The 70,913-nt window shown below is 40.5% G+C and overlaps 5 protein-coding genes, 1 non-coding gene and 1 pseudogene across 7 annotated transcripts in view; 4 read left to right on the top strand and 3 right to left on the bottom strand.

Annotated features, from left to right (window-relative positions):
- uspl1 (ubiquitin specific peptidase like 1) overlaps positions 1-8,510 on the top strand; it is a 17,802-nt gene extending 9,292 nt beyond the window's left edge. Inside the window, exons 7-10 of the mRNA XM_085364547.1 lie at positions 1,818-1,947; positions 3,838-3,963; positions 5,297-5,457; positions 6,593-8,510. Coding sequence (XP_085220673.1) covers positions 1,818-1,947; positions 3,838-3,963; positions 5,297-5,457; positions 6,593-8,355 — 2,180 coding nt within the window. The 3' untranslated portion in view covers positions 8,356-8,510. The remainder of the gene's footprint in view (positions 1-1,817; positions 1,948-3,837; positions 3,964-5,296; positions 5,458-6,592) is intronic.
- A 759-nt stretch (positions 8,511-9,269) lies between these two features.
- On the bottom strand, positions 9,270-9,341 carry trnae-uuc (transfer RNA glutamic acid (anticodon UUC)). Its single transcript has one exon. It is a non-coding gene; the product is annotated as a tRNA-Glu (tRNA).
- A 905-nt stretch (positions 9,342-10,246) lies between these two features.
- On the top strand, positions 10,247-14,412 carry alox5ap (arachidonate 5-lipoxygenase-activating protein). Its single transcript, XM_085363846.1, has 6 exons — positions 10,247-10,289; positions 11,021-11,131; positions 11,209-11,290; positions 12,095-12,165; positions 14,090-14,171; positions 14,250-14,412. The coding sequence occupies exons 1-6, from the start codon at positions 10,247-10,249 to the stop codon at positions 14,410-14,412; spliced, it is 552 nt and encodes a 183-aa protein (XP_085219972.1).
- A 593-nt stretch (positions 14,413-15,005) lies between these two features.
- Positions 15,006-22,165, bottom strand: LOC146624302 (mesenteric estrogen-dependent adipogenesis protein-like). 2 transcript variants are annotated; one of them, XM_085363844.1, is made up of 5 exons: positions 22,126-22,165; positions 15,870-16,132; positions 15,627-15,763; positions 15,268-15,383; positions 15,006-15,185 (listed from the first exon to the last, which is right to left on the bottom strand). In XM_085363844.1, exons 2-5 carry the CDS (start codon positions 16,067-16,069, stop codon positions 15,006-15,008), a joined length of 633 nt encoding a protein of 210 aa, XP_085219970.1. In that variant the 5' UTR covers positions 16,070-16,132; positions 22,126-22,165. The 2 variants fall into 2 exon arrangements, with proteins under 2 accessions (XP_085219970.1, XP_085219971.1); XM_085363845.1 differs by lacking the exon at positions 22,126-22,165 and having other exon boundaries at positions 15,870-16,135.
- Positions 22,166-26,667: 4,502 nt separating this feature from the next.
- Positions 26,668-28,128, bottom strand: LOC146624301 (mesenteric estrogen-dependent adipogenesis protein-like). Its single transcript, XM_085363843.1, has 5 exons — positions 27,845-28,128; positions 27,602-27,738; positions 27,243-27,358; positions 26,993-27,160; positions 26,668-26,887 (listed from the first exon to the last, which is right to left on the bottom strand). The coding sequence occupies exons 1-5, from the start codon at positions 28,042-28,044 to the stop codon at positions 26,873-26,875; spliced, it is 636 nt and encodes a 211-aa protein (XP_085219969.1). The 5' UTR covers positions 28,045-28,128; the 3' UTR covers positions 26,668-26,872.
- Positions 28,129-33,983: 5,855 nt separating this feature from the next.
- On the top strand, positions 33,984-68,115 carry b3glctb (beta 3-glucosyltransferase b). Its single transcript, XM_085363842.1, has 15 exons — positions 33,984-34,044; positions 34,956-34,993; positions 35,086-35,113; positions 35,324-35,433; positions 47,146-47,222; positions 47,331-47,442; positions 47,593-47,729; positions 49,339-49,402; positions 50,068-50,184; positions 50,924-50,993; positions 57,447-57,560; positions 62,450-62,549; positions 65,951-66,070; positions 66,795-66,939; positions 67,981-68,115. Exons 1-15 carry the CDS (start codon positions 33,984-33,986, stop codon positions 68,113-68,115), a joined length of 1,428 nt encoding a protein of 475 aa, XP_085219968.1.
- LOC146624300 (uncharacterized) lies at positions 40,685-42,279 on the top strand (annotated as a pseudogene).
- Positions 68,116-70,913: the final 2,798 nt, after the last annotated feature.

Below are 70,913 nucleotides of genomic sequence, written 5' to 3'. Positions count from 1 at the left end.
TTGCATTAAATGTGAGTTCTCAGCGCCAAATTATTTCCTTAATAATTTGCTTCAAGTTTCCAGCCAAACTTGAAGCACAGCTGGATCTTGGGTCCCTGAAGGTTCTTATCTATATCAGATAAAATGATGTTGTTATTTTGCCTAGCAACGGGCTAAAATTACCCATTTATAGCATATAAACATCAGCTGCCATGGTTGGGGTTTTTTTTTGGGGGGGGGGGTGTTTTTTTTTTTGTTTTTTTTTCTCCTCCTCTCCACAAGGTTTCATGATCTTGCTGACAGACATGACACTGAACATGAAGTGTGGCAGAAGAAAAGCTGCATGTTTGTTTATAAATACATGTATTTTATGACCTGGGGTGTTTTATTTAAGTGTAGTTTTAAATATATACATTGAGCTCAAAGCATGCATTAGGTAATGGAGAAGGGCTCCAACTACCAACGTGTCCAGGAAATGTTGCCTTTACATTATTATTTAAGAAAATGCTGATCATTAAAGCATTTTTCAGTCTCTTTGCTGCAACAAGTAAAGTCCTCAGTGTGACTCAGCCTTTAGTCTTCAGCCATTCAAGTTATAATAGGTCATATACCAGACAGGTCTTGCTGCCCAGTTCTGCATGTCTGGTTCTTGTTTGTTCAGGATTTAGCTTGTTGCAGCACATTTTAGCTGACAAAGACTAAACGTTTGCATTAGGAGATGATAGAATTGCCCAAATATATATGTTTAAAGAAAAAAAACGGGGAAAAATCTCTAAAGATCTTTGGGGGAAAAAGATCTTTAGAGATTTTTAGAAAAAAGGGAGGGGGAGCAGTTGATAAACACTTTTTCCTTGGCTTTTTGGGTTTCTTTTGCTAGCCATATTTGCCATAGCTTTTCCTGTACATTTGCTGAGTAATTTCTTCCCACATACTCCCCTAATTCAGAAAGTTTAGTTGGACCACAAAAAACAAGATTCCTAGCGTTGACAACTGATATAATCTTAACTTGTTTATTTTAAAGTATTAATAAAAAAGTCTGTTTTCTGGACTGCATTTCTGAATCCACCAGCAGTTATAGTAAACCAGTGTTAGGTCAGAAACGATATGCAAATCTCGCCACGCTACTGTGAGCAAGAAAGAGATGTCTGAGCGAATGCAAACTCGACCGCATAAGGCTCGTGGGGCCCCTCAAACCCTCTGTTCTTGAATATTAATTTTCAACATAGCCTAGTGCTACAGTTTTTTCCAGCAGATCAGTGACAAAAGAAGTATTTTAAGAAGCAGTTGGTCCTGTTCTGGCAAGTTCTTTCTGTAAAATGTAAACACGTACAGTAGTTTACACACTATGTGAAACGCCCCATCTGAGAACTTCAAAAAATAAAATACTTGCCTTAAAATTGTTTTTATTTTTACTTTGTTATGTGTAAAATCCTTTTATATATTTGGCGTTTCACAAGAAAATACCACATACCACAATGCTGTATTGAGTACCAGTCACTCTTTTGTGTAGACTTAATCTTAAACCCTTCAAAACAGTCATTATCACCTGATGGTATCAGAAAGACACAGGTCCGGGCAGGCAAACCTTGGATTTTGCTCAGCTTGTTGGAGCCAAATTATTACAATGTATAAAATCTGGAAAATGCATGATGTAAGTGCAAAGGGATGGATGGGAATAATGAAGATGAAAGCCAAGCAGGCGATGGCTATCCTGTTGTGATATCTAAAGTTTATCTTAATCCCCATCCAAAGATTATGTTTTTAAAAATCACCTGGAATAGGAGCGTGCATCTGAGCGTGTAACAGTGTTCGAACTCTGACATGTTTTTACTTTTCAGGTCAGAGGGAAACTCCGGTATTTGCTATGCCGCTGCTGCTTGTGATGGATTCTTGGGTAGAGTGTCTCTTCCAGGCAACCTTTTACTGGGAGATGAAGTGCAGCAAATGTAAAACACCTGTGAGAAAAAGGTAGGTTCATTTATTTTTAACCAGCTGAGGTGTACAAAATACTGCATTACACTTTATTCCATAAAACTTGATCTTTGTGTAACTACAGCACAGAATAACTATACTGCTGGGAGCAGATGCATTGTTTATTATACGAATTGGAAGAGGCCCAACTCTGCTTTGGGCGTCTCTCAAGAGGGCAAAGGGAAAATATGAAATATTAAGTAATTGAAGGCAAATTTGTACAAATTCCTCAGCTGCATTTCTGCCAGAAATGTTATCAGATAGGGCTGGGCCATATTATACCGTTCACGGTAATACCGGTATAATGTTAGGCAACGATAGGAAAATGAAATATCGCGATAGAATATGAGTAAAACGCGCATGCGCAGTGCCTTTGTTTTCATACGCACATGGCCGATTGTTGAGTGAAACAGATGAACCAGAATTGGTTTGTAAAAATGGTGCAACTTCCGTGATGTGGAACTGGTTTGGTGTTTGTCCGTCAGATACACAACAAAGCACATTTTTTTGCAGAACATGCAAGCGGCCGTTCTAAGATGCTCTTAAATCTGGGAGTAATCTGGGTCCTAAACTCCGTATGCTTCAGGTCAAACAACACTGCAGCATCACTAAGAGTTAAAAACTGTCTAAATTCTTTCATCTTTAATAAAACGATCAGCATTGCTGCTTTACCAGGTGTAACTATGAAGTTTAACTTCCAGGCATCCATGAAAACAAAATGTATTACATTTAACGGAGTTAGAAGTTAGCAGGAAGCTAGCGGAAGTTAGCTCGCTAGTTTCGCTAGTTACCTAAGCATGATATTGCATGTTCTGACTAAGAGATTTCTGAAAAAATTCAAACGTACAGCTCTGCTATCACTTCCAACATAAATGAAGACAGGAAACTAAACAGCAGTGACGTTTGTAGGGTTACTGAAGTTGGGCTAGCTGGTATATAATGATGTGCTACGTGATCGCTAGCGACACAGCTATGTTAGCATAACATAAACAGTGAAGCTGGAGGACGAACACTAACACTTTTCCACTCAATAAAAGTTAACGTGAAGGTTCTTCATGGTTAGAGACAAATGCAATCGCATGGCAGGATGCTGTAAACGGACCAAACTTCAGTCAGGAGAACAACTGAGATAATCCATCCACAATACGAGGTTAGTCATTAATATACTGCAACAACATGGGAATAGAGCAGCTACCAGAGAATTCAACATTAATGAATCAATGGTACAGAAGTGGAGGAAGCAAGAAGAATGAGTTTAATAAAGTTTGATTTATCTGACTGCTTTGTTTCGCTTAATGTGCCTTATAATCCCGTGCACCTTATGGTCCGAAAAATGCATACTGCACACTGCAGTTTAATGTTGCAAAGCACCTCTTTTTAACTTCAGTGGATATTATACATGGTTATGCTCAGGATATGTCAGCCCATTTCTACTGGAAATGCCTTTTGGTTAAACTTTCAGCAAGGAATTTGCATTTGCACTGTTACATTTTTATAAAGCTTTAATGTACATAAAAACCAGCTTCTTGTTTAAGTGAAAATAAATGGAAGGTTGTCTTTTTGCGCTAGTAATGTTGTGGAGTTGTATTTTGTCTCACATCAATTATATCGTCGGTTATATCGTTATCGCAAATTTTCAAATATATATCGTGATAAATATTTTTGGCCATATCGCCCTGCTCTATTATCAGATACATAAGAGTTGAAAGCTTAGCTGATGAAAATCAGCATGTCAAATAAATGCGATGCCAGCAATACATTACAAAAAACGTGGTAGTGGCATGTTTTTTTTGTTTTGTTTTTTTAACTAGTTAGTTGCACTTCTCATCATCACTGTAATTGTTTTGTGTCTGAATCCTAAATACATTTTATGCTGTAATTTTTCAGGGATATGAAGACTCTTCCTACTTTAACAAATATTGTACCTGATTGGCACCCACTAAAAGCAGCACACTTAGGCCCCTGCAATGTGTGTTGTAAGAAGAATGAGATGAGGACTATGGTGTGGGAAAGGTAGGAATCAAAAGAATCAAAGTGTTGTGGGTTGGTTTTTTGGTTTTTTTTTTTTGTTTGTTTTGTTTGTTTGTTTGTTTTTGGGGGGTTTTTGTTGGGTTTTATTTTTGGACTTTGGGTTTATGAACATAAATTAGCATCTTGTTGAATTGTTTTAGTCCACTGTCTTCAAACCACAGAGGTTGGTGGAAATTACTGTATTCAGTTATGGAAGGGGTTAATAACTACTTAATGAACACATTAATAGAAGTAAAAGATCAATAAATCTAATCATCGCTTTTACCAATAAACTCACTGGACACCTTATTAACTACCTCGCTAGCATAAATTCCCCACACCATTACCCCATCATCAGTCTGAACTGTTGACACACCACAGATTGTAGATCTGTGCTGCCATGTTTTTTACACCAAATTCTGACCCTTCAGTCTGAATTTTACTGAAGATATTAAAACTCATCAGTCTATCCAATCATCTGTTACTCAATTTTGTTAAGCTCGTGTGAATTGTAGGACCCGTTTGTTTTGCTTGGCTGACAGGAGCATGAGCCAGTGAAGTCTTAGGCATCAAGGTTCAAACTGCTCTTCATTCAGAGTTGTTTTTCTTCATACCTTGTTTCTAACAAGTAGTTATTTGAGCTACAGTTGCCCTCCTATAAGCTTAAAGCAGTCTGGCTATTCCTCTGTGACCCCTGCCGTCAAAAAGACATTTTAACCCAGAAAACTGCTGCTCGCTGGATATTTTCTCTCTTTCAGACCATTCTCTCTGAAACATAGAGAGTAAATGAGCAGGTTTTGAAAAACAGACCAACCTGTCTGACGCTGACAGTCATGCCAGTTGAATGTCACTTAAGTCTGCTTTCTTCCTCATTCTGATGCTTACTTTGAACTTCAACAGATGCTCAGTTCGTACCAGCATCTGCACCACCTGATATCATGGTCTTAAATGCAGTGACTTTTTGCCATGTGATTGGCTGATTGGATATTTCCTTTAACGAGCAGTTAATTGTCCAGTGAGTGTATATGTTATGCAGATTTTTTTTTTCTGCTTAAATATAAATGGAAATACAATTTGACAAAAAAAATTGAAGTGGGTCATCTGTAGCAGTGGTGTCCTTATGAATATACTGTGAGAGTAATAAAGAGAGTGCAGCTCAGACTTGAGTTATTGCAGGGTATGTTTTTCTTTGCAAAACTAATGCACGGAGTGGTTAAAATAAATAAGATTCTTTTAAAAACACAAAACAAATGCATTGTTAAAGTCTGTCTGGATTTTCACTTTTTTATACCTATCACCACTTTTTGCTTTTTTTGCCTTGCTTTGTGTTTTATAGTCTGCCTCCAGTGTTTGCACTGCACTTTGTGGAGGGGCTCCCTAACAACGATGTCAGTACGTACACCTTCAACTTCAAGGGCAGAAACTACTCCGTCACCACTGTCATACAGTACAAGAGTCACCTGAAGCACTTTGTCACCTGGACTTGCAGCGCTGATGGTACGTATTTGTGTGTGAAATGTGAACAGACGACAGAATTATTTAATGTTGTGCAAATGAGAGAGAATCGAATGTTGAAACTGAGAAATATTTATTTATTTAAAAATATGCCAATTTCAAATGAATCAGAAGCATTTCAAAAGCGGTAGGACGGGGCATGTTTACCACTTGTTGCATCAGCTCTCCTTTTAACGACAGCACGTTGCTGTAGATCAAAAATAAAGTTGTTTTTCCATTCTCGCTTGATTTTAGATGTTCAGTAGATGCTGTGTACAGACTTGTAGTCTTCTTCTAAGAGTGCTCAACATCATCTCTCTTTGTGTCTGAAACAGTTTCTGTGGGATAAATGGTTTCTTTATTGTTACGCAACTTTTTCAGCCTTTTGTTGCCCCTGTCCCAGCTCTTTGATGCATACTTTATTTTTTTTATAAAATCATAAATAAGCATTTCAAAACTAAAGCAATTCTCACTTTAAACATTTGTCATATGTCATCTTTGTAATGCATTTTTTCCTTATACAAGTTGAATTTGATTAAGTAGATATTTTGAAGTTGTTAGTGCAGTATTTTTACACAAATAAATGAGGTCAAATTAGGTTTTTTGGTTTTTATTAAACTGGAAGTTACATTTAAGTGCTTTTCTTTGTGGTTGAAACACTTAATGGTTGAGTCTGATTTGACTCTGCCGTAGTTTGCCAACAGCACATTCTGCTGGACAGTTCATGCAAGAGAAGAACCCTATTTGCTGTCTATTTCACTGTCATTTAATAATTAGATTTATTGAATAATTAGATTTTATTTTGTATCTAGCTTACCGATTTTGCAAATGTAACGTTATTGTGATGTGTAGCCATTCCTTTCACAAGTTAGATAATTAACTAGTCTGCAGTATGCTTTGAATAGATTAGACATATGGCAGACTGTGTTGCGCAGAGTTGCTCTTGGAAGAGACCGTAATTCTGCATTATTTATTTTGTTTTATGTTATTTCAGTTTTTCTTATTCATTGGTCAAATAAAACAAACCCTTGACATAGACGACCAAGTTGAACCTGCAGCATTTTGCTGTAACCATTTGTTGTGCTTTTTTTTTTTTTTTTTTTTTTTTTTTTTTTTTTTTTTTTTTTTTAATTTGCAGGCTCGTGGCTGGAATATGATGATTTAAAATACCCTGACTGTAAGACCCACCAAAAGCTTCAGGTCCCTGCTAATGAGATGCATATCGTCTTCTGGGAGGTGGAAGACGACAAAGAGCTTCACATCTGTTCTTCCTCCTCCACATCTGCACTCTCTGACAATGAGAGAAACAACAGTTTAAATGAAGGTTCGGTAGCGGATGGGGTGTTGGTTCACAGTCCAGATCAGTCTCTTCTTATTCCTCATAACGACACCGACATCATCTGCGCTCTCACTGAAGACACCAGCAGTAGCATGGACACAACAGTCACGGCAGGCTTTGATACTTCCATAGGTGCCACCACTTTGCTCGACACCTTTGAGGGCCTAACCCACAGTGAAATCATTACGCTCACACTGGTTGAAGTAAAACCCGATGTAGAAATGCAGTCTTTAAACAACAACCACAAAACTCTAGATCTGAACACCGCTGGTAAGAATGAAATTCTTGACAGCTCTTCTGCTGCCGAAGGTAATAAACTGCATCACTGTCCCAGTGTTGACCTTCCCTCCACCTCAAGTGATCCCGACTCAGGGGACGGCTCGTCCAGCGATCCGACATTTGTGCCCGGTGCCAGGAGAGGACGAGGGAAAGGAATCAGCAGGCGGAAAACCGTCAGCAGAGCAAAAGGTAAAAAGGTAGCTTCATCAAAAGTAGCTTTGCATACTTCATCATCGACATCTTCAGAGCCCTGTGGAGTAAACTGTGAACAGCCTGTGGTCCCTGATACTGAGGATAAGAGTCCATCTACTGAAATTACACAACAGGGTTCCCTCATGTCTTCTACTGATAACCCACCCCTCTCTGCCAATGAGAGCGATCCCACATCAGCATCACTACTAGATCAGAATTCTCGCTGGTCCTTCCTGCTTAGCAAACATCCACTAAACCAAGTTCAGAAGTCCACTGCTAAGTTTGCCCCTGCATCAGACACACAATTAAAGCCCCCTCCTCCTCCTCCTTTTCACTCTACCCCCAACCCTGTGAAGAGACCGCATCTTCCAATGGCGCTCTACCCAAAACCACAACTCCGGACAGAGGACAGCGAAGATCTGCCAGTGAAAGCTGCAGACATGTACGGGGCATTTCGTGCTAAGAGCTTAAACAACCAGAGACCCCTCCTATCACCTACTGTGCAGTCACAACCAGTCACTTCTAACCACCTAACCACCCCTACAGTGATGTCTAGTACGTCCCTGATTACACCTGGAGCAAAGGCACTCCTTAAAGCCTCTCTAAAGAGACATGGCAGCCATTCCTCAGAGGTTCCTGTAGGCCTCGGCAGCACAGAAGCCCTCAGATACAAACTGCTTAAGCAACTCAAATCAAGGAAGAAGCAGCTTGCTAGAATCAATAAGATGTTGGATAAACATGAGGGACTACAGCTTCGACCGGACAGCACTGACTTGGACTCTCCCAGCACCGTCACCTCAAGCACCTACGATGGAGCCACCAGTGACGACTTCCTGTCGGACTTGCTTTCGCCGGCAACAACAGCCAGCAACCTTTCGCCAGACAGCACGGGCTTCTTCGAGATGTTCGCCAATGGGCCTGACGGAGCAGAGCGTGTGGTCGAAGCTGCTGGGAGACCATCAGAGATGAATGGCGGAACGAACGGGCAACACGACGAAAACTTCCTTGACGAGTTCCTCTCTCAGGCTGCGAGTCATACCCCGACCGACATGGAAACCGAAGCACTCAGCGCACTTGAACTTTTCATTTAAGCTGTGATGTTTACCATTATCTGGAGTTGTTTAACAGCTATACCTTGTCTTTTTTTTTAGTTCAGATTAAAGAAGGGAGAACTCCTCAATGTCTATTTATGTTTCTGTTAATGAAGGTTTGTAGGTGTGTCATGTTAAATAACAGATGAAATTTGGGGGGGGGGGGGGGGGGGGGTTGTTGCTTTTTTGCATTTTTGGCACTTTGAACTAAGGAACTGGTCATTTGAAGCCAATTAAATTTTGTTTCTGTTTGTGTTGATGTATTACTTAGTTATAACTGTCTTTTAGTGTAAATAATAAATTCTTTATATGATTCTTGTACTTGTCAAAATGTCAGTTATTATGAAAAGGAAGGGGCAGGACATAACCATAACCTCCAACTAGCTTCCTGTTTGATAAATAAAATATTTATGTTCAGATTTTTCAACTTTAGTTACTTAAAACTTTAGTATTAAATGTCAAATGGGCTGGTTTCAGGTCATTCAAGTACCCAGTTATTGGTTGAGTACCATACTGCACACTTGTTGTTTTTAACAATAAACAATTTAATGATATACCATATTCGCAAGAGAATCTCAGGAAATGCTGGTTGGTAGCGGGTAAATTTACTACCAGCCACAAATAATTTGCATTTGGTGGCTGCAGCTTTGTTTCAGAACTGTTTATTGGGTGCATGTTTTACACAGCCAGGTGATAAGCTTTAAATAAGATACAGCATTAGCATTGGCAACCCTTTGGTTGTGTCATTTATTGGTGAGGAAATTTAAAATTAAGCACTTATTAAAGGAAAGCTGTCTGCGTGTGTGGTCCTGTCGTTTTGTAGGGTGAAGTTTTTATATAAAGCACCCTGCGTCTGCTTACGTGACGATATGTAAAAAAAAAAAAAAAAAGAATAAACTCGAGGAAAAAGGGCGTTCCCATACCGGGAGTCGAACCCGGGCCGCCTGGGTGAAAACCAGGAATCCTAACCGCTAGACCATATGGGATTTGCGGCCAAGAATCATCATCATATGTATATGACAAATGGATAGCAAACGAATCAGGAGATGATAATGGTACTTTTGTTCCTGGCGACATGACGTTCCTAAAATAACTTTAACGTTAGCGATTCGTTCCCCGACAGCTGACACCGAACAGCATGTTTTAAGCTAGCTCCTTAGTCCAGCTCATCTTCACTGGTGTTTGTAAACCAAAGGCATTATAAACATGTTCGGTGTTACACTGTAGGTGTTAGGAAGAGGTGTGCAAAAACATTTTTTAATTAAGAACGACATTAGTCTCTGGATATCTTCGGGTTTGGGGTTTTGTAGGGCGGAGGACGTCTTTATTTGGATTTAGTCGATACGAGAATGCATCAAAGTCATTCAGTATAAAGTTTTGAAAAGAGATTTAAAAAAATCAGCGAGGACGTTGCATTTCCTTTGAAAGGCGCACGCAGGTGCTATTTGACTGTAAGTGGGTCAAATCAGAATAAGAATAAGCCAGCTCTATTTTTACTCTACTTTTACTCTTGTAGGATAAAAAATGATTACATTGTTTCTGGGGGTGGTACCTTCATTTTAAATGGATGTTGTGTTATACAGTATGCTGTAATTGACGTTTTTCTAGGAAACTAGAAAATAGGTCGGCAATTAATTGAAACATCTGCAAACATACTCGGAATTACTATATATAAGGCAAAAAAGAGTTTGTACAATTCCAACAAACTTTATTCTTCAACACATCCTGAACTCTTTTCGACAAACTTTCGTAAAGTAGCCTTCAGGAATAACTCAGAAGTCTTCCCGAAGGACATTCAAAGCTCTTGTGTGTTGTTATTGCCATGTCTTGACAGCCTCCCTTCCACTGAAACCATTTCTGATGAAACTTCATTGAAGACAATGGGTCGTGAATGGATCATGAAGGGCTAAATGCATCTCTCGGTGCTGTGTCAGGTGGATTTTTCTTCTTTTTTTGACAGTTTCACATACTGTTCACCTGTTGTAAATTTGTCCTCTACTTGCACACTGTGCTGTAAAATGCTAAGTTTTCAGCTAACAGCTCCTTGGGAATCACCTTCTTGGTACAAAAATAAAATGTTATGTATGCCAAACTGTGTCATCTTTGACATGTTTCATACATTTAACTAAAGAAACTGGAACAAATGACAAAGTACCAAAATATACTATTTTAAAATAATATAAATAACAACAAATGTATATAGAAAGTCTGTCTCTTTTGAGGCAAAATATAAAGAAACGAGGGTTAAATCAAACCTTTTGCACTGTGTTGTATATGTTGACACATTCTCCATACATGGTCTTGATTATTTATTGCCAGAAATACTTTAAGTGTCTGTTCATAACACTACTCATGTATATAATTACTGGGAGTAATGAGAGGTGACACATAGCGTAATAGTGATGCAAATAATTTTGCAAAACATCAAGCCAGGCCTTTACATGCAATCCGGTCTTACACAAGCACACAGAGGAAGTAGCAGCAAAGTTGTTTGCAGCCCTCTGTATTAAACCAGAGCATCATTTACATAAAGGGGAAGCCACAAACAAGTGTGTATGTGGGATGGGACAACATGATGTCATGAAGGGAGAGATCAGGTTTATGATTTGCTACTGACTTTAAATACGCCTGTTTGGATGTGAAAGACAATCTTTGTCTCTTTCAGCCCAGCAAACACCTGCTCCTAAAGCTCACAGGATAATCATGGACTCCAACAAAGTGGTGGAAAACATCTACCTCCTGGTCATCGTCACTCTTGTCAGCGTGCTTCAGAATGGTGAGAAACTCTAACCCAGTGACTGGAAATGTATCGCTCACATCACAAATGCTTAATCTTGACTCTCTGTTTTTAAGCTTTTTTCGCACAGAAGGTGGAGAGGGAATGCAAGAACCATAATACCCGCACATCAGCTTTTGAGCGAGTGTCTTGTGCCAAGTGAGTGCTCTTTCTTCAACAATTAGTTCTCTATTGCAACATCAATACCAGCGAACTGAAACAATATCACATTTGTTTCCTAATAGGCTTTCCATTCGGCCTCATAATCCACCAAATGTTAACTCTATCCAGAGGCAGTCCTCATTTGCTTGAACCCTCCCCGGTTGGGGAAAGAGCTGGCTGGCGCTGACCTTATTTGAATACTTGATGGTGAAATAACAATGATGTGTTGAACTCCAGGCCTCGAGGGCCGGTGCCCTGCAGGTTTTAGATGTTTCCTTGATCCAACACAGCTGATTTAAATGGATAAATTACCTCCTCAACATGTCCTGAAGTTCTCCAGAGGCCTGGTAATGAACTGATCACTTGATTCAGGTGTGTTGACCCAGGGTGAGATCTAAAACCTGCAGGACCTCGAGGCCTGGAGTTCGACACCCCTGATTTAAGGCCAACCTCTCATATATCTGTTCCATCTATACAGTTGCAATGACATGTCAAGAAGTTTGTTCGATTGATCTTCAACATGCTAATTCATTCCTTTACAAAGAAGCAGAAAAATAGTAAAGCAAATTGTTGTTTTTAATAAACTATGCTTCAACCTTTGTGAAGTACTTGGTAATTTGGAAACTATCATTTCAAAGTGTCTTCCACAACAATTACAACAAAAACCTCACAAAATGCTAGATTTTGGGACTCAGGCGTTCCAGTTCTTCTGCCTTTAACTAATCTGCCATTGCTTCATAGTTTCTTCACACTTGCCTTGAAATGTGCTAATAACAGCTTTTGTTTAAACTTCTTCTCTAGTCGCAACTGCATGGATGCTTACCCCACTTTCTTGGCAGTAATGTGGTGTGCTGGTCTGTGTCTCAGTCAAGGTAATCATTCATGAATGTAAAGGAGGCTGTAAACAGTGCACACCCACACAGGAAACAAAAGCAAACATTTAGAAAAGTGTTTGTTCTCTCCTTGTACAATACAACACAACACAATCCAATATGCCTGAAACGCTGCTGTTTTTCAAAGGTAGAAAGTCAGATCTGCACATGACTTTACTGACATTAACCTTCTGTGGATCATGCTGCTACAATTTAAGGATAAGCTTTAGGCCAAACCGATAAAATAAAATAAAGCGCAAGCACAAGTGCTGACATAAAATGCAGTTCCTCTAGTGGCTACTTGAGGCTGGATCCAACAGCAAGTTAGTCTCCATAATATGGAGTCCAGTCTGCTGACATGGGAATATATGGAGTCCATATATTCCCATGTCAGCAGACTGGGAGCTTAAAATACCAACCTGTGGTTCAAGCCAGAGTTGTGGTCCAGAGTTTACATCAACTCATCATGGGAATGAATGTCATGCTAATTTGGAGCTTTTAATGATTTCTTTCAACTGTTCTTTTTTCTGTGTGTAGTGATTTGTTTGAATTTATTTTGGATTCTTTGTAATCCACACATGGTCAAAAGTTTAGATACAAGCTCCAATATATACCCCACTAAAATTTAACTAAATGTTAATGTTAGTAATTTGGACCTCAACCAGATGCTTTTGGTAGCCATCAAGAACCTTCTGGAATAACTCTGGTTGGATATTTGACAAGTCTTGTTGGAAGGATTGGTAGATTGCATTTAAATTGGCTGATTTCCTGGCACCGTCCTGGCTTAGGGTATAGGGTTGAGGTCAGGGCTGTTAGCCTGTTCAATGTTAGCCATTTAGCGCAAACACATCGAAATCAGTTTCGATGTGTGTTTGTTATCGTTGTCCTGTTCAAACACCTAACAGTTTTTCAACAACTGTGTTTCAACAAGTTTTAACCGTCTTGCTGCTGATTTAAGATGACGTTCAAGAATTTGGATGTAATCCTTCTTTTTCATTATTCCATCCACTTTGTGAAATATACCAGTACTGCTGGAGGCAAAACACCCTCAGAGCGTGATGCTACCACCACCATGTTTGACCTTTTGCCATTGCGAGCAAATAGCTTATTTTATCTCTCGTCTGACCACTAAACTTTTCTCTTTACTTGTTGGCCTGTTTCTCTGTATTGCCTGACCTTACCTAAAATACCTTATCATTAGTGCTGTCAGCATTAATCTCGTTAAAATGACGTTAACGCCATAACCGCATTAACACGGGAAATCTCCGTTAGCGAGTTACTGCGGATCGCCCTGTGCAAGCGCTGCACAACGTCAACGCGTTAGCACGATCGTTAACGCATTAGCGCCATGCAGCCCCTCGCACGGGGCGATCCGCAACATTCAATAGTATAGGATTGGATAACTGGATTTTTCCTCGAAAACAGTGCGTGCAGTGTGAGTTGGTCAGGGTGTTTTGTACTTATGAGCTCTCTCCAGTAAAATGCAAAATGGGCCTACGCTCTGTTTGGGTGCAGATGTCACAAGAATGAAGCACACTATTAGCTGAAATATTACTGTTTGTGCCACAGAGTCGAGATTGACTAAGTGGAAAAAGACCTAAACCATATTATGGAACGCCAGGACTGCCATAATGAATTAATTAAATACACCATTAAATAATTAATTAAATGTGTCAATAATTAATTAAAATTGGAATTAATTAATTAAATAAATAGTTATGACACATGTAATTAATTAATTATTGACACATTTAATTAATTATTTATGTATTTCACATTTTAATTAATTATTGACACATTTAATTAATTATTTAATGGTGTATTTAATTAATTCATTATGGCAGTCCTGGCGTTCCATACCATATAAGACCCACAGCGTATTATGAAACCAGATACAGAATCTTTTTCTGTCCTCTGTTTGAAGCTCCCGCTGCTTTCGCTGGGATCATCTATCTCGTCGTCAGGCAGAAGTACTTTGTTGGATACTTGGGACAAACCCCTCAAAGGTAAATTCCTACAGACCCAGTAGCATGTATTCTATGTGTTTAGAAGCAGTATCGCATTAATTTTTCACATCTGTACAGCACCCCAGGTTACCTGTTTGGAAAACGGGTCATCACCTTCCTTTCCCTGATGTGTGTCATTGGCATTGCCAACTACCTGCTGGTGCGCTTCTACGGCAGCGACTATAAAGAATATGTGGAAACCATCACTAACGCTGCAACTGCTCTTCTGCTTATCCCTTAAATGAGTTTGTGTCATGTAACCTTTCCACATGAATAATTTAGCTCCTGGATCTCTGTTGCATTAAAAAACACTGTTTAATAGATTCATTGCATTTTTTTGGAAAAATAATAAAATAATTCTCACAAACAAATATTGATTTGACATTACAAAATCTGTAAACATTTTATTGTGCAGCAGCACAAATTTGATCACTATAAAACCTCTCAAACAAAACAACAATTAAAAATCATGTAAAAACAAATATTTGCACACACAAAACGACCTTTATGACATTCAGAAAGTCTTTTTCAGTCCTTGTCAGTAGTTTCCACCCACTGAACAGACAGAAATTCTGGACTCAGATCCTAAAATCTCCAGAGGAAAGGCGTCAGTCTGGCAGGATGATATTTCAACCATTCATCTATTTTACTGAAGATGCAAAAACAAGCTCCGGTTAAAGTGAACAGTTAAACTCAAGTTTGCATCGTTCTTCATCCTCAGCTGGCTCATGTCATTCTCAACTGTAATAAGAACAGATGCAAGAAAAGCAAAGTTAGACAAAAACCTAAAGAGACTCAAAAACATGGATTTAGTTTAAGATCTGATAAGAACAATTAGAGACGCACCTTAAATATTCTTTTGCTGAAGCCAAGCCAGTGTGGAAAGTCAAACAGAGCATCAGAATAATATTTGAGGGTGAAGGAGGCGTCTCTCCACACGGGCTTGACCTTCATGAGGTCGTCAGATATGAGGTTTTTTGCTGCCCAGCTCTCCATTTCTTCAGTCAGGTCAATCTGAAATGAAGGGAAAGGTAACATATAGTGATTCTGAATAAAAGAGGCTCGTGCAACAGAAGCACCATGAAGTCCTGCTCACATCCACTCTGTAGCTTTCTCCAGTAACAGAAGAGATGGTCCCATCCATGCCTCTCTCCAGCTGCCACTTGGTGAACGGCTCGTTGCCATCGATGCACACCACATACTGCTTCACCACTGAAAGTTCATGAGGAAAGAGTAAAAAAGTCAGAAAAGGAGAGAGTTTGCGCAGAAACATGGTGTAAGAAGCAAGCTTTCACTGTAATGTGAACTCCACCCAAATCTGGAGGCCTGCATGAGTCAGCTGTGCCAGCGAGCAGCCCACAGCTGTAACATACGGAGTTGTTTTCACCACTGTCAGCTCTTTGTACTGTGTGTAATTACTGTTAGATGACAGCTTGTGTGTAGGGAAACACTTACCGCTGAGTTCTCTGGCTGCCTTTTTGTTGCTCACTGAGGATTGTTCTTCGCAGGCTGAAATCAGCAGATAGATCTCCTTGGACAGCAGACTCTTCCTCGTGCTGCTGTATTCCCACAAGTTGTGCATTTTCACTTTTCTGTGGCCAAAAGCAAAACAGAAAGAGTTTCATATTCATTGCTTGTACATATGAACGCATAAATAAATGAATATACATTTGGGTGTGCATTTCTGTCTTTTCTCACCTTCCCAGCGAGTTGTGGAAAACGAACTTCTTCCCGCAGGACTGGAAGTCGTCGATGAGCACCAGGCTCTTCTCCTCGTTGCAGCGGACTCGGTAACCCGATCCGAGAGTCTCCACAGAGAAACCTGGCGGTGGATTTCTCACAAACTCCTCCACTTCTGTCACTCTCATCCTGCTGCCCGACTGCTTGTTTACCGGCATGCTGTCACGTTTTCTTCTCTCACCTCCTGCCGACGTTTATGTGGTCTAGTTCTTCTTCTTCTTCTGTATAGGGTTGGCAAACAGCAAAATGGTGTAATGTGGTCTAGTTGATGGACTTCTGAGCCTTTAGTAACGCCCACCGACCACCAAGTCTAAAGAGATGAACTGATATGATTTCCGCTCCCTTTGAGCCAAAATAAAAGCCTTTAGTTACCGCGCTATGGAGGTGATCCATAGCTGCTTGATCAGGTGATTCAACCTTTTAACTCATCCTGTTCAAAGACGCCAGCGGCCGATTCCAGCTTCTCAGAAGGAAAGATTGAAGAAGAAGGAAGATTTTGCATAATCCATCCATCCATCCTCATCCACTTTGTCCGGGGCCGGGTCGCGGGGGCAGCAGCCTAAGCAAAGAGGCCCAGACCTCCCTCTCCCCAGCCACCTCCTCCAGCTTATCCGGGGGAATACCAAGGCGTTCCCAGGCCAGCCGAGAGATATAATCTCTCCAGCGTGTCCTGGGTCTGCCCCGGGGCCTCCTCCCGGTGGGACATGCCTGGAACACCTCACCCAGGAGGCGCCCAGGGGGCATCCTTGTCAGATGCCCGAACCACCTCAGCTGGCTCCTTTCGATGTGGAGCAGCAGCTGCTCTACTCTGAGCCCCTCCCGGATGGCCGAACTTCTCACCCTATCTCTAAGGGAGAGGCCAGCCACCCTTCGGAGGAAGCTCATTTCTGCCGCTTGTATCCGCGATCTCGTTCTTTCGGTCACTACCCACAGCTCGTGGCCATAGGTGAGGGTAGGGACGTAGATCGACCGGTAAATTGAGAGCTTCGCTTTTACACTCAGCTCCCTCTTCACCACGACGGACCGGTGCAGCGTCCGCATTACTGCAGCTGCAGCCCCAATCCGTCTGTCGATCTCCGGCTCCCTTCTCCCATCACTCGCGAACAAGACCCCGAGATACTTGAACTCCTCCACTTGGGGCAGGAACTCATCCCCGACCCGGAGTGGGCACTCCACCCTTTTCCGGCTGAGAACCATGGCCTCAGATTTGGAGGTGCTGATCCTCATTCCCGCTGCTTCACACTCGGCTGCGAACCGTTCCAGTGCGAGCTGGAGGCCCTCACCCGATGAAGCCAACAGAACCACATCATCTGCAAAAATCAGAGATGAGATTCTGAGGCCACCAAAGCGAAAGCCCTCCGCCACTTGGCTGCGCCTAGAAATCCTGTCCATAAAAATTATGAACAGAACCGGAGACAAAGGGCAGCCCTGGCGGAGCCCATCACCCACCGGGAACGAGTCCGACTTATTGCAGGTGTTGTGCCAAAAAGTGATTGTCTGCTAGAAACTGATTGCCGTCCGCGGGAGCGCGCGCAGCTGCTTAAAGCTGCAGCGCCCGGATTACTTGCGTTGCCAGCTACTTTCGTGCAACTGATATAACGTGGGGGGAAAAAACCCCAAACACATTTATGCCTTTGTTATTAGGCAAAGGTATGCATTTATGGAGCTTTAACGTTTCTTGTAACCGAATTATGACGCTTATCAGAAGGTTGCTTTCAGTGTGTAGCGCAGTCACGAATGACTACACGCATCACGATGGAATAATTAATGCCCACAGGTTTAGTATGTCTACTCTCGTTGTTCATATTTGTTATAAGACTGTCGAATAGTAGTTAAAACAATAAAGACCTATTGTGCCAGTATCACCATGACTCTTTCTTGTTTGTTCAGAATAACGACTGAGAACATGGCATTTTAGCGCTACCAAAAAGTGATTGTGGCCTATAACTTGTCACTGAAACAATATTTCGGCTTCAAACTTGTTGGATATATTCCAGAAGGGTTACATGTGATATATTATATCCCAAAAACTCTCCAAGAACTGCTGAATAACTTGTACAGGAACAATAAAACTGATAATATGCCATTTTCAAGCTGCCAAAAAGTGATTGTGGCCTATAACTTGTCACTGAAACAATATTTCTGCTTCAAACTTGGCGGATGTCATTTAGAAGGGTCATATGTCAAATATTACATCTCAAACAGTCCCTTAGAACTGCTGGATAACCTGTAAAGGAACATTAACATTGATAATAAGCCATTTTCAGCCTGCCAAAAAGTGATTGTGGCCTATATCTTGTTAATGAAATACTATTTCTGCTTCAAACTTGCTGCATGTCATTCTGAAGGGTCCTATGTGACACATTATATCTCAAACAGTCCCTTAGAACTGCTGAATAACCATTAAGGGAACGATAAAACTGATAATATGCAATTTCCAACCTGCCAAAAAGTGATTGCCGCCTATATCTTGTCACTGAAACAATATTTCTGCTTCAAACTTGTTGGATATCATCCAGAAGGGTTACATGTGACATATTATATCCCAAACACTCTCCAAGAGCTGCTGAATAACTTTTAAAAGAACATTAATACCGATAATATGTCATTTTCAACCTGTGCATAAAACGTCAAATTTCAAAAATGTTGTAATTCAAAAATAATACAAAAAAAGGATAATGGCCAAATGGAAACAGGTGGGAGGAGATCTGCTTAAACACATTGGGAACACCAAGTAATAGGAAAGACAAAACAAACGGTAATAAAAATGTCATTCCAATACAGCACTTATTAATTGAAGCGAAAACCAAAAACAAATAACAATTACATCCAATTAAAGAAGAAACCACCAGTTAAAATAAACTAACAAATAGACCAGAAACAGGGGGTATAGCGGAAGCTCAACACCAGTTAACCATGGAACAACATATATATTAATTCTTTGCATACAGTAACTATGCTAACATGTTAGGAAACACAAAATAATTGAATCATCCTACAAACAAATTGCAATCAAAGCTGAACTCTAATGTTGTGAACAACACAGAAACACACACAGCAACACGAACATAAATTAATGATTTAATAAACAAATAAACAACCAATAAATATTATAGGAGACAACGATACAAAACAAGAAACATTTCAAAAACATTTCAAAAACATAACTTAACCATTTTACCACTACTGTAATAAGTAATAAGTTATAGATATCTATACGATATGTACATGAACACACATATGTACACACTAAATATACATATACTGTATACCTGCATGTCCATAAACATAGAAGGTGCATTGTGCATGAATGGTAACCATGGATGTCCACAAAGTCCAGTGAATTATGACATCGTGCTTGAGGAGTTATAGAGTCTAACTGCTGTTGGGATGAATTATCTGGGAAAGTGCTCCTTCCTGCAGCAAGGATGTTTCAGGAAGGAGCTGTGATAGTTGTCTAAATTGGTTCATATTTATCATAGTTTCATAACAGTTTTCATAATTATTTTCCCACTTTAGTTGTTACTCCTGTTCCATCTTTGCTGGGGTTTTGTTCATGTTTACCTGCCTTAATAAAATCACTTGCTTTTTGTTCTAGTCTCTGCTCTGTCTCCTCCAGTGTCTCCATTTGTGTCATCGTTCTTGTTCAACACAAGCACTTACTGTGATTTTTCTAAAAATAAATATGATTCAAATCTTTGGAATAGCAAATGTTACTACAAATAATGACTGCATTGTTATATATTTTATTCACAGTTTGCAGAGTGCATCTTAAAAGATGTTCCAGTAGAGTTTGAGAACTCTGCTTCAAGTATTGCAAGTTTGAGACAACAGATTGCAATATGTCTTCTTGAGAATACAGGTATAGTTACAGAGATGTAATATTTGACATATGACCCTTCTGAATGACATCCACCAAGTTTGAAGCAGAAATAGTATCTCAGTGACAAGTTATAGTCCACAATCACTTTTTGGCAGGTCGAAAATGGCATATTATGGGTATTAATGGTCCTTTAATAGTTATTCAACAGTCCTTAGAGACTGTTTGAGATATAATGTGTCACATGTAACCCTTTTGGATGATACCCAACAATTTTGAAGCAGAAATATTGTTTCAGTGACAAGTTATAGGCCACAATCACTTTTTGGCAGCTTGAAAATGGCATATTATCAGTTTTATTGTTCCTGTACAAGTTATTCAGCAGTTCTTGGAGAGTTTTTGGGATATAATATATCACATGTAACCCTTCTGGAATATATCCAACAAATTTGAAGCCGAAATATTGTTTCAGTGACAAGTTATAGGCCACAATCACTTTTTGGTAGCGCTAAAATGCCATGTTCTCAGTCGTTATTCTGAACAAACAAGAAAGAGTCATGGTGATACTGGCACAATAGGTCTTTATTGTTTTAACTACTATTCGACAGTCTTATAACAAATATGAACAACGAGAGTAGACATACTAAACCTGTGGGCATTAATTATTCCATCGTGATGCGTGTAGTCATTCGTGACTGCGCTACACACTGAAAGCAACCTTCTGATAAGCGTCATAATTCGGTTACAAGAAACGTTAAAGCTCCATAAATGCATACCTTTGCCTAATAACAAAGGCATAAATGTGTTTGGGGTTTTTTCCCCCCACGTTATATCAGTTGCACGAAAGTAGCTGGCAACGCAAGTAATCCGGGCGCTGCAGCTTTAAGCAGCTGCGCGCGCTCCCGCGGACGGCAATCAGTTTCTGGCAGACAATCACTTTTTGGCACAACACCTGCAATGCGAACCAAGCTCTTGCAACGGTTGTATAGGGATCGAATGGCCCGTAGCAATGGGCCAGACACCCCATATTCCCGCAACACCTCCCACAGGACACCCCGAGGGACACGGTCGAATGCCTTCTCCAAGTCCACAAAACACATGTAGACTGGTTGGGCAAGCTCCCATGCACCCTCAAGTATCCTGGAGAGGATAAAGAGCTGGTCCAGTGTTCCGCGACCAGGACGAAAACCGCATTGTTCCTCCTGTATCCGAGGTTCGACTAACGGACGAATTTTGCATAATTGCAGCTGAAATGTATCATAAAAATGCAGTGTCTGTACACGATTAATTAAATATGATTATACGTCTATCTGTGAATGTTTAGAGGGAATAACGTGGTTTGAACTGTTGGCGAAATAAAACACGATGAAGACGTCGCGCTTGAAATTAATTTGATCCGTTTTTATTAGAATTGTTTTCTAATTGTGTTTTGTAAAATAGGTCAAGCAATTAATCATAGCCCAAGGGGTGTTAAACATAGAGCACCGGGGCTAGAATTGAATCTGGCCCACTGAAGCTTTGGAAAATGTATTTCTGGTTTTTCACTATCTAAAGTGAAAATGCGTGTGTGTGGGTGCGTGTGATGTTTTCATAGTGGGCCCACAGTAACAAAAAAAACCCCTCATAATTGTTTTTTTATTACAGGACATTCTGATCAGTTTGCAATCTCTCCTGTATTTTATAGACCTATTACTTATACTTTATGAGAGTCATGTGGACAAATTTATTACATTTACTACAGCAGCGTTTTTTCAGCGTGTCGAAAAAGTGAAACTTGGTGTGTTGAAGTTGTACTTTTTAAATTATTAAAAGATATCTGGGGGATTCAGTGTGTAGTTAAACTTCGGTACACTGTCAGAAACGGGAGTTTCACTGTGGTCTGGCCGTCATATATAGGTTAACTGAGAAAATATGAGTCCTTGTGCTGTTATTTTGAATTCACTTTTGTTTACTTTCCATTTAGTAGAGTAGAGCATGATGGATCAGCTTTTATCAAATGACCTACATACATATGCAGGAGTACGCCTGCACAAACAGAGACTCGGTGACAACGCAGAGCATTTTAAAACATTGGTGGTTAATGAATAACCTGCAACCTGTGTTTCTGCTTCATTCCAACACCCTGCCCCACTTATGGGAATTTCTTATCACGTTGCAGGCCCTGTGCTCAAGCTTTGTTTGTCTCTATGAGCAAGTGGTTATATTGTTGCTTTATTTAACTTCAGATCACATTTACAAATCACATATCGCTCATGTTTTGCCATTCCTGCACAGGCTCCAGTCTCTGTTCAAACTTGAGCCACTTTAGAAATAACTAGTTACGCTAACATGCATTGAGAGAGTCACAGTGCTAACCACCTCACCGCTATGCTGCCAATATCGATTTTGATTTACCTGGTAAGGTGGGGAGGCGAACTCTGAGCGGGCTCTCACTGCTGGGGTCAAATGCACCCACTGGGGGACAGTGTGAGGCAGACTGGATCAAAGCACTCACTTGATCTTGATAAATTCAGGAGTTTAAAGCAATTTTGGCAAGTGATTTTTTTGTCTCTGTTTGAAAGGAAGCAGACATTGGTTCATCTCTTTTTATTGCTGTTAACTGATTATTTGTATTAAACTGTTCATTAAAAAAAATCAGAATATCTGACAGCAGTGTTTTGGAAATAGGTTTTCATTATTTTTTATGTTTTCCATTGCATTCTGTAGACAAAACATTTACCCAGCAAAGTGAGAGCTCAGTTAGTTCAGTGCATTAAATGATCAAATGTTGTTCTGTAGGAGAGACTTTAACACTCCAGAGGCTTATACACTTATGTCAGTGCGCCCCAGGGCAGCTGTGGCTACAATGTAGCTTGCCATCGCCAGTGTGTGAATGTGTGAATGGGTGAATGACTGAATGTAGTGTAAAGCGCTTTGGGGTCCTATGGACTAGAAAAGCGCTATACAAATGCAGGCCATTTACCATTTATAAATGAAATCTAATAAAAGAGGAAATGGAAAAAGAAACACCAAAATCAAAGTAAAAATATGTGATCAGAGACAAGAAACACACAAAAATGTTATAATTCTTCATAAAAGCAAAAAATAAACACATACAGCACATACAGTGCTGGTAGAAGAAATAAGGACTCTCCATCATCATGCAGAAAATGTGAAGTCTCTGAGACAGCAGGCATAGTTATCAAATTCATCTGTAACGAACAGTGAATAGTTACAGTATGACAATAATACCTGATGTTCCACACATCATCCATTACATGAGTTTTCACAGGTACACTGCAGCAGACACAAAGTTATCTCTAATATTTCTAACTCACCTAATGGCTCATGTCTGCTTTCTGCGTCACAGAGGCAGACATGAGAGTAACACCTGTCCAGTATTGCCCTGTAGTAGCTGGGATAGGCTCCAGCCCCGTCCCCTGCAAGCCTAATGAGGATAAATAGAGGGAATGGATGGATAATGGCTCAATCTTGAATGAAAAGACAAAAAATAGGGGAAAAAATCAGCCTGTCATCTACACTTTATTTCATTTGCCCGAACATTTTCTATCATGTAGACAGAAAAGCCAACAGATCTCATGTTTCACAAGCAAGAAATGTATATTTTGTTAAATGATTGCAACTAATTGCATCTAAATAATCACTGATAAGACCCCTAAATGGTGCTACTCCCTTCATAACCTCTTTTTAAAGGCTATGGATCAAGTGACCTGGTGACCAATTGGTTTGAGTACATATCACAGGCTACAGTGCACGTATTGTTGGGGATAAGCGAACAACATTTGCACTACTTTAGCTAAATTCATACTTTTACACACTTCCGTCATTAATCATTTTCCAACTACTGCCAGTCACCGTTCCTCCTTGGCCGTCCTTTTACTGAATGCCATTTCCTGCTCTGTTCCCACGGTTCCTGTGTGTCTCTGAGTAGCAAAGGCAAACACGGAAAAAGGTTTGTGAAATTCTCTGAAGTACAGCGTCAACCATACAGAGATATGCTCATCTCTGATGGTATAATATCCCTGCTGTCTTTTTGTTTTTGTTTTATTTAAAATAAATAAATAAATGAGTGTACTGAAGGAAACTATAAGACAAAAAACATAAATAACGCGTCTTGTGAAGTATGTGTTTATTACACGAGACCGACTTTGTCAAACGTGCTTTATTGTTTACTGCACTGTATTAAGAGAGTGTTGTCAGCATTTCCTGACTTTCCTTCTCATCTTTGTTCCTCAAACACTTAAAAAGTTTCAGGCACTCAGAAATCTGCGTGCTTTGTTGCTGTCACAGCCATTTCAGCTCTGCTGTCTGTAAATGATCTGTGATTGTTTCCTAGGCTCTTGTCGCAGGTGACCTCAAAATGTACTAATAACAGCTTGTGTTTACGCTTGTTCTGGTCGCATTTGCATGGATGCTTATCACACTTTCTTAGTATTAATGTCATGTCTGATTCATAAATGAATGTAAAGGACAGTGTAAACATTGCACACCCACACAGAGAATTTAATTTATGATATAAAGGCAAACAGATGAGAGCAGCGTTTGCTCTCTGCTTGTAGATCATAGTATGTTTCTGAGAAGAACAAAATCACACCTGCTTCTGAATTTAGTGGTGCTTACATTATATGTCCAAAGGTGTGTGGACACACAATATATTCATATGTAAAAAGGTTAGAGAAGTTATTTCAAAACGATAGACAAGACAACTATGTTACTACAATCTGTTGCTGAAAAGCAAAGCCAGCAAATAAGTGCAAAAACCTGTAGTTCCTGGAGTGGAGTCAATACCCATAGGCTCCCATCTCAAAAGCCTCAATTGTCTATTTTTGGCTGCTCCTTTATTTACCAGGGGTCACCACATTGTTTAGATCTACATCTTTAATCTGGCAATATGTAAACCAATATATCTACGACTGTTGTTGTGATTTAGTGACATAATTAAAATTGCATTGAACTAAACAACCTTATCGCACATGTTTACAACCTGATACAAAGAGTTTTATCTCTAAGGGTAGTTTTCCCCTATTCAGGAATGATGGGTGGAGATCAATTGAAGCCTTAATCGTAGCTTTGTTTCATAAGCTGCTGTAGCTGATCGGTGCCTCCTGGGCCTCACTTTCACAAACTAGCCCCTCTGACCTGGACCTCTCACTCATCCTGTTGCTACCTTATCATGCTTTAGGTGAAATTAGTTGTACAACTTTTTTACAGTCTTCAGCAAAAACCTGAGCCCCTCCTATAATGTTGATATCGCAGGTCCAACATGGCAGAACAATAAGTTCAGGTGGATGTCGGAAGAATTTACTAATGTAAAGCTGCAACACTTACGATCGCGTTGGAGTCAGGTCAAAATAGATGCAGTCTAAATTTTTTTAGACATGTTGTACTGATATTAGAGGGGGTGATTAGAAAATGCTTTCCCGCTAGAGAGAGAATTTGTGTTTTTAGAGATCAAAATGCTACTTTTGCGGTGGAAAAAGCAACTGACTGTCGCCAGAGAGCTTTAGAGACAAAGCAATAACTCTGAGTCTTACAACATTAAAATAACACATCAAACACATTCCTGTTTACGTCAACTCTCTGCCAAAAAAATGTAAAATACAACTACATTTCGTTTGGGTCCCATTGTCACAAGAAGCACACCATTACCTGGAATATCATTGTTCATAGACCCGAACCATAAAATACAGACCCAAAGGGAATTCTTCATTATGCACTGAAATACGAGATTTTTTGCTATTAATGAATGAATGAATGAATATGAATGAATGAATGAATATGAATGAATATTCTTTATTGTCATTGTCACAGGTACAATGAAATTGAAAGATGTCTCTGGTCAGTGCAACATCACAAAAGATAAATACTTAAAAACTATAATTAAATACTTAAAAACTATAATGATAGGATATAAAAGATAGAAATACATATAAAATACAGTATTCTCATACCGTAGATACACCCAAGCAATCCAGGCCTAAGGCCCCATACAGACACTCAACATACGACCTAGTTGATATATCACTCAAACAATCAATCACTCAATCAATTTGTTAGCGCATCCAACAAAACATGTCTGAAAGCATTCCAACATCAAGGGCACAAATGACAACAGGGGCAATGAGAGTCATCTACTTTTAGTAGCATTGAGACATGATATTGCAATTGGGTAGAAACTGTGTTTGAGTCTGTTAGTCCTTGTGTATGTTGTTCTATACCGTTTACCTGAAGGCAGCAGTTCGAACATGGAGTGACCAGGGTGTGAGGTGTCCTTTATGATGTTATGGGCTCTTTTGAGGCAGCGGGAACTGTGTAGGTCTTTCAGTTTGAGGAGAGGGCAGCCGATTGTCCTTTGGGCAGCGTTGATTACTCCCTGGAGTGCTTTCCTCTGAGCCACTGTGCAGCTAGCGTACCATATGCCTATGCAGTACGTTAGTATGCTTTCGATGGAGGCTCTGTAGAAAGACACCAGCAGTCTCTGTGTGATGTTGTTCTTCCTAAGCACTCTCAGAAAGTACAGTCTCTGTTGTGTCTTTTTCAGTAGCTCAGAGGTATTCACACTCCAGGATAGGTTTCCCTCTATGCTGACTCCCAAGAAGCGGAAGTCTGCCACCCTCTCCACACAGTCGTCGCTGATGATTAGTGGTTGGATTTCTGTCTTGTGTCTTCTGTAGTCAATTATGAGTTTAAAGCATTAAAGCATTTATTGCTTTTTTAAAGAAAAACAAACAAGCAATTGTCATGAACAAATATCTTTTTTTAGTGCAAAAGTACGAGCATTTCATTTTGCAGCAGCACAGATTTGACTACTTTAAACCCTTCTTACAGTACATACAGTAGTTAAAAATCGTGTAAAAAATTAATATTTACAGGCACACAAAAGAAGTTTTATACACATATTGTGTTAAAACAATCTTTATGACATTCAGAAAGTCTTTTTCAGTCCTTGTCAGTAGTTTCCACCCACTGAACAGACAGAAAATCTGGACTCAGATCCTAAAAAATCTAGAGGTAGGAAAGCCGTCGGTCTGGCAGGATGATATTTTAACCATTCATCTATTTTACTGAAGATGCAAAAACAAGCTCCGGTTAAAGTGAACAGTTAAACTCAACTTCGTATCGTTCTTCATCCTCAGCTGGCTCATGTCATTCTCAACTGTAATAAGAACAGATGCAAGAAAAGCAAAGTTAGACAAAAACCTAAAGAGACTCAAAAACATGGATTTAGTTTAAGATCTGATAAGAACAATTAGAGACGCACCTTAAATGTTCTTTTGCTGAAGCCAAGCCAGTGTGGAAAGTCAAACAGAGCATCAGAATAATATTTGAGGGTGAAGGAGGCGTCTCTCCACACGGGCTTGACCTTCATGAGGTCGTCAGATATGAGGTTTTTTGCTGCCCAGCTCTCCATTTCTTCAGTCAGGTCAATCTGAAATGAAGGGAAAGGTAACATATAGTGATTCTGAATAAAAGAGGCTCATGCAACAGAAGCACCATGAAGTCCTGCTCACATCCACTCTGTAGCTTTCTCCAGCAACAGAAGAGATGGTCCCATCCATGCCTCTCTCCAGCTGCCACTTGGTGAACGGCTCGTTGCCATCGATGCACACCACATACTGCTTCACCACTGAAAGTTCATGAGGAAAGAGTAAAAAAGTCAGAAAAGGAGAGAGTTTGCGCAGAAACATGGTGTAAGAAGCAAGCTTTCACTGTAATGTGAACTCCACCCAAATCTGGAGGCCTGCATGAGTCAGCTGTGCCAGCGAGCAGCCCACAGCTGTAACATACGGAGTTGTTTTCACCACTGTCAGCTCTTTGTACTGTGTGTAATTACTGTTAGATGACAGCTTGTGTGTAGGGAAACACTTACCGCTGAGTTCTCTGGCTGCCTTTTTGTTGCTCACTGAGGATTGTTCTTTGCAGGCTGAAATCAGCAGATAGATCTCCTTGGACAGCAGACTCTTCCTCGTGCTGCTGTATTCCCACAAGTTGTGCATTTTCACTTTTCTGTGGCCAAAAGCAAAACAGAAAGAGTTTCATATTCATTGCTTGTGCATATGAACGCATAAATAAACGAATATACATTTGGGTGTGCATTTCTGTCTTTTCTCACCTTCCCAGCGAGTTGTGGAAAACGATCTTCTTCCCGCAGGACTGGAAGTCGTCGATGAGCACCAGGCTCTTCTCCTCGTTGCAGCGGACTCGGTAACCCGATCCGAGAGTCTCCACAGAGAAACCTGGCGGTGGATTTCTCACAAACTCCTCCACTTCTGTCACTCTCATCCTGCTGCCCGACTGCTTGTTTACCGGCATGCTGTCACGTTTTCTTCTCTCACCTCCTGCCGACGTTTATATGGTCTAGTTCTTCTTCTTCTTCTGTATAGGGTTGGCAAACAGCAAAATGGTGTAATGTGGTCTAGTTGATGGACTTCTGAGCCTTTAGTAACGCCCACCGACCACCAAGTTTGAAGAGACAAACTAATATGATTTCCGCTCCCTTTGAGCCAGAATAAAAGCCTTTAGTTACCACGTTTTGGTGGTGATCCATAGCTGCAGTTGTTAGTTGATGAAATGGAGAAATAAGAAATGTTTTTTTTGTTTTTTTAAAAAAACCTCAAACTGTGCTACCTTTTCAAAAGGAAAGAACCGCTTTTTCCTCATTTATATCGATGCAATAATCCATTTGAGCACACACAAGTCAATATATTAAAACCTAAATTAAATTAAAATGTAATGTTATGCAAATGTCATTAATTTATACATTAAATCACATTACATTTATGTAAATAAATACATAAAGAACAAGAAAACAGCAGAAACTTCCCTCTTCCACAAATGCTATTATTTTGAAGGAACGCCTCTTCTCTTTAATTTTGCTTGATATGAGATCATTTCAAAGCCAAACTTTATCAGCTGACCTGCTCACACACATAAAAGAGACTAAGCCTCTGACAATGTGAGTCACAAGCAGAAATTAGATATAAGCTCGTCTTCCCAGAAAAGGTGGCGTTGACCAACTGACGGTGACACAAATCTAACCCTCCTATCTAAGGTACTGTGCAACAGTCTGGAGCCACTCATCATTTGCTTTTAATTTGCTTCCAAGGAGCCAGACGTTCGTTAATTTATTTTATTTTAACTCTTTATTTCTTAATGTCATTTTTTAAAGAGTCCTCTCGAGCAGTCCTCCTCTGGGCTTTATGGTTATAAGGAGATTGTTAAAGCACAAAAAATGGCAACTTTTAATTGGTATCTTTTGACACTTTGTCTCAGGTGTCTATTCCCGATGTATTGAGTTGAATGTATGAAAAATTCTAAACATAACATAGTTTGACAATGTGACTGCTTAAGAGCTATTAGCTGCAAACTTGGCATATCTCAGTTTGGTGTCCTGTCAAAAAGCCATTCTTAAGGAAGTGAAACAGTGAGAAAGGTGTGCCAAATTACACAAGAACTAGACTGCAAACCAGAGGCAAAAGGTCTTATGAAGTGATTAAACTTGACATTTAACATTTTTGGATCAAACCGTCATCAACACGTATTGAAGAGATCTAAACTGAAGAGAGGTAAACTGTAAGACTCTACAATCATCTGTAAAACACAGAGGAGGCTCTATCATGGTTTTGGGCTGACCTGGGCCCTTTGCTCTGTGTCATCAGATTTTGATCTACCAGGTAGTACCAGCTGGGAAGCATCTGAATGGCAACAAGGTCATTTTTTCACCATGACAATGATCCCAAACACACTGCCAATGCAGTAAAAGCATACCGGGATAGAGAAACTTTAACAGTGCCAGTCATGGATTGGCCTCCCCAGAGCCTGGACCTCAACATTATTGAAGCAGTGTGGGATCATCTGGACAGATAACACAACAAAAGGCATCCAACATTCGTAGTAGAGTTTTGAATGTACTTTAAGAAACCTGCAGAACTATTCCTGAAGGCTAATTAAAGAAATTACAAGAAAGCTTGGCTAAGACAGTTCAGCCTGTGCTGAAGAATAAAGGTGATTATACAAAATGTTGTGTTTCAAGGCCCATTTTTTTTTCATATAGTATCTTATTTCCATGTATGCTGGCACATGTTTCGATAAACCACTGCGCTATTTTCCCATTTTCTTTGCAAAATATAAAGAGACAGTGGCCCAAAACCTTTGCACAATACTGTACATAACTAATACAGGTGAGAATGAGGGATGTCACAGAGCTGTTACTTATGTTGACCTCTATAAATGCACGAAGGCATGTAAAACAGCATTTGTTCTGTTTGAAATTAACCTCAGGTGGACTATTGAACTGAGAAAGAAGCTATAAACACTTGAAGCTAGTCACATACAAGCCTTTGCTGCACACTAACACCCAGTGGCGGTCCTAGCCTGTTTGGCGCCCTGGGCGAAGGATTGTACATTAACATAAAACACACACACAGCCACCAGACAGCCATCATAATTTATCATACAACAGGACAAATCAACAATTGACAACGACTAATTAATATTAAAATCTGTAACATAATGTATTGTTTAGAGTTTAGTCTGTTAGTATTTTTACCATTTCTTCTTGGAGCAACTGTAACCTACATTATTTCCTTAGGGATTAATAAAGTATTCTGATTCTGATTGTTTCAGGATGACCTGCCATTATCCAATGACACATCTGCTCGCCTGTATCTTTTGCTCGTTTCTCCTCCTCTTCTTTTCTCTTTTTTCTAAACTGAAGACATGATGGCTTTGAACTTTTCTTGTCCATCTTCCATTGGTTTTAATTTTACACTCCAGTATGAACACCCACCCCCCAACTCAGGGATCACCACAACATAACCTAATAAACCTACAACTTAGTTCACTTTGTCTAGGGTTTATTTCGAGGATTTCACACAATCCAGGATTCAAATCATGAATACATAATGGGCTTGGATTTACAACATTATGAATGAAATGTGGTCTATTTGGAAGCAGCAGGACTCTCCTCCCCTTTCGACGGGTTGTGTGTGAGACTTTAAATCATCAAACTGTAAATTATAAATTTTAAATTGTTATTGATCCCTTTACCCCGAGTCCTAAAGTGTATATTTATTTGCTTACTCTTATTATATATATTGTTTGTTTACTTGCACTGCTGTAACTGGAGCCTCGTCGTCTCGTCTCTCTATATACTGGACTGTATGTAGCGGAGATGACAATAAAGTTTACTTTGACTTCAGCAGCGAGCAGGCGCACCGAGGGCTCTCGCGCTCACTTTTCACGTATAGAATTACTGTGCAGCATTTTTGTTCCTCTTACAGGAATTTCTGATCACGTTGCCATGTTTTCTCATCAACAGGCCTAATGTGTGCTGTGGTGTACTTTGTGAACAAAAGGGCTTAGTATTACTTTACCTAACTTCAAACACATTCATGCGTTATTGCTGTCTGTGAGTAACAATGTGACACATTATACAGCCTATCCCTGTGAATAAACAATACTTAGGCCTGCAGTTCCTGGATTCTTTAAAGCTTTCTCCAATTTTGGATTTCTTTCTTTTTCTTTTTCTTTTTTTACAGTTCACTCCATCTGCAAAACAATGTGAGCACTCTGAAGTGCTGTTTCACAACAGAACCAGCCTACTTTAATGTTTGTGGCTCAGCAGTTCACTTTTAGCCTCTGTGGTCAGGAGCCTGTTGACTCATTTGTTCTGGATGTCTCCACCAGTCTGCGTGTGCTTCCACAGAAAAAGTACGTTCAGCCTGTTTTCTCCACACGTACTCAGACGAGACTTTAAACAAGCCTATCATACTCTGGAAAATAAAAGTGGTTTGACCTAGATTCCAGTTGTATTTCTCACTGAACCTTCCTTTTGTTTTAGATTGTATCTATTTATTATCTAGGTGCAGCTAAACTTTGTCTTCCCTGTGTAGGACAGGTAGAGGCATTGCCCATTCCAAGTGTGAGAAGCTTCAGTCTTATTTATTCATACTTCATTCTTATAATGGCAGATATCTAATCAGCCAATCACGTGAGCTTATAAGAAGGCAACAGTAACTCAAATGACCACTCATTACAACCAAGGTATGCAGATAAGCATCTGTGAATGCACAACATGTGGAACCTTGAAAAAGATGTGAGCTACACCAGAAGACCACACCGGTGTCACTCCTGTCAGCTAAGAATAGGAAACAAAGGCAAAGTCACACAGGATCACCCAAAACAAGTGATTAGTCTCAATTTCTGCCTCGAGAAATCAAATCATGGATCCATCCTACCTTGCATTAACAGTTCAGGCCAGTGGTGGTGCTGTATTTAACAAAATGGTCAGTGAGTGAATATAAAACGTGAATTTTTACTATATTTTATAACATGTGGTGGTTCTCACATTAGCTGAGAAATATCAGTACGGTATATCAATGTGCAGCAGGTACAACTCTGATCTCTGAAAACAGAAGGTATGACTTCCTCTATGAGCATTTTTTTTTTAATTATTGATTTTGAGTGCATAATTTTGTGGCATACAGCAAGTAATAGAAAGATTGTGGTGTAATCTTTTATATAATTTAATCATGCAGCTCATATGTCTCGCTCGTCTACTGTTGATGAGACATAGAAACTCAATTCAAGCAAAACTACACTGGCGTTATTAAATGTGGCAGGATTTACAGTCCCAGTGCAGAAACTGTTCATAATTGCCCATCATAAATGCCTTGAAGCGTATCACTTTTTAGCATCAATGCTGGCATGTTTTTTTGACAGTTGGTGGTTGCAAAATAATGTCAACAAACTCAGTGCAGAGGCATTTGTTGTGCACCTTATCCTATTTTATGTTCCTCTGACTCAGAGTAATAAAAAAAAAACTTTGCTAATGCTAAAAAAACCCCAAACAGGATCGATCTACTTATTTACAAACACGAGAAGCCATAATGGCAATGGTATTAATTAAGATTAAAACTAAACTCATTCAATACACTTTTTCAGTCATTCGGTTTTAGATTTGCTGCTGTGTTTGGGATCATTGTCCTGCCATAAGAAGCAGTTTTAGCCAACCTTGCACTCTCAGGCAGACAGGCTCACATTTAGCTCAAGGATTCTTTGGTATACAAAGGAGTGCATGGTCGACCGCAGCTGCAAAACAAGCTAAAATCATCACCCCTCCACCACTGTGCTCACAGCTGGTATGAGATTTGTGCTATATGCTGTGTTTGTTTTTTTCCAAACAACGTGCTGTCTATTTTGGCCACACATCTCCACTTTGGCTTGTGTAACATTATTCCAGAGATCCTGTGAATTGTTCAGATGCATCTTTGCAAATCTAAGCTGTGCTGCCATGTTCTTTTTTTTAGAGAGACATAAGAGACTTTTTCCTGGTAGCACTTCCATACCTGTTCAGTCTTTTCTTAACTGTACTGTCATGACCTTTATTATTTAACATGCTAACTGAGGCCTGTGAAGTCAGAGGTGTATATCGTGGTTTCCTTGCAGTTCCCTTTCCTTTCATTCACCTTGGGGGAAACTGGCTGGGTTGTCCACTCCTGAGAAGACTGCCAAATTTCTTGAATATTTTCCACGTGAATAATAATAATATTAACCTCCTAGGACCTGAACTCTTCCACAGCATGCATTTTTAATTTCTATTTGATGTTTGGGCATATTGGGGCCCGATGAATGTAAAAACAAAGAATTACCAGATTTTTTTTTTTTACCTGATTTTTGTTTTTAAAAAAAATAAGAGCCACAAATGAGGATATTCATTTAAAATTTTGATAGAACAGTAGCAGTATAATGTCCTCGTAAGTGGATATCAGGCCCTTGTAGAGCAAAATTTAGTATTTTGGTCTAAATACCCCAAAATGTGATGTCCTAGGATGATAATAATAATGATAATGGTAATAATAAAAATAATAATACAGTGTAATATACCATCTGTTGTTGTTAATCTGAATGTGTATTTACCTAATTTTAAAACCTGCTGATTTTTTTTAAGTTAATCTTAGATTTTAGGAGGGCATACCTTTATTGGCATGAATAGTACAAAAATTTAGGTTGAATTCCTATTTACTGTGACCAGAGACAATTATTTATATTATATCCCGTTTCTGTAACAATCCGATCCAATACCAGACATCGAAAACCAAACTACTCATTTGTTGTCCGCTAGAGGTCGCTACAGCTCCGCACTAACTGCCACTACATGAAAGCTCACGCCTCCGGTACAGAGATGTAGCAAACCGATTTCTTCAGTTCGCCATGGAAACACGGTGATTGAACCAGTAGCACTAGGAGTCATGTCACACCGTGATATGTTTTACGGATGCAGACTGGTCGCTGTGCTTCTCATTTGTCTCGGTAAGTGAAGTGAAACGTCTGCAGATCCGAGGCAGGGGTGCGGTTAGCTTACCCGCCACACAAAGCTGGACACACTGTGTCAGCAGCCGGAAGTGGCTTTGAGTTGTTCTTTGAAAGTAGTGAAATATAACGTTGTTTAACTCTGCATTAAAAATTATGAACCAAGGTCATTTTTAACCTTGTCAAATTTTAACGTAAAGTCATAATGACATTTGTTCTGTTTTTCTGTCTTTCTAAAGAAAGTGAGAGATATAGCGCATGGTTTTATTTTTAAAATCAAAAGAGGAAATGGTATTAATGCGCAGGTATCGTTATCATCCGCTGTGGTTGCTGACAGGTCTGCCGAAGCGTGGGGGGCTGCAAATGAAGCTGAAGGTGTCTTAAAAAACATGCTGATACATGCTGATAATTTCTACACTTTATAATTGTTCTCTTTTATTACCAGAAAAAGTCGTTTTAGTTTAGTTGTATACAACTACCATCCAAATGTCATAGTAAAAATCAAGACCCGTCAAACTAGGCAACAGTTTTCTAATCTTCTCTTGTCTGAGCCCGTGTTTAATTGGAGCCTCAGTTTCTTGTTCTTAGCTGACAACAGTGTTACTCGGTGCGGTCTCTGCTGCTGCCGCCCATCTGCTTCAAGGTTGTGTGTTCAGAAAAGCTCTTGTGCATACCTCGATAGTAACAGGTTACGTAAGTTACCGTTACCTTTCTATCAGCTCAAAGCAGTCTGGCCATTCTCCTCTGACCTCTGACATGACTTGCTGACTGGATAAACAGTTAAACAGGTGCACCTAATGAAGTGGCCATTGAGTGTAGGTACTGGTTTGATTTAAACTGAAAAATCAAAAAAAGATATTTTTTGTCTCCTCACAAATAATTGTTCAGTTGTCTTTTCTTTCCATACCAAGACGTCTTTGCTGGAGACAAACACACAGGGCCTGATCATGTAAGTGCTGCTTTTTAGTTTCTTGTTGTAAATTAATGCTTTGCCACGTGCCTCAGCAATGTGTTTTTGTCAATCTCTCTGACTGTCCACAGGCAGCAGAGCGCAGGAAACACTCTGTCGGTGAGTGAGAGGGCGATCTAACATTTTGTACAACTATTTGGGAAATAAACAAGTTCTATAGCGCATCTTATAATAATGTGTCTAAGAGCGTACTTTGAAATATTGTAGATGAGTTTAAATTCGAACATGAAAGGATGAAAGGATTAGCGCTTCCTCTTTGTTTTCTTAACCAGTCATCAGGATACATATTCCATGCATGTCTTTTCACAGAGCTGGAGGACGTAGTGATAGTGATCCAGAGCCAGAGGAACTCCTACCATGCCCGTCGCAGTGGTCAAAGGAAAGTGGAGATTCTGCAGCAGGCAGCCCGACTTGGGCAGGTAACATCTGCCATGCTTTGTTATAATCTTCCTATTTTCCTGTACACGCTCATACATGTATTGTACAGAAGGCACGCTGAGTATAGTCTCCATAAGAAAATATCAACATTCTTCTTATGTTATAAAAATCTGCTATAATCGTTTATGTGAATTCATTTACAGTGATAATGAATAAAGGAAGTTAACCATTTGAAGTCATTTGCAATCATAAGGTGAAGTAATGAGGCGCTACAAGCAGGCTCTACTCATGACAGTGTCATGGTCAGTGATGGTCAGAGTGCTCGCTTTGATTGGAACCTCTTAGAAGATTAAAAAGAAGACGACTGGACTTCTTTAAGCTTGTGAAGATGTCACTGCTCATCCAAGAGGTTTCTGCAGGTGTTAGAACTACAGAAGAAGCCTCTTGGATGAGTGTCTGAGAGAGGCAGTGAAGACAAAGGCTATCTCCCGTTACAAAAGCTCTCATCAACCATCAGCCATCTTGAGCAGATGTTGTGGCTTTCTTCAGTTTTTTGGGCTCTTGGCTCGTATTCTAAAGGAACTAACTTCCTGATGTTACTGAAAATCAGCAGCAGCAGCCGACTTCAGAGGGAAATGAATCTCCGTGCCATCATCCTGTATCAACCATCTTCCCAGTGCAGAATGAGATTGACAGCCAAGATGGGTTTTTTTCTTATGCTTACATTTCTCTACAAGTGATTTATTGAAACATGTGCGAGCATACATGGAGATACAGTAGATAAGTCAAAAACAGAGATTGCATGATTCTAATGAGCTTGAAAGTCAATATTTGATACGACCATTTTTATTCTTTAACACAGCCCGATTGGTTCGGGGTCACATCTGTTCACAGGGGGGTTGATAGTGATGGTTGTGTGTCCTTGTGTGTGTGTGTGAGTGGTCTGTGTGTGTCTGTATATGTGTAGGTGTGTTTATGTATGGCTCAGCCTGGGTGACCCTTGGCACCTGTGGGACATGGTTGAGGAGGGTGGCCTTGCCCCTCCCCCGGGATGTAAGTACTTTTGGTTCCAGGGTGCATGGCTTGATGTTTTGCCGTACTTGTTGGCCCACTCCTTTGGAGGTTGTGGTCCAGGGTGGCCTCTTCAGTGCAGTTGGGGGCTCTGCTGAGAGTTGGGCGGTTCTCAGGCATCTGAGGCCCTGTTTTTGTCTTTGGTGGCATGGGCTGCCTGCCGTCTCTGGGTCTCTGGGGGCCTTGCTCTTTGGCTCTAAGGGCTCCATCTGGGGCCCACTTCCTTCCTCTGCTGCTATGTGCACACAGTTGTCATCGAGATGTGGTCTCGGCTCTTCAGTACTCTGTGGGAGCAGCAGATGCCTGGGTCTCCTGGGTCTTTCTCTGTCTGATGGGGCCGTTATTACCAAAATTGTTAGTTTGTGTATCCATCCATCCAGGTGCTACTTTTTTGCATGTTTATTCTTACAGGTGCAGCACTTGGAGGCCCATCATGCTTTTTCACTTGTGCTCTGTCCTCTTGTCCTTTTCATTTCATCTATTTCCCCTCCCTTTTTTTCTTGCTCTTTTTCTTGTGCTTGTCAACTCTGGCAATGCTGTATTAGACATGCACTCATGTGAGTAATAGTAGAAATGAATAAAGAAAGAAAGAAAACACAAACACAAACACAAACAAAAGGGGGCCTAAAGACTCCAGAGCTCGTCTTGGAAAAGCAAATATGTTTGGCACAACAGTTCATTTAGATCCTGATTCTGATTGCAAAAGCTGCCAGACATGAAGACAGGCTAAAAAAAACTCCAGCCTGAACTCTCTTAGCCAAGCTTTCTTGTAATTTCTTTAAGTAGTCTACAGGAATAATTCCTCCAGGCTTCTTAAAGGACATAGAAAGCTGTTCTTTGGATGTTTGGTGACTCATTAAATCATTAACCTAATTAATTAATTAATTAATTAATTAATTAATTAAGTGATTTTAAAATTTGGATTCATCACGCCATCAGATCTGTCGCCACTGATTTTCAGGTCAGGTTTGCATAATTTGGCACATCTCAGCCTTTTCTCCCTGTTTCCTTTCTTTGAAAATGGCTTCTTGGCAGCCACCCTTCCACTCAGACCATTTCTGTAGAGCAGGGGTGCTCACACTTTTTCCGCATGTGAGCTACTTATAAAATGACCAAGTCAAAATGATCTACCCACTACAAAAATCCAAAACATATACTTATTTATAAATATATTGAGGATTCTTTATATCTACAATGTATATACATGCATAACCGCAATATCCAATATTTCACAACACAATTAACTATGTAAATTTTTTGTCATTACCTGAGTTTACTCTGATGACTTGCACTGAATTGAATCAGCCAGGGATGCATAGTCCGGACAGTAGCTGCTGACGGCCAGGTTTAAGAGAAAAAACCGAGAGCTAAAAATTGGAGTTAACTCGCTGACTAGCTTGTCAGTTTTACTACACTTCGCGCCGCTGTTTGCGCATGCGCAGCGACCTAAGCGTCAGAAAAAATCTGCTGTCATCTGACTGGCTTCCCTGTATCAATCAAGTGACGGGATGGATGATAGGCTGGCATCTATTTTTTTAATGCCATGCGATCTACCAATACTACCTTTGCGATCGACTGGTCGATCGCGATCGACGTATTGAGCACCCCTGCTGTAGAGGCTTCAGTGAACAGTGGATGGATCAAATGTCAAAATTAGTTTGTTATGTATAGACACAAAACTGTTACATCCCTTCACTTGGGTGCTTATATGCTTGTGTGCAGTATTGAATGACTCAACAAGAAGAAACAAACATTCCTGTGAAAATGGTCAGGTACAAGGTCTGCATTGAAAATGTGTGAAAAAGCAGCCAATGTCCAAAGAAAGAAAAGCTGGAGAACTATTACTCAAGTCAGTTTAAAAGATTACAAGAGTTTTCTCCTAATTAGATGCTTGTTTTGACATTTGGGGGCAGGTTCTTACATAAACTTGTCTTGAAAATCTCCAGGTCAACCTCTAATTAAAAATTGCAATAGTGTATTTTATTTTATTTTATTTTTTCATTTTTTGTGTCCCGTTTGGATCTTTAGCCATCAGAATTGTTGTCTTAAGGCCAAGAAAGATGCCAAGCGGATTTATTTTACCAAGTGGATCATCATGGCCTTGCCATATTGGTCCATTTGATTGACCTTTATTATAATTATGAATTTATTTTATTTTTGGTTGCTACAAACGGGACAGATATAGTGTATTTTAACTAAAAAGGCAAACAAGGTGGAAAAAACACATTACTGCGTATGGCATAAAGAGACGCCAGCATCCCAGCATGAAAACACCGTCACGTTGATGCAGTACAGCAGAGAGAGCATCATCATTTAGGGCTGCTTTGCTGTTTCTGGGCCTTGGTGATTCAGGTGGACGATTACTCCAAACAAAGTAAACCTAAACACACACACAGTGTTGGGATGCCTGGGTCGTCGACCCAGCGTTTTTGAGTTTATGATATTATTTATACTTTCTAGTTTTTGGTTTCTTTGAGTTCTGTCTTATGGCTTATGGCTACGTTCACACTGCAGGCGAAAGCGCATCAAATCCGATTTTTTTGACCCTATGCGACCCATATCCGATCATGCTATGACAGTGTGAACGGCACAAATCCGATATTTTCAAATCCGATCTGGGTCACTTTCGTATGTGGTACTGAATCCGATACATATCCGATGTTTTAGAAAGCGACTGCTGTTTGAACGGTCAAGTCGCATTAAATCCGCCTTTTACGTCACCGACACAAGACTGAAGCCAATTATCAGCGCCAGAGAAGCGCCCGAGAAGACATCGCGAACGCTTCCTGGCCATCCAGTGTAGATGTTAGTGAAACTGTTGGGAAGACAATGTGAACATTTTATTTGTACTGTATAATCTGCAGATTCTGACAGAAATCTGCAGCTATCATTTGAAGCACCGCTCCTCTCTTAAACAGCAATAAGGATCATTATTAGGTTATTTACATTATTATGTAAATAACAAAATAACTTAAAGCAAAAATTGGGAAACGAAGTCCGAAGTCTGCATATTAAGGGCCATCAGTCAAACAATACTGTTGCTCTGGGTCTAAACAGAGCTCGTTGTGTGTGACAGCTTCTTTTGCGCATGCGGGCCGCTTTGAGCGTTCACACTAGAGCGCGTTTGCTGTCGCATTTTATTTGTAGTGTGAACAAGCAGACAAAAAAATCGGATTTGATCAAAAAATCGGAATTGAGCATTAAGACCTGCAGTGTGAACGTAGCCTAAGTCTCTGTCTTCTTTAGTTGCTCTGTCTCCCCTATCACCTGCATCCCCTTGTCTAGTTCGCGTCTATGTGTATCCTAAGTTCCTATATCCCCGTGTTCAGTCAATGTTTGTGTCTGCCCTGTTCCCACGTCTCTGTTCCCTTTGTTATAGTGCCTGCCCGTGAGTCTGTGTTATGTTTCCTGTTTTACTTTGAAAGTCCATGTCTGATGTTAATGTGTCTGGTTTTGCTTCCCCTTGTCTCGTTAGGCCTGATTTGCCCCAGCTGTGTTTCCCTCCTGTTACCCATTCCCTGATTGCTCCCTCTGTGTATTTAAGCCCTGTGTTTCTTAGTGTCTGTGTCGCGATCTACCGTTTTCTTAGCTGTGTGTGCTGTCATTTCTCTAGTTTAAGTTTGTTTTGAGTTTTTTCAGTTATGTTATATTTTGAGTGTTAAATTAAAGCCTTTTTTGAGTTCACGTCTGTCTCCGGAGTCTGCACCTTGGGTCCTTTTCCTGCCTGCACTCAGCCACACCTAACACACAGACCGCATTCAACTGCAGATGCTGATGTATTGACTCCATTATGGGTGAGCTTAAGCAGTTGTGTAAAACGCAACAGTCCTCCTGAGCATCGTGCAGGTCTAATCCACAGATAATTGAAACACAATTTGGAGGTTATTGCTGCCATAGGCGTTCATTAAATCCAATGGTTCATTTACACTTTACACCATAATTTTAAAGCTTTAATGGGTGAATTTTGTCTAATTAGAATACAATTTATTTCTCAGGGTTTTTTTGGTATCGATAAGCATCACTGGTGTTAATGGACAAAACATAAAGCCACCTCCACGCTTGCTTAGTTTAAAGCTCATAAGTGAGCTACTTTAGTTTCTATGGTGGATTTTTATGGCTGATTCTTATGCCTGTTTTATGATTGCACTTTACTGTGCCAGCAGGACAGGACAGCAATCCTTTAAGTACTTTAGCTTTTTAACAGAAGATCACGACCAGAACATGGACCCTGCAGACTCTTTTTCTTCTGAGTTCTACGGCGAGATGGAGAGGATGGTGAGCCTGCTCGACCGCATCGCCCTGTCCCCGGATTTAAGGACCATGGCAGTGGGGCTGAGCGCGGTGGAGGCCATCATTCGGCATAATCCCCAGCTTAGCCTTTTCTCTAAGGACACTGAGTTGGGGAACACCATAACTGCCTGGAGAGAGCAGGTCAGGGCTAGTGAGCTTGCTCTCTCCCTCACTGCATCTTCCCCACTGCTGCCGCAGGACAACGCACACTCTGCTTCATCGCCACTGCAGGCTTCCTCCCCTTCCTCACGCCAGCTGGGACCTTGTTCGCCTGTCCGTTCGCCTGCCTTTTTCCTGGCGGCTGTGTGGTCGGAGGATGAGGAGGAGGTCTCCGTTTCTCCACCGGTTCCTGTTCCCTCGTCTAAAAGGAAGCGACGCCACCGTCGCTCCTCTCCTCGGTCATCCGTTCAGCCACCTGTCTCTGCTGGAGGGTCCGAGGAACCGCTTCAGCAGTCTCTTCCTGCTGGAGGGTCCGAGGAACCGCTTCAGCAGTCTCTTCCTGCTGGAGGGTCCGAGGAACCGCTTCAGCCACCTGTCTCCGCTGGAGGGTCCGAGGAATCGCTTCAGCCGTCTCTTCCTGCTGGTGGGCCCGAGGAGCCCGTTCAGTCTCACGCCACGTCAGCTGGAGGGCCCGAGGAGCCCGTTCAGCCTCACGCCACGTCAGCTGGAGGGCCCGAGGAGCCCGTCCAGCCGCCATTAGCCTCTGCCTCGGCTACGCCTGGTCCAGCTTCTGCCTCTGCCTCGGCTACGCCTGGTCCAGCTTCTGCCTCCGAGTCTGCAGCTCCGCCTGGTCCGGCCTCTGCAGCTCCGCCTGGTCCGGCCTCTGCAGCTCCGCCTGGTCCGGCCTCTGCAGCTCCGCCTGGTCCGCCTGGTCCAGCTTCGGCTTCTGCTTCGCCTGGTCCGGCCTCAGCCTCTGCAGCTCCGCCTGGTCCAGTCTCCGAGTGTTCAGCTTTGTCTGCTCCTGAGGTCTCCATGCTGTCTGTTCCTGCACGTCCTGTCCGGCCTGCACGTCCTGTCCGTCCTGTCCGGCCTGCACATCCTGTCCGGCCGATGACTGGACGTCGTTGCCGTCATGGACAGCCCCCTGAACTACGCCGCCGTCGGTTCCTCCCGCCCGGCCGGCCTCCTGACCTGCTCCGCCGCCGTCGGTTCCTCCCGCCCTGCCGGCCTCCTGATCTGCTCCGTCGCCACCGGTGCCTTCCGCCTGGCCGGCCTCCTGAACTGTTTTCTGGGCTCTTGGACCATCAGCCTCCGGGCCGGCCCCCTGAACTTTTTTTTTTTTTTGAGACTATTGCCTGGGCCTCTGCGCCTTTCGTGAGCTCTTTTGTTTGTTTGCTTTTGGACTTTGCCTGGGCCTTGGTGCTGTTGTTTTGGACTTTGTTTCTGTGTTTTGTTCTGTTGCTTTCCGGGCTCCAGTGTTTGCACTTTTTTTGTTTTGTTGTTTCTGGCTCCTTGTTTGGTTTGTTTCGAGCCCTCCATCCTGTTTCCCCCGCCGCCCGCCCTGGTTGGGTTGTTTTTGGTTTTGATGTTTTGGTTTGGGCTGTCTGGAAGCCAGCCCTTAAGGGGGGGGTACTGTTGGGATGCCTGGGTCGTCGACCCAGCGTTTTTGAGTTTATGATTATTTATACTTTCTAGTTTTTGGTTTCTTTGAGTTCTGTCTTATGGCTTATGTCTCTGTCTTCTTTAGTTGCTCTGTCTCCCCTATCACCTGCATCCCCTTGTCTAGTTCGCGTCTATGTGTATCCTAAGTTCCTATATCCCCGTGTTCAGTCAATGTTTGTGTCTGCCCTGTTCCCACGTCTCTGTTCCCTTTGTTATAGTGCCTGCCCGTGAGTCTGTGTTATGTTTCCTGTTTTACTTTGAAAGTCCATGTCTGATGTTAATGTGTCTGGTTTTGCTTCCCCTTGTCTCGTTAGGCCTGATTTGCCCCAGCTGTGTTTCCCTCCTGTTACCCATTCCCTGATTGCTCCCTCTGTGTATTTAAGCCCTGTGTTTCTTAGTGTCTGTGTCGCGATCTACCGTTTTCTTAGCTGTGTGTGCTGTCATTTCTCTAGTTTAAGTTTGTTTTGAGTTTTTTCAGTTATGTTATATTTTGAGTATTAAATTAAAGCCTTTTTTGAGTTCACGTCTGTCTCCGGAGTCTGCACCTTGGGTCCTTTTCCTGCCTGCACTCAGCCACACCTAACACACAGACCGCATTCAACTGCAGATGCTGATGTATTGACTCCATTATGGGTGAGCTTAAGCAGTTGTGTAAAACGCAACAGTCCTCCTGAGCATCGTGCAGGTCTAATCCACAGATAATTGAAACACAATTTGGAGGTTATTGCTGCCATAGGCGTTCATTAAATCCAATGGTTCATTTACACTTTACACCATAATTTTAAAGCTTTAATGGGTGAATTTTGTCTAATTAGAATACAATTTATTTCTCAGGGTTTTTTTGGTATCGATAAGCATCACTGGTGTTAATGGACAAAACATAAAGCCACCTCCACGCTTGCTTAGTTTAAAGCTCATAAGTGAGCTACTTTAGTTTCTATGGTGGATTTTTATGGCTGATTCTTATGCCTGTTTTATGATTGCACTTTACTGTGCCAGCAGGACAGGACAGCAATCCTTTAAGTACTTTAGCTTTTATTAGGTGTCAAATGTTAAAACTGATTTATGCTTTGTTGCGGTATTAACATGGCACCAATAGATGTCCTCCTTTCCACAGAGCCTCTGAAGGAAGCCAGGCTCACTGTTTTCATGCAGTAAGCGTTTAATGGTACCTGCCTGCAGGGTATCTCTCAAAAGTATTTTGTTACCAGTGAAATGAGATGACAGGTTTATGGATGTGATGGGGTGCAGTAGATGTTTATTTTCCTTTGAGATGAATTGGTACTGTGAAATATGAGTCTGATGTTTTCTCTTTACCTGCAGTTTAAATTGAGGAAAAACTGCCTGATTGCAAGAAATGGCAAAAAATTCAAGCAGCAGGGGCTCTGTGAAAAGATTTCCAAAGCTAAATCGTAAAATCTTCACTTTCACCCTTTTTTTTTTTAAAGAGCAGGTGGTGATCGAAAACTGTAGTGAAGGCGTAAAATAGAAAAGGGCGATGAATGTTGGTGAGTTACTAATGAAATCAATGTTTAAAAAAAAAAAACCCAGAAAAATATGCTTTACTTTTAGTTTTTGGCAAAAACTAAAAGAGTTCCAGCATTGTGATTGGCTGGAGCCATTCTATGTAACATTTAAACATGTTATCCTTTCCCTCGCTCCTGGTACTCTGGCTTCCTCCCAGGTTGATTGGTGATTCTAAATTGGCTGTAAGACATTTGGCCTTTGTGCTGCTTTAACAAGTGAATTTCCTCAGTGCGGCATTAGTAAAGTCTCTATCTCTGGCCTCCTTCACTGCATCAATGAATCTTCTTTGTGGCCTTCCTCTTTTCTTACTGCTTGGCACCTCTATCTTTAATGTCTTTGTCCAGTATATATGCGCTATCCCTCAGCTGCACAGGTCCAAAATAGCTCTACCTATTCTTTGTCTCCATGTGCTGTCTACAAAAACCATCTGCCTTTTGTAGACAGTTTCGTTTCGTAGGTGGGAGAACACACAGGTCCTTAGAAAGGCTTTTCAAGCTTTGTGCATCTCTATAATGTTTCGTCTAAGGTTCAGTGAAAGTAGTTGGAAATGAGACTGTTTGACGGATATGGGTGCAGCACCATGCTTGTAGGAATCTTGTTAATCTGATGACTTTTCATGGATATAATGTCATTTCTTCACAAAAGCTGGAAGGGTGTGATTGGAACTGAAAGCTTTTGATTTGATGCTTATTGCAGCATAAAGACCTTAAAGCGGTTGCGTAATCCTTGTTTAAGGTGACTTTTCTGCTGATGTTGATTTTCACTGACGGCACGGTTTAAATGCTGACTCTGATGTCCTGCCAGCTTGTTGTTTAACTCTCTTGCAGGCTTTTTTCCTGCAGCAATTAATGGTGGTGGTCAAAATGTGACTAAAATATCATCAATAGCATCTCAGGTTTTAATTCACCAGAAAACAGCGCTTCAACTTACAAGTGAGAAAGTTCTTTACTAAAACACACAGCCCACTTGTACGTAGAGCAACATGTCTGAGTGACCTTTATAACAGTTTTGGAAAAGTGTTGTGTCCTTTTTTAAATGAGGAGGTGGTTAGCGCTGTCATATGCTCTTTCAGTCTGAAGATTGTATGATTGTACAAAATGAAGGAGAGGGGGAATCATCAAACCAAGCTTTGTAAATGGAACATCAGATAATTGCTTTATTCAATATACTGGCAAAGAACATCCGTGTGGTCGGACATAAATTTACAACAGAGTGGAGCATTTTATTTTGGTCATAGGTCATGTTTTGTAGCAGCCGTTCATCTTGCATAAATCAATTTGCACACTTGACATAACTTAATAGCTTGCACACCTCTCTTGCTGCCAGACAGTTAAAGGCCTTTTAGTCTCCTGGTTCTGTAACAACATATGTAACGAGGGGCTTAATCTCTGCACCAGCTTTCACTTCAGTTGACCCATACATCAGCTATTCCTCCCAATTGCTTCTTTACAACCAATTTAAATAGCTACATGGAAAAGACTTATGACTGTACGAATCCTCTATTTTCTAGTCTCATTCTGAGCTTGTAATCGCCGAGACTATAGGCTCTATATGAAGTAGCACAAATCCCACTATACTGAAACCTGCTGCAGAGGGTGTCTGCAAGATTGTTTCCTGAACTCTTCTTCACTGAGAACTAAGTTACTGAAGTAATGATTTTAGGGAGAAAAAAAAGCATTTTTTTGTCTAAAAATTTTTTAATTATCAGAAATAAAGTGTTGATTATATGTTTGATTTTAATTGAAACCATACTAACTTTTTTTAATTTGAAAAATGGACGCAGATTAAATACTTAAGGATTTACTACATAATGTAGTCTTGATGGCACTCTACCAAAGCTGCAACAGATGTTAGGAGTTCAGTAAAATCAAAACCAGAACCAGTTTATGAATTTGAATAAGAAGCAGCTTCTTCTGGTTATTGAAATTGACTGACATCACATGGTAGCTCCCCCAAATTCTCTACTATGACTCTTTTGAAGCATGGAATAAAACTGGCAAATCCCATAAAGTGACTGGGATGTCCCAAACACTTTTGGAAAGCCATTTTATTGCACTCAAAATCCTGTCAAAACCTATAAATGGAACTTGCTGTTACCTCTCTTCAGGGCAAGTTGTGCCTCTTGTCATATTTCAGATGTCTGTGTTCCCAGATGGTGGAATTTGAGTTACATTTTAATGTCATGAAACATTTTGGCAGGCAGGACTCGGGAATGAGGGATAAAATAAAAGGCAGCTTTATTACTGAGCTTATGAAAACTGTGCGCAAAATGCAAAAAACTCAAAATTAGCAAGATACACACAGGATAACGAGAGGCGAGGGAACAGGCAAGAGCCCAGCTGGGACTCATTTCAGATGACAAGACAGAGGAAGTAGAATTAGGCACAAGATACAAGAAGAAGAATAGACACCAGAATAAAAGAAGAAGAAACAGAACGTGGGAACAGAAACACCAGCTTGACACAAATACAGACGCAGGATGCAGAGACCAGACCGACACAAGGACACAGCTCTGGAAACAGAAACAGAAAGGGAAAACAAAAGATAAAAATAAGACTCAACCAGAGAAGAAGAACGTAGAATACAAACAGACTGCTGGAGGATATGATGATGACAAAGGAAAAATAGGAATCTTACAAACATTACAAAAGAGCCAAAGTAAGAAACAATTGAGACACAAAACAAAACCAAATCTTGAACTCAGAAAAAAACTCAAAAAATAACATTTAAGGTAAATATATCAGAGAAACATCCAAAAACGACTCCAACAGAGCTGCAGGGTAGGTCACTAGAACTTTTCCAGTAAATAAATAAAAAGTTTAAATATCCATCCTGTAACATAAGTTTGAAGTTGACATACAGTACTGATGAATCACTATGTTTTAAAGAAAAATGCTAGCTAATATAACAAAGCAATGGGCTTCAACGTATTGTTTTTGATTGATTTAAATCTGCATTCATTAAAGTTTAGGTGTTTGAAATAGAAATTTAGTCCACATTTGCATTTATTTACACCTTTGTAGTTCTGGTGTTTTGTGCGTTTGTCTGTTGTAAGACTACGGTCATCATATGTATGCGAAATATGTTATTTGATGTATTGGTACTACCCGTACTAGTAAACTATGGGACATAGTGGGGACATAAGATGCTTATGCAGAGAAACTGAAATCATCATAAATGAATCATTAAAATGCTTCTGTAGGGGTTCAGCTCAGTGTTTTTCATGTGACTGCAGGATGATTCAGCTCTTATGTGCCATGCAGGGAGTTCCAGTGATTGTTCTTCTCCATGAGCTGTCACAGTATGAAGGGGACTGGAGTATCCTCCCTGCACTTCCTCGGTGAGTGTTGAGCACTCAAATGAAGATGAGTAACTTATTAAAATTACGTTGCATGACAGCTTATTTAACCTTGATGGTTTGGCGTTGTTAAGTTGTCAATCTTCTCAGGCTCTTTGTCAAATATGGACATTCAGCTTCCTGGTTGTTCTTCATAGAGGAGGAAACCAAAGTCACACTGTCTGCTCTGCTGGAGGTCCTCAACAGATATCCAGCTCAAGAGGTGGGATACACACACACACACACACACACACACACACACACACACACACACACACACACACACACACGCGCGCACCTCAATAACAGTAGTGACTGTGCACTCAATTGCTATGCATAAAATGATGATCATGGTGATCTTTTTGCAATACAGGAGTGGTTTTTGGGTAAGCGTCTCCATGACAACGAGGCCTCCATCATTCACCACTATGCCTTCTCTGAGGACCCCAGTTCCTTCAGTTACCCTGACACCACAGCAGGCTGGGCTCTCAGTGCGCCGCTGCTCAAGAGGTGAGCGTAAAGATTAAAGTGAGTCCCTGTGTTGCTCTCCTCTCTTCTTTTACACATTTAGCAGACCTTTATAAGCTTTCTAATAAGACATCTGTTAATTGTAAAGACTAAGCTAAATTCAGCCAATAAAAATAAGGACCTACAAGAGTGAGGGAGACAGTTTACAGTAACAAAAACAAAAAAGAAAAGATGAGAAAGAAAAGGCACGGCTAAAAATAAATCTTTTAAAAAAGAAATGTTCCCAGAATGACTTTTAATGCAGCACTTATTTTTTGTCCCACTAAGAAAAAAGTTATCAGCTGCAATCTTAACTAGGGATGGGTATCGTTTAGGTTTTATCCGATACCGGTGCCAAATCGGTACTTTTGAAACGGTGCCGGTGCTCAAACCGGTGCTTAAAGAATGGAGAACACAAAATTGGTCCAAAAACCTCTCATGTTCAGCTGGTTTTTTGTAAAAAGATAACAATGTTAGCCTTTTCTGCAGCTATGGGGCATATATGGCATCACTCTTGGCTGGAAGCAGTGCTTAAACAATGGAAAAAACACAAACTTTGTCCTAAACCTCTCATGTTTAGCTGTTTTCCACTTTTTCTTTGGTCATTTTAGCCTTTTTGGGCAGGGTGAAGGGAGTATCTGCCATCAAACAAGAGGACAGCCGCATGTAGCTATGATGATGTTTGCTAGTTCACTTTACATGCATTAATGTAACGTGGTTAGCCTACTCAACGTAAATTACACACGAACATTAAGCTACTCACGCAGAGAAGAACGGCTGCTGCTGCCATCATCATCCGTCATCATTTCTGCTACACTGGCAGGGCTAGGGGCCAGGACTCTCCTCTTCGGGGTTTTTGGGGGATATTGCTAACTCCGGGTCAGATAACAGGCAACCCACGCACAGTAGATGCGCTCGTGTGAGGTCTCGCAGCAAGCTATCATACGGCGCATTTCTGGGCTTTTAAAAAAAACGCTATGCGTCGCCAGGTGTTTCATCGGATTCGAGGTGTTACCTCCTTTGACAGTATCACAGTATCAGCTTAAAGCACTTGTTGCAGGCTGCTGAGTTTGCATATTTTGCTGTGAAGTACAGCCAGACTTTTGACCGCTTCGCCTTGGACATTTTAATCTGTAGCTCTGCTCTAACTGAACGTACGTACCTGGCCCCGCCTACTATCCTGGGAAACGTAAAATGATTGGCTAGAAGTGTATCACAGCTCAGGAAAAAAAAAGCACCGAAATAAAGCACCGAAATGTGCGCTGCTTTTCGGTCTGGTTACTACCGTTTATGTCAGAACCGGTGCCATCATGGCACCGGACACCGGTACCCATCCCTAATCTTAACCATTACCTGTTGCTTCACTCACAGTGTAAAATACATCTTATATATTTTATATTAGGATTTGTTGCAGGCCCTTACTTTGTCCACCGTCTCTTTCTACCTTTAAAATCGCCTACCCTTCAAGCTTGACTTCTGATTGGCTGCTTTCCTGCAAAATAATAACTGAGTAACTTTCAGTCATTGTTGTTAATTTCATTATATAATATGGGAACCTGCTCATTTCATCTGTGCTTTGTTACCTTCTTTCTTCAACCTTCATGTGTTTCAGACTCACAGAGCGGATACGGTCTGAGAATCTCAAGTCAGATTTTACAATCGACCTGAAGCATGAGGTACTTTGTCACTTTCTTGGAGCGTTTAAATCAATTATAACCAAACAAAAACTGGTTCAGTTCAACTTTGTGCTTCTTCTTCTGTGAAAATTGAAATCAGTGTCTTTCAGTCTACGAGCTGAGCTAAAGTACATTATAACAGCATTTCCTCCCCGTAGCTTTTGATCTGCAGCTTTGGTAGATCGTTTATTATTTTTCAACACATCACTGGAGCAGTTAGCATTTACAGTCCTGTGAAAAACTTAAGTACACCCCTACTGCTTCCATAAGAATTAAGAGGGTAAGTAGCAACCAGGTGCAGCTGAAATGCACTTTAATTTATAATCATCAGCAAGTTTGAGCACCTTTAAAAAAGCAGAAGTTTTGGTGGTTTGCTGCTCTGAGCATTCAGGTGTGTGTTAACACAATGTCACAGTCTTCCAGGTCAGACCAAATGCTGACAGAGAAAGTAGTGGAAGTAAAAACACGTTTAAAGTTTAAAGGACCTGGATTAGCTGTTGTTAATATCTGAGACCAGACTGGAATTTATCTTTACTGTTTCCTTATTTGACTTTTTTTTTTTGTGCCTTTTTACTTTTTTGTCAAGTTTACCATCACTAATTTGAATATAGTGACAAAACACTTTAACCTTTGAATTTGTCTTCATGCATGTTCTGTTTTTCTAGATTGCTTTGTTTATTTGGGAGGAAGGACATGGCCCAAAGCTGACAGCAGTTCCAGAGTTTTGCACACAGCCGAGAGACGGCTGTGCTACCGCGTTTACAACCTACCTGCCCGACTGCGTATGTAACAGCTTCACTCTGTCTGGTTATTCTAGATATAACTTTCATTTCAGTTCTTCTCATTTTGTGTGAACTTTGGTGTAAAACCAAATCTGTTATGACAGCTACCTGTAGATTTTTTTTTCTAAGTCAACAATAGTTATTTTTGACTCACGTATGCGGCAAGACTGTTTTATTATCGCTAACATCTTGGCAATAATACGTAACGTTCATTGTTTACTCAACAAACTCAATGAAATCTTAAGATATTCCTCTTATTTAGTTTAAATTGTCAAATATGAGCACAGGAAAAACTGGCTAAACGCGTTGGACCTTTTTCCAGTGTGCAGTAATCCATCACTTTAAGTCACAACAAATTACAGCTGAGCTGTCCATATTAGTTAGACTGAAGTCAGCCCTTTATGCCACTGCCAAAGTCTGCTGTATGGGAATGCAAACAAATTTCTGTGAGCAAGTGAGCTGATTTAATCTGAAGGGTTAATGGAAATCAAGTGCACAGCTACCTGCACTGAATGCTTTAAAAACTATTTGAACAGATCGAGTATAAATCTCTGCTACATGATTTTTATGCATCTGAAACATAAGACGAGTTGAGCATATGCGATATTATGTAGACATTACATGTATTGCTGATATGAAACACATATTCTGAAGCACATTTTTTTTACCCATTGATGGCTACAGTGCTTTTTTTCCCCCAATGAAGGCAGACACTTTTTCTCTTTCTCTCTTATTTTAGGGGCATCCAGTGTCGAAGAATGATGTATTTGTTGCTGTGAAAACTTGCCAAAAGTTCCACTCAGATCGAGGTGTGTGTACAACTTCGGACAAATTAACAATACTTTGTTCTGCAGAGGTGTAAGTAGGTAACAAGATCCATCATGTCAGTAAGCACACATATACTAATTCAAAATTTGTTAATCTAAATTAATTATTTAACATTCAATACATTTGGTTATCTAAAATATATCTTCTAGCTACAGCTCTAGCTATCTCAAATAATAGAAAGAACCTTAAAGTACAAGTATACTTTAGATTAGATTAGATTAGATAGAACTTTATTAATCCCTCGGGTGGGTTCCTCTGGGAAATTCGATTTCCAAAAAAGCACAGCACCGACAGAAGTTACAGAGTTACAGAATATTATATATATATATATATATATATATATATATATATATTAGGGGTGCAACGATACACAAAATTCACGGTTCGGTTCGATACTTTGGTGTCACGGTTCGATATTTTTTCGATACAAAAAAATATTCATGCATTTTTAATTTGTCATTTATTAAAATTATAAATATATATTTTAATTCAAAAGTACAGTTTTTAAATTTAACCCTAACCCTTGTGCGTGTTTTTTATTTTGACAGCGAATGCGCACCTGCGGACCACTTATGTGCAGCCCTGGTTATTTAGCTCGTCATATCGCAGCCACAGAAATTCTTTTGTCCATGAAACCATAAAGCTGCACTTTCTTTTTGCCTTATAGTCTCATTTGTCATAACTTCTCCGTTTTGTGGTAAGCTTTTCTTTGGCTGTCACTTCTTCACCCTGACCTGTCTTATTTGGCTCAGCAGAACTGAAATGCTTTTACACACTCACTCACATAAGCTCAGCGATTCTCTGCGCGATCAACCTCTCACATGTTTAAGCTTGCTGCGGGAGATTTCACTTGTCATGTTTGCATAGTAAGCTAACGATTAATAAGACGATGTCAGAGGAATTGGTGCACAAATTATCATCACTCACAGATCAGTGCTGTCGCTCTCTATACACAGTTCGCACGATTGCAAAGTGAAAGCAAAAAAACGAGCGCAAATTCAAACGCGACTTCAATATGTCACATATTCACAGTGGCTCACCGATGCCAATGACATAATTACCCAGCTACATTTCTGAAAGAATGCAAAAGCATTGACATATTTTTCCTACAATAGCCCGACGGGCAGGGCAGAGATAGATTTTGGTAGCCCGACTGAAAAAATCGCTAGCTCCGGGACGTCGGGCTAGCGATATTGCAAGCCCTGTATCTGATTGAGGAATCACTCATCTTTGGAAAAGAGAGTTTATTACAGAGAAATGGCTCTTTCCAAAATAAAAGCTATACTATCCGCTTCTTCTGGGCTATATTCTCAGCAGCATAAGGAGAATCATGTGCTAACAGCTGTCTAAATGACTCGGCTAAAGTTAGTAGCATGCTTGCTTTTTTTTGTCTGCTTCCACTTGTCTTTGCACTAGGATGATGTCGGCGTAAATGTGCAGTCATATTCGTTGTGTTCCCACTAGTGCTTTCAGGTTAATCTCGTTGAAATGACCTTAACGCCACAACACGGCAAATCTCCGTTAACGAGCTACCGCCGATCGCTCTGTGCATGGGGCTAGACGGCCAACACGTTAACGAGCTAACTGCGCTAGCACACTAGTTCACACCAATGTAATTGAGCATTGCATGGCACATCCAACATACTGTTTTACTTTAGTCCATGACTCGCTTACCTTCAGGGTCATACGTCACATGAAAACCAAAATAATTCCAAACGCCAGATCTGAATGAGGGTGGGAGAGGTGCCCTGCGCTCTTCCTTCTGACTATGCTGTCTGTGTTGAGCGCTCAGTGGATCTGCGCTGGACAGTGCAGCCTAGGCGGAGTAGTCGAACACAGATTCACTGAGCGCTCAACACAGACAGCATCGTCAGAAGGAAAATTGATAAAATAAATTACAAATGTTGTATTGTTCGATACATATGCGTACCGAACCGAAAGCACTGTATCGAACGGTTCAATATCGATACGAATATCGTTGCACCCCTAATATATATATATATACATACACACACACACACACACACACACACATATATATATATATATATATATATATATATATATATATATATATATATATATATATATATATATATATATATATATATATATATATATATATATATATAAATACAGAGACAATATAAATAAAATATACGAAGGGGATAAATAGGAATAAAAATACAAGTGAATTGCACATTTCAAGTATTGAGTCTATTGCACCGTTGACTATTTACAAAAGTATTGCACAAAAGGTATTGCACAGTGAGGTGAAGAGGCACTACAGCTTAGTTGTTCCCCCCTCCTTTGTCCTCCTGTTTCCCCTCCCTCTCCCCTCCAGAGAGGAGTTAAACAGTCTGATGGCGTGTGGGACAAAGGAGTTTTTAAGTCTGTTAGTTCTTGTCTTTGGGAGAAGCAACCTGTCACTGAACAGACTCTTCTGGTTGTTAATGGCCGTGTGCAGAGGATGTCTGGCATTGTCCATAATGTCCATCAGTTTCTTTAATGTCCTTTTCTCTGCCACTGTCACCAGAGTGTCCAGCTTCATGCCGACCACAGAGCTAGCCCTCCTGATCAGTTTCTCCAGCCTGGATGAGTCCCTCTTTGCTGTGCTGCTCCCCCAGCACACCACAGCATAGAAAAGTACTCCAGCAACCACCGACTGGTAAAACATCCTCAGGAGCTTCCTGCAGATGTTAAAAGACCTCAGCCTCCTGAGGAAGTACAGTCGGCTTTGGGCTTTTTTATACAGGTGCTCTGTGTTGCATGACCAGTCCAGTTTATTGTCCACCCACAGCCCGAGGTACTTGTACTTGTTGACCACCTCCACCTCCTCCCCCTCTATCTGAACCGGCAGTGGACCTGCTCTAGACCTCCCGAAGTCCACAACCAGTTCCTTAGTCTTTGAGGTGTTGAGTTGCAGGTGGTTTGTGTGACTCCATGCGACAAAGTTCCTCACCAGACTTCTGTACTCCTCTTCCTGATCATCCCAGATACACCCCATGATGGCTGTGTCGTCTGCAAACTTCTGAATGTGGCATAATTCAGAGTTGTAGCAGAAGTCAGAGGTGTACAGGGTGAAGAGAAGAGGGGACAGCACAGTTCCCTGTGGTGCTCCTGTGCTGCTGACCACTGTGTCAGACGTGATGTCCTTCAGCCTGACGTACTGTGGTCTGTCGGTGAGGTAGTCGGAGATCCAAGCCACCAGGCAGGGGTCCACCTCCATCCTGTTCAGTTTTTCTTGAAGCATACAGGGCCGGATGGTATTAAAGGCACTGGAAAAGTCAAGAAACAGGATCCTGACCGTGCCTTTTCCCCCATCCAGGTGTGAGTGGGCTCTGTGTAGGAGGTACAGGATGGCATCCTCCACTCCGACACCCGCCTTGTATGCAAACTGTAGTGGGTCCTGGGCATGTTGTACCTGTGGTCGGAGGAGGTTGAGGAAGAGCCGCTCTAGAGTCTTCATAAGATGTGACGTCAGTGCCACCGGTCGGAAGTCATTCAGCTCATTGGGCCGGTTCTTTTTGGGGACCGGGACGATGCAGGATGTCTTCCATAGGGCGGGCACTCTCCCCAGTCGCAGACTGAGGTTGAAGACTCGTTGTAGCGGCTCCCCAAGTTCAGCAGCACACGCCTTTAGCATCCTAGGACACACCTTGTCTGGGCCTGCTGCCTTTCTGGGGCGAAGCTTCCTCAGTTGTCTCCTGACCTGATCCACTGTGACACTGGGAGATGTTTGGGAGGAGGGGAGGGGGGAGATGTCTTGCTGCTGAGAGAGGGATTGGAGGAGGGGGGTGTCATGGTGTCAGGAAGGGGGGGAAGCGAGGGAGGCAGGAGAGTGGGGATTGGACTCTGTAGAAAAGGTGAGGGTGGGGGGGTTGTGGGCTGGTCAAACCTGTTGAAGAAGTTGTTAAGTTTGTTTGCCTTCTCCACAGTCCCCCCCACTGTGCTTTTCTTGGTGTTGTGGCCTGTGATGGTTTTCACACCATACTTAAATATACCTCTGGCGTAAATGTGCCTGTCAAGCACATTGTGTTTCAATTTTAAGGATTTACATATCAGTGAAACTAAAGAAAACATCTGGTCTTTTATAGGTTCTGCATGTTGCTATCTGTGTCTTTATGTATTTATCATTTATTTATTTAATATTTCCATCAAATTAAAAGGTTAAAGTGTTGATAATCAAATGCGCTTGATTAACTGAAGTATGAGCGACTCTATAACATGGCTTCAGTTAAACATGTTCAGTCTTTTTATAATTGTACTGCTGTTAACTTTAACATTTAACAAGTACGGCTTGTGCAGAATTGTTCTTTTCTCTAAAAAGAACATGGTGCTATGACTTAGGTTTGCAAAGTGGCATCTGAACAAAGCACAAGACTTATAGAACAGTAGGCCTCATTCATTAATGTGCATGGAATCGTTCTTATTCTTACCTTGTTCACAAGAAATGTGTTTGCATGAAGATTCACTAACAGATTCATTACATGTGCGCAATGGCCAATTTTGTTCTTACCACACTACACGTGTTGCAGGCTGCAACTGCAGGCTTCTATTTGTCGCCCCCAATCTGTATACCGTATGCTTAACATCATGTAATAGAGATTGAGTCCCAAAAGGTTGATTCTGTTCATCTGGACGTAGCATTTTCAGTGGGAGAAACGTTTTGTCACTCAGCCACTGAATGAACAATGGGCTGGGAGTTCCTCGATCATTAATATGGAAATTGTCATGAACATTGGTCAATAGCCACTGATCAATGGCCATGAGTACCATTCACAAAGAGTTGGGGCATGGCTGCAATGACAGATTTAGCCTTAGGCCTCCTCCTCGATTCAGGGATGGTCTTTCACTTTTCATGTAACAGCCCATCGTTCATTCAGTTATTGTGCAAATGTGCTGTTTATAAAGTTGGGGAAACCTGCAGTCAGCTGAGACTGAAGAAGGATGAGTGACGAAACGTTTCTCCCACTGAAAACGCTACGTCATCAACTACGAATCAGCCTTTTGGGATTTACTCACCTGGATAATTGAGCATGCATCGAGACAATAGAGACTGAGGTGTAAGGGCAGGGATAGCTCAGTAGGTAGAGTGGTGGCCCCATGATCGGAAGGTCGGGGGTTCGACTCCACTGAACGGCTACCCTGAGGTACCCCTGAGCAAGGTACCGTCCCTACACACTGCTCCCCGGGCGCTGCATTGGTGGCTGCCCACTGCTTCACTGGGTGAATGGGTTAAATGCAGAGGAACTATTTCCCTATGGGGACTAACACGCACACTTTACTTTACTTTACTTTAAGTAAAGAGACTGGCTTGCCAAACTAAGGTAAAAAAGAAACATGAGAAAGTTTCCTGAAGAAACTTATATAAAACTGTCGGAGAAGGAAGCGCAGGAATCCACAGGAGTTATGAGAGGTTGAAACAAACAAGTAAATGAAGGAGGAAAAAAACCTGAGCGATGCTCTGGCTGAATATCGATACACTCGCTAACCAATAAATTGATGAATCACTGATCTTTTTGTGTGAAATGTTTACACACATTTACGCACAGGTTTGTGTGTATGCACTGGTTATAAATTAGGCCCACTGAGCTGACAGTGAACTTCTCTGTATACCCAAACACTCTAGAGTCAGATGTTGTGTCCAACAAATAAAGTTTTACTGCCTGAAAATTAAATAAGTAGAGCAAAAATCACCCACAACAATCTCAGAATCTTTTAAAGTCATGCAGCAAAATTTAAATTATAGTTACTAAAAGTGGTTCTGCGAGTCATAGAATCACGATTTGTACATAGTTTCTCTTTTAGTTTAGTTTTTGTGTTTATGTCTTATTCATCTGAGGTTCTCTTTTATTAATTTTGAGACCAGGCAAATATCGAATTATTCATTTATTTATTTTTTCATCGTGTTCTGAGATTTAAAACATTAAAAGAGGGAATCCCTTTTTTTAATGACTGTACTTCATTGCCTTTAATAATTATACTTTTACAACATTTTGTCCACTGTGATCATTTTAAAAACAAGTGATTGAGACACACAGGAATAATAACAATGCAACTCAGATATAATAATATATTTCAGTATATTAAAGTTTTTGTATTTGTAATAATTTGTGCAATTATTCAAAGCACTGATGCTCTGTACAAGTGAATAATTAGTGGATGTGTTTCAGAATAAATTAAGGTAAGATGAGTCCCCCTTACCATGGATCACTTTTAAGTTATTACTTTGTAGGTTTTTTGTGTCATGTCTAAAGACTAAAGACTATAAATTATAGTCTATTAATTAAATAGAAGCTTTGCCTGCCATCAATCAGTGCTTCACTAGTCATAGCTACTGTATATATATCTGTTTGTATGTGTCTACAGCTCAGTGGTGAAGGCTTAATGTTGTTGCAGGTTCGGTTATCTTTCCCCATTCATTTCCACAGTACCAGTGGTGAAGGCGACCTGGGAGAAAGAGTCTGGGTTTTTAGAGTATTATAGCGATGTTACTGATGCCTCCATACCAACAGTCAGTTTGGGAGTGTCCAATACTGAGAGGGGTAAGTTCATTAGCAGCAACAATTTTTACTGATAACTGCTGGATACAGATCAGAATATTCAATTACATTTTATTCATACAGCATCAATTCACAACAGTCACCTCAAGGAGGTTTATATTGTAAAGTAAAGAGTCTACAATATTAGAATGAAACCCCAACAATCATGTGATGCACCGTATTGTGTGTGTATAACCTCTTTTTAGGTTTTGTGGATATTATACATGGTTATGCTGAGAATATGTCAGCCAGTTTCCACTGGAAATGCCTTTTGGTTAAACTGTCAGCAAGGAATTTGCATTTGCACTGTTAAATTTTTATGTAACCTTAATGCACATAAAAAACTATGGAAGCCCGTTTCCGCCACAAAAAAAAAGAAAAAGGATCCATAACTCAAAATTTCGAGTTATTTTCTCGAAATTTCGAGTTATTTTCTCGAAATTTCGACATATTAACTCAAAAATTTGAGAAAAGCAACTCGAAATTTCGAGTTAGCGCTGCCAATCAGTAATCTACGTGAATGACGTCATTTCCATGTTACCCGGAAGCTGAAGCCCTCAGCTACAAATGCTACAGCTAAGCTACCGGTATTACATCCAGTCGTGAATGCACAGATTGCTGAGTGTTTTCAGCCTGGCTTCACAAATGATGAAATCCCTGTGTTATTAGCTGAATCACATGGTGTTACTATCAGCAAACATACTTTAATTTGTTGGGATCCGTTTTTGAGTGCGCGGTCCTGCGCCATATGCTTCCAGGTAACAAGAAAGCGACCTCATTCACGTATATTTTTGATTGGCAGAGCTAACTCGAAATTTCGAGAAATATAACTCGAAATTTCGAGTTATATTTCTCAAAATTTCGAGTTATATTTCTCGAAATTTCGAGAAAATAACTCGAAATTTCGAGTTATGGATACTAGCTTTTTTTTTTTTTTTTTTAGTGGCGGAAACGGGCTTCCATAAAAAACAGCTGCTTGTTTAAGTGAAAATACATTAATGGGTTTTTTGCACTAGTAAAGTTGTGGAGTTGTAAAGTATTTTGTCTAATGTCAATTATATCGTCAGTTATATCATTATCGCAAATTTTCAAATGTTTATCGTGATCTTCCTGGAGCTGATCATTGACTGAGTCTTTGCCCTCCTGGCTATTGTTCATTCCTTTCAGATGGTAGTCTTCAGTTTTCTTCCACGTCTCTCTGGTTTGGCTTTGCATTTTAAAGCATTGGAGATCGTTTTAGCTGAGCAGCCTATCATTTTCTGCACTTCTTTACATGTTTTCCCCTCTACAATCAATGTTTTGATTAAAGCATGGTGTTCTGAACAATGTCGGGCACGACCCATCTTTCTCAGGTTTTCAGAGAGAATTGCATGTAAAACACGTGCTGGCTTCATGCTTAAATAAGTTCCATGTGAATGACACCTGTTTCTTCACATAATGAATGACCTTACTGATTGGACTCCATACTGCTATTATTTTGAACATGCCCCTTTCACTTAATTATTTAATTACACAGACTCAGGTGCATCCATATCATGAATGTTGGGTCTGTTGGTCTCTCTGACTCTACTACACCTACTGGTAAATTATTTGCCATGTAATAATACGATTTCTACCAAAAAGATCGTGGCTCGGCTCGAACTGACAGTCTTGGTCGTTGTGTCCTTGGGCAAAACGCTTCACCAGTTGCCTACTGGTGGTGGTCAAAGGGCCCGGTGGCGCCAGTGTCCGGCAGCCTCGCCTCTGTCAGTGCGCCCCAGGGTGGCTGTGGCTACAATGTAGCTTGCCATCACCAGTGTGTGAATGTGTGTGTGAATGGGTGGATGAATGAATGTGTAAAGCGCTTTGGAGTCCTTAGGGACTTGTAAAGCGCTATACAGGGAGTGCAGAATTATTAGGCAAGTTGTATTTTTGAGGAATAACTTTATTATTGAACAACAACCATGTTCTCAATGAACCCAAAAAACTCATTAAAATCAAAGCTGAATGTTTTTGGAAGTAGTTTTTAGTTTGTTTTTAGTTTTAGCTATTTTAGGGGGATATCTGTGTGTGCAGGTGACTATTACTGTGCATAATTATTAGGCAACTTAACAAAAAACAAATATATACCCATTTCAATTATTTATTTTTACCAGTGACACCAATATAACATCTCCACATTCACAAATATACGTTTCTGACATTCAAAAACAAAACAAAAACAAATCAGCGACCAATATAGCCACCTTTCTTTGCAAGGACACTCAAAAGCCTGCCATCCCTGGATTCTGTCAGTGTTTTGATCTGTTCACCATCAACATTGCGTGCAGCAGCAACCACAGCCTCCCAGACACTGTTCAGAGAGGTGTACTGTTTTCCCTCCTTGTAAATCTCACATTTGATGATGGACCACAGGTTCTCAATGGGGTTCAGATCAGGTGAACAAGGTGGCCATGTCATTAGTTTTTCTTCTTTTATACCCTTTCTTGCCAGCCACGCTGTGGAGTACTTGGACGCGTGTGATGGAGCATTGTCCTGCATGTAAATCATGTTTTTCTTGAAGGATGCAGACTTCTTCCTGTACCACTGCTTGAACAAGGTGTCTTCCAGAAACTGGCAGTAGGACTGGGAGTTGAGCTTGACTCCATCCTCAACCCGAAAAGGCCCCACAAGCTCATCTTTGATGATACCAGCCCAAACCAGTACTCCACCTCCACCTTGCTGGCGTCTGAGTCGGACTGGAGCTCTCTGCCCTTTACCAATCCAGCCACGGGCCCATTCATCTGGCCCATCAAGACTCACTCTCATTTCATCAGTCCATAAAACCTTAGAAAAACCAGTCGTGAGATATTTCTTGGCCCAGTCTTGACGTTTCAGCTTGTGTGTCTTGTTCAGTGGTGGTCGTCTTTCAGCCTTTCTTACCTTGGCCATGTCTCTGAGTATTGCACACCTTGTGCTTTTGGGCACTCCAGTGATGTTGCAGCTCTGAAATATGGCCAAACTGGTGGCAAGTGGCATCTTGGCAGCTGCACGCTTGACTTTTCTCAGTTCATGGGCAGTTATTTTGCGCCTTGGTTTTTCCACACGCTTCTTGCGACCCTGTTGACTATTTTGAATGAAACGCTTGATTGTTCGATGATCACGCTTCAGAAGCAATTTTGAGACTGCTGCATCCCTCTGCAAGATATCTCACTATTTTTGACTTTTCTGAGCCTGTCAAGTCCTTCTTTTGACCCATTTTGCCAAAGGAAAGGACGTTGCCTAATAATTATGCACACCTGATATAGGGTGTTGATGTCATTAGACCACACCCCTTCTCATTACAGAGATGCACATCACCTAATATGCTTAATTGGTAGTAGGCTTTCGAGCCTATACAGCTTGGAGTAAGACAACATGCATGAAGAGGATGATGTGGACAAAATACTCATTTGCCTAATAATTCTGCACTCCCTGTACAAATACAGGCCATTTACCACAACTCTGGTTAGTCACATTGGACTGCTATTATTTTGAACACAACTGTACATCACTTAAAGTCCAATAACCAAACTTTTAAACTTTGTGAAAAGCCTTCCCAGAAGTGTTAAAGCTATTATATCTCCAAAGGGTGGGCCGGCATCATAGTAAACCCTATGGATTAAGAATGGGTTGTCAAGTTCATATGCATGTGACAGCAGACAAATATATAATAGCAATATAGTGTACGGATCCGGCTTTTAGGAAAACTCCCCGTTTACATGAACAAATTGGAATCTATCAGATAGCTATGAATCTATGTTGTGTTCTAATCTCTGTGGTCACATATTGGGGTCATTGGTATTGAATGCTGCGCTGAGGTCTAACGGAACAAGCACAGAGATGTGTCCCCTGTCAGAGGTCAGATGAAGATCATTTGTAGCTTAAAATTGTTGGGAAGACTAGTCAGATTGTGTAGACACTCCAGAATATGCATTAATAAAGTCATCACGAAACTACCTACATGACAATAAGAAAGGCAGAGTTGGTCATAAGCCAAAAATGCACTTTGTTTCGTACTATTTAGGAGATGCTGGTATGCTGAGAAATATGGCAAACATTGTGCCTGATTTGTATCAGCATTTATGCAAGTGTCGTCTGATCATGCTCAGTGAAACATGGAACACATTTGGGGATACTGGAGCACAATGTTGCCCTGAGCTGCAGGCATAAAAGCTGCAAGTATTAAAGTTAATGAAGGAAAATTTAAAGCTCCTGGTCCCTGGCTCACCTCTGCACAGCTGGCTAATCACAGGATGTAATAGCTCCTTTCCTGAGGACTGAAGTATCGAGCTCCATATTTCCTGTCCTTACACATTTGAAGTGCACCACAGTCAGTCTATGAGCAGACAAATCAAAAGACAGTCTGATTTAATCAGTTAACTGGCTGTTAGCGGTGAAAAGAAGTGTGTATGTCACCTAATCTTTGTCATAATAGGCGCTCGAGCAAAAAATACTAAACAGAGCTTCTGTGAAAAAGACACGGACACCAGTTTTATCTCTCTAATGATATCACTCTTGTCTGAGATGCACCTTTGTGCTTTACTTGAAGTCCATTCACATGGAAGGGAGTTGCACATCCATCTATTCCTCATATCTATGCTTTCTCCTCTTGCACTTTGTCCACAACCTTTTCTTGGCTCTACTTTGTCATTTCACACACATGCAGGTGCTTTTGCTCATTCTTCCAATTCTCCCCATTTTTTATCATTTTGTAAACATTTTCTTCCATTTTATTGAAACACAACATTAACAAGTGCACTAAGAGAGGACAGCTTATCCAAAGGTCATGACCTTGACATGATTATCAACCAAAATAAATCAGCTCGAGCTGTTATTGAATGTGATGTTGAATCTTTTTCACATTTTCTTCTGTATATTTTATTCCCCTAAAGGACACTGTGGGAAGACGTTTGCAATCTTGAGGCGGTTTTTAGGCAAAGCTGTGCCGAAAGCCGATTGGCTGCTCATCGTTGATGATGATACTCTCATCAGGTAAGCTGGAAAATATTTTTTCTCTTTATTTAACACACACAGAAATTAATACATTGATATATCTATGGGCTCAAAATGTGGTCATAAATATTTTGTACTTGTAAAAAAGATTTGTGTGTGCGTAAAAAAGATTTGTGTGTGGACTTAGAAAAAAAAAAAACCCTGCAAGTTACAAGTACGGATTTTGACCCTATTTTTCTTCCTTTCATCTGATTGGTCAATGTCATGTCAATCACAAATGTAACAATCCAACCAGAGAACAGATGGGTTTGGCTGTCGAGGGGCGCTTTTTTTGAACTGCAGGTCTTTGAAGGGAATAAATGCCCTTTTACATGCCAACCCAGCGTTTTCCTTCATCACCACGAAGGAAAACAGTCTGTGGTCGTCCGAGTTTGGTGATTTTTGTGTCACAGGTCTACGTGTTTAATACAGGGACTTCCACAGCCTTTTCAACAGCGCTGCGGACCGCGGGGTGGGGGCGGGCAGTGTTTTGGAAATGACAGTCTTCATTACAAAGCTTTCTTCGTTATGAATTAGCATACATGTTTTTATTGAACATTTGAAGAACCAGCAAAAAAAAACAAACTCTTGTAGAGGACATAAAGTCAGAGATAGAAAAGACAAGGAGCAGGTGCATCTAGTACAGGTAGAGCTGCTGCAAAAACCCACAGAGCCCAGCAGCCAGCGCAACAAATTCTGGATCCTTTGCTTTTAGTTAGCATTAGCAGCACATCCTGCGTCCGATGTGAAAGGACTTTTATGCTGCGCACTGTGACTCACAGCAATGGTCCTGGGTCAGCCCTGACTTTGTGTTAAACTAATCCTAAAGTAATAATGGTATTTCTAGCCACTGATATACCACAACTTTTTCCTTTCAACAGCTACTGAAAGTTAGGGGACCTAGCTGCTATCGGATATTTATATAGCGATCCTCCAGCTTCAAACTGTATCACCCTTCAAGGACCTGCAGTTCAAAAAAGCGCCCCCCCGACAGCCAAACCCATCTGTTCTCTGATTGGATTGTTACATTTGTGATTGACATGACATTGACCAATCAGATGAAAGGAAGAAAAATAGGGTCAAAATCCGTACTTGTAACTTGCAGGGTTTTTTTTTCTAAGTCCACACACAAATCTTTTTTACGCACGCACAAATCTTTTTTACACACATACAAATCTTTTTTACACATACAAATCTTTTTTACACATACAAATCTTTTTTACGCACACACAAATCTTTTTTACGCACACACAAATCTTTTTTACGCACACACAAATCTTTTTTACGCACACACAAATTCTTTTTACACATACAAATCTTTTTTACGCACACACAAATCTTTTTTACAAGTACAAAATATTTATGACCACATTTTGAGCCCATATATATCACAATACAATGTTATGAATAAAATAAAAAGCTACAGCCAGTCAGCCAGTAACTATAATCATGAAAGTTGTTTATAAAAAGGTTTATAATGTACTTTTTCATTCTAATCTGCATATTTAATATGAAATGCAAAAAAAAAGAAGTATTGTAGTGAAGTTTGCAAAAAAGTCCCCAATGTTAATCTTGTGTATCCTCCTATCCTGAATATATGGCCACAATGTCTAATGTCTAATGTCTAATGTTTCAATTCAACTGTTTTTAGTATCATTTACACTGTTGTATAAAATCAAACATGTAGCCCTGCACACTGGATTTGAGCGTCACGCCTTAAAATAGGATGCCACAGTTGAAAAAAGTCAGTGTGGGGCATTTCTTGCCTCTTAGGTAATCCACAATCAACTGTAAATACTATTATTGCAAAATGCAAGTAATCAGGAACCACAGCAGCTCAGCCGTAGCAGAAACCACGTAAAGTTACAGTGCAGACTCATCGAACGCTGTGGTCTCCGACACTCAATAACTGCAGGGCTCCAAACATCCTCTGGCATGAGCAAAAAACTGGCCCAGTACTTTTTTCTATTTATAGTGTATATGTATACTAGGAGTGGGGGAAAAAATCGATTCTGTGTAGTATCGTGATATTTTGTTTGCTAATAATGTATCGATAAAAGGACAGCAGAAATCGATATTTTGTTACAAAAAAGGTTTTTGTGCTCTGACTTCAGAGACTTTTTCTGAGCAAGAATCCTGACATTCCTTCACTGTCCAAATGTGTTTAACTTTTTTTATGGCAGCAATAAACATAAGAGTTTACTTATTTTAATTTAAGACATGTTTTATTTTAATTAAGTTTAAAACTTTTTTATTTAATGTAAAATTATATTTTGTTTTAATTTACTTTCAAATTCTTCAATTGCTGAATGGGCTGCAGTTTTCATAAATTGCATAGTTCAGAATAGCTATAATTGTACCAGATGGTTACATTCAGTTAAGTTGGACTAGACTGTAATACAAACCGTTCAGTTTGTCAACAATAAAACTGACTGAAATGAGAGAAAGACTGAGTGTGAGACTTTGATATTAGATAAAATGAATATTGATAAAGTTTACCTTTATGTACAGAATCTGAATATCGCAAAATATTTTAAAAAATTGCAATAATATCGTATCGTGCGTTAAGTATTGTGAGAATATCGTATCGTGGGATGTATAGTGATTCCCACCTCTAATGTATACTGTAGCATAGAAAACATGTCTGTTTGGGTTGCTGCCTTTCAATTGATCCTTATATCATAATGTTGTTACTTGTTGTTACTAAGATTAACTTCCACAATGTCACAATCTGGCTGAAGCACACTGCGTGGCCTTTGAATAGTGGACCCAAACGCACACACAATGGAACATGGAACGTAATTTGATTTAACAAAAGGCGAGCTGTTTTATAAGGCTGATGAAAAGGTACAGACAAAGGGCAAGGCAAACCGATGCAAAACTAAGCATTAACCTAAACTGGGTAAACTAAAATAGAACATGAAAAACTTTGACATGAACAAACCAGGACATGGATACATGAAACCCGGAAACATGGCTTGAAACAACAGACGACCTGACAATGAATGCATGACAGCAGACTACATAAATACATACGAGGCAGACAAGGAGAAAGGAAACACACGTGGAACACAGCTAATTGGAATGAACATAATGACGCGACAGGGAGAGGGAAACTAAACTCAATGAACATGGGACAGACCTCTTCAAAATAAAACAGGAAACATAACGAGACGCAGACATGGCAATGCGAGCCTGACGACATAGACATAGACGTGAAACACACGACAGACGTAGATGTGGACTTAACGTGACGGACGGACGAGGAACACGGACACTGTAAAAACATACAGAGGGAAAAGGGGACTGGAGATGAGACATGGACATAACTAATATTTTATTGTAGGCATGTAGGTACTACGTATGCTATGCAAACTTTCTCTCTCTTGGTCCACCAACAGTTTACCCCGGTTGAGACAGTTGCTGCGTTGCTATGACCCAAAGGAAGCAGTGAGCCTGGGGGAAAGATATGGCTATGGCTTGACCCAGAAGGGATACAGCTACACCACCGGAGGAGGAGGGTGAGGCTGGGTCAGATGATATTTTTGGGTTGTCGGTGTTAATGATTGTTGAGCCAAAACATGCAAAACCTTGTGTGAAAATTTGAACATTACTGATTTTTCTTTATTTAACATTAGAGGCAATAGTTGTACCTTAGCTATTACATAGCTACAATCAGATACAAGCAAGGCATGGCATCAAGGCCCATATTAGCTGGAACCAGTAATTTTTTTTCTGTTACATTGTACTTCTCCGTTGGCTTTGGTCTCAATTTGCATTAAAAGAGCCAGACCATAGTAAAAGGGAGTTAAAGCTGTTAGGCTGTGTGAGGATTTACCAGTGTTGCAATAAAGCAAAAATAAATGTTGCAATACAAACTCTATGCTTCTTACACGGGGTTTGTCCCAAAACCTTTGGCTTTCCTTGCAGTTTTCATGTCAGCTTTGAATTAAATACTGATAATAATATAACCACATTCTTCTGTGCATTATGTAATCCAGTCAAATGTTTTTTGCACATTTGTTCTTGTTGAAAATCTTTAACTGATGACTAAAATAAAAATAGTTTTTGGAGGGGTTAATGTATACATACCTAATATGCCTACATAGTAAGAACATAACAGAGGGAGCGCTACACACTGAACACCGTGTGTGTGTGTGTGTGTGTGTGTGTGTGTGTGTGTGTGTGTGTGTGTGTGTGTGTGTGTGTGTGTGTGTGTGTGTGTGTGTGTGTGTGTGTGTGAAGGATGGTGCTCAGCAGGACGGCGGTGTCCAGGCTGCTTTCCAGTAGTTGTGGTTGCTACAGCGATGATGCTCCTGATGACATGGTGCTGGGCAGGTGCTTCACTACGCTCGGTGTTCCCATTACACACAGTCCACTATTCCACCAGGTAGAGAGCAACACGCACGTGTTCTTGTCACGGTGAACAGCTCTCTTGATGACGTTGTTTTTATTTTTATGAGAGTTGTAAAATAGAATAGAATAGAATTCAACTTTATTGTCATTGCACATGCACAGGTACAGGGCAACGAAATGCAGTTTGCATCCATCCAGAAGTGCTTTAGTGATATAGATATATTACAATATATATTAGCAATAATATAGATATGTAAGTATATTACAGAAATGGGTCTAAAACTTCCTGGGAAAGCAATGCGTAAATTAATTTGGTCTGTTTAAGCAGGTCAGCTGAACACAGAAAATGTGTGACAGATGTAAAGCATGAAGTTTTAATTAAACAGTAAATATCTGCTTGACTTAAATAGGAATCGTTTTTTTAAGAGCAGCTGCTTATGAACTTAAAATCTATTGTAATGTTTTCATTTACTGGAGCACCAATTTAATATGAGGCTGTTTAGTAAAAATAAATCCAAAGTGCTAAAGTTTAAGACGTGTGGGTAGGAGAATAGAAGAAGAGCCTTTCAAACCATTTCTGTCTTTGTTTTCTTGCTTTTGCGAAGTGACTCACACCTTGATTAAATGCACAGAGACGCCACTTAAATGAGCCCAAATTGCCCCAAGTGTTAATGAAGACATTAACCTTTACTTAGGACCAGATGATGCAGAGTGTGATACTCTCTTCCTGTTTGCCTTGTTTAAATGAAGGTCAATTAGAGAGACCCAGAGAATGCCATGTGGTTCTGCTTTCCTAACAGAGTGCTGAACCTCGCAACCCGAGAGAAACAATCTGTTTGCCACGTAGAAAAATCATTGAGACATTAATCATTTTGTCCCAGAAGCTTGCAGCTTTGTAATTAAACTGGTGGGGCTTTTTGAATTTTATTCTTGTTTTCTGCCTGTTAATTATAGTTTAACTTATGATTATGCGTTTACTGCTGGCTCTTTGAGATAATACAGATATCCTTGTTCTGTGGATAGGCGTGTGGGGCACACGCACAGACAGACAAACCGCTTGTCCTTGATATTTCAGGCCCGACCAGATGACTACTCCGAGGAAATGATCTCCACGCAGCACGCCATCTCCTTCCACAAGCACTGGAATGTAGATCCCGTGGCTGTCTACAGATACTGGCTGCAGGACACGCGACCACGAGATGAACTGTAGAAACTGTGTTTATGCAGTAAGTATGTCGTAGACAAGAATCAGTAACCACTGTTAAGGCTGCTGTAACATCCAGATAATGTGGGGAATTTGCCACATTTGTTTTGACATTGGTGTGTAGACTTTTGAGATCCCAATAAACAGATCTGACGAATCCCACCGCTGCATTTGGCAACAAATGCTCCGTAGCTCAGTACACACACTGGTCCAAGGAGTAAAATAATACTATTTTACCTCAGACACAAAGCTAGTCGCTGCTGTGGGTCATTCAGCTCATTGATATTATTTCTCTACCTCCACAGTTTCAACTCTGCCAACAAGAGCTCGAAATGTACGAAAGTGGTGGTGATACAGCTTCAACTCCTGGATCAAAGCATGAAATTCTCCCTGCTGCTGCCTTCTTGTAAGACGTGGATTGAACCAAATTCTTAGTCTCTTCCTTTTCTTCTTTAGAAAAGGGTCGGCTCATCATTGCTTGATGTTGACTTCTGTTTTTCACTGTACGTTTTTTTTTGTAGGACAAATTTTCAGCAAAAACGCAACGCATTCGACATGCTATATACATTACGCGACACGTTTGAATCTGGACATTTAACCATTGTTTATTTGCAACGCACTCTGTGAGTAATGGACTTCAGACTAAAAGTTTGATGAATGCACTTTGTGATGATGGTAAAGTGAGGAGGAATTTGCCCAACATGTGATATTTTGCAGAATTAGGATCCAGAGTCGGACAAAGTAAACAAACAAAATATTAATAGGTCACAAGCAGTGTTGGTCAAGTTACTTAAAAATAGTAATTAGTTGAAAAAAAAACTTCTCCAAGAATGTAATCCTGTTACTTTACTGATTACTTATTTTCAAAAGTAATGAGTTACCGTAATTGTCGGGCTATAAGCCGCTACTTTTTGCACAAGCTTTGAACCCTGCAGCTTTTAGTCAGGTGCGGCTTTTCTATGGATTGTCCATGATTTTTGTCATATCGTAAGACGATTTGTTTTATTTGTTCCGCTATTGTACGGCACTACGTTGCCTGGCGGAAGGGCATGTGATCGGACACACATCGGGGTTCAAGAGTAGTATGTTGGTCACATGTCCATCCGCCAGGCAACATAGTGCCGTACAAGTAGCGCGAAAAACAAACTTCAAAGTAGCGCTACACGTTCAGCGGGAGGCGTGGATGACAAGCGGCCATAAACTTGCGAAAAGCAAGTTATGCTCAACTCCACCGGTGGATTCTGACAGCGTGGAAAAGTGTGAAAACATCCATGATCACCAACGGATTTCAAAGGGCTGGACTGCTGCATGATGGAGAGGAGGACACCGCCACGGCCCTTCTGAGGGTGTTCGACTCTGACACTGACAACGAGGATTTCTTTGGTTTTGAAAGTGACAACGAAGGAAAGGAGCTGAGAGTGGATGACGAAGCCATCCTGAGCCTGTTCATATCCGACACTGGGGAAGATGGTGGTGAATGACTGACTTTTCTTCTTGTTAAAGCCGTGTCACTGCACCTGAGCCTAAAAGGTAGTCCGAATCTATTTTTCTGGTGTGCTGTAGGTTATTGTTATGTACTACATTTGTTACTCATTTATGAAGCACAGTACATGTTTCGTACTTGTAATTACCGCTACTTGTACATATACCTAAAAAGTTATGCAAATATGTACCCATAACTTGTTTTTCAAAATATTAATAAAAGTGATGTCTCCAAACAGCCATCTCTTTCCTGACAATTCCCTTTGTGCATATTCTCTTACATATGATAAGTCAACATTGAAACACCTGCGGCTTTTGGTCAGGTGCGGCTAATGTATGTACAAAACAGGATTTTCCCCTGATTTTAGCTTGTGCGGCTAATATACAGGTGCGCTTTGTAGTCCGGGAAATACGGTACTTTATTATTTAGTTACTTTAAAAAAAACAAAAACATAATAAAGCACTAGACCTTTCTGCCCAATTCTATTTATTTCTGCATAATCCATCATATAAAATGTAATCAAATGAAAAAGTCTGTTTTTAAAACTTTTTATTAGTTTTAATCTTTTGACTTTATGCACATTGCATCAGACAAAAATTAAATTATATGCAACAGTCTTTGACTTGAAGAAATTTGTTTAACATTTAAACCTATTTTCTGCATATTCCAGCATATAAAATAAAAATAATGTTTTGTGTTTACACTCGCTTTTTCAGATAGATGCAAGTAAAACAGCAAAAAATGAATAAAATCAAAGATTCCGCAGCACTAAGTCCCGTCACTCTCAACTCTATTGTCACCTCTTTACTCGTTACTTTACTTTACTTACTTTACTCGTTAATATGTTACTGCCCATCTCTGGTCACAAGCAAAAGTCCAAAACACACTCGGCATCTGAAAACTCCAGGTAACAAACAGAAGGGTATCAACAGAGGAAGTTCAACAAAGCCAAAGAATGCCTGACGACTGCAGTCATCAGCTTTTTCTGCTTAAGGACCAAGAAGTCAAACTAATATACTTGGAATAATAAAGCAAAGAAAAACTGGAATCAAACACAGAACAGCTGAAAACCTGTCCAAAAGGGCAAAATTAAAGCCACAAATCCCACAGACTATTACACAAAATCGGACAGCGATTTGTGTGAATTTGTCCAGTTTTGACGTATTTTCTGGTCAGCATAGACAAAAGTTGGAGGACATGATAATTTTTTCCTATTTCTTGGTTAAAGACTAGCTGTTGCCTGGATTGTGAAAACTTGTTAACTTTGTGTTGTAAAATTAGATTATTTATTTATTTTGGGGGGGGGTGGGTTCGGTCTGAA

Source organism: Diplotaxodon limnothrissa, linkage group LG10 (assembly GCF_057381915.1).
Source record: "Diplotaxodon limnothrissa isolate DT_005_m linkage group LG10, D_limnothrissa_male_GT1.1, whole genome shotgun sequence".
Taxonomy (NCBI): Eukaryota; Metazoa; Chordata; class Actinopteri; order Cichliformes; family Cichlidae; genus Diplotaxodon; species Diplotaxodon limnothrissa.
The sequence above is the reverse complement of the archived record's forward strand: the minus strand, read 5'-3'. Positions and strand labels throughout refer to the sequence as shown.

Excerpts from the sequence above, each read along its gene's own strand:
- alox5ap (XM_085363846.1), top strand. The coding sequence starts at position 10,247 with ATGGATCATGAAGGGCTAAATGCATCTCTCGGTGCTGTGTCAG. Across the intron at positions 10,290-11,020 it reads ATCTCTCGGTGCTGTGTCAG|CCCAGCAAACACCTGCTCCT; the intron begins GTGGATTTTTCT and ends TGTCTCTTTCAG. Across the intron at positions 14,172-14,249 it reads TTGGGACAAACCCCTCAAAG|CACCCCAGGTTACCTGTTTG; the intron begins GTAAATTCCTAC and ends ACATCTGTACAG.
- LOC146624302 (XM_085363844.1), bottom strand. The coding sequence starts at position 16,069 with ATGCCGGTAAACAAGCAGTCGGGCAGCAGGATGAGAGTGACAGAAGTG. Across the intron at positions 15,764-15,869 it reads TTCCACAACTCGCTGGGAAG|AAAAGTGAAAATGCACAACT; the intron begins GTGAGAAAAGAC and ends TTTTGGCCACAG. Across the intron at positions 15,186-15,267 it reads GAGAAAGCTACAGAGTGGAT|ATTGACCTGACTGAAGAAAT; the intron begins GTGAGCAGGACT and ends CCTTCATTTCAG.
- LOC146624301 (XM_085363843.1), bottom strand. The coding sequence starts at position 28,044 with ATGCCGGTAAACAAGCAGTCGGGCAGCAGGATGAGAGTGACAGAAGTG. Across the intron at positions 27,739-27,844 it reads TTCCACAACTCGCTGGGAAG|AAAAGTGAAAATGCACAACT; the intron begins GTGAGAAAAGAC and ends TTTTGGCCACAG. Across the intron at positions 27,359-27,601 it reads GGCAGCCAGAGAACTCAGCG|TGGTGAAGCAGTATGTGGTG; the intron begins GTAAGTGTTTCC and ends ATGAACTTTCAG.
- b3glctb (XM_085363842.1), top strand. The coding sequence starts at position 33,984 with ATGTCACACCGTGATATGTTTTACGGATGCAGACTGGTCGCTGTGCTT. Across the intron at positions 50,185-50,923 it reads CAACCTACCTGCCCGACTGC|GGGCATCCAGTGTCGAAGAA; the intron begins GTATGTAACAGC and ends CTCTTATTTTAG. Across the intron at positions 62,550-65,950 it reads GATGATGATACTCTCATCAG|TTTACCCCGGTTGAGACAGT; the intron begins GTAAGCTGGAAA and ends GTCCACCAACAG.